Genomic DNA, 72,089 nt, shown 5'->3' with positions numbered 1-72,089 from the left:
GAATCCCCCCGACAACTAAGAGAGATGTCAGGATGTTTTTGGGAATGGTAGGATACTTTTGTCAGTGGATTCCCAACTTCTCGATTATCTCTAAACCATTGGTGAAATTGACAGTTAAGGAAGTCCAGGATGAACCGGGTACCATAATCACGTCCGAAAAAGAGATGAAGGCATTCATGGGATTGAGGAAAAGCATGTGCAGGGCACCAGCTTTAGGTATGCCTGATTACTCAAAGCCTTTTCTTCTGTTTTGTCATGAACGTGATGCTTGTTCTTTGTATGTTTTAACACAGGTCCATGTAGGTGCAAACCGCCCAGTAGCATATTTTGCAGCTATTTTGGACCAAGTTGCAGCCGTCTTACTGGGTTGTTTGCGTGCAGTTGCAGCAGTTGGTCAAAGCCTCACTCAGTGTGAAGGCATAGTGATGGGACATCCCTTAACAGTAATGGTCCCCCATTCAGTTGAAATTCTGTTAACTCGAACTAAGACGCAGCACATGACAAATGCCTGCCTTACAAAATACGAGACCATTATACCGGGGTCTCCAAATGTCTCCCTCAAGAGATGTACCGTATTGAGCTCGGCAACTTTACTTCCTAATGATAATGCAGACATCAATAATACTGAGGAAGTGGAACACGATTGTCTTGAGGTAACAGAACTATGCACCAAACCAAGACCTGACATAAAAGATACCCAATTGGAAGAAAATGACTACATTATGGTGGTCATTCTGACCTCGGCGGTAAAAGGCGCCTACCGCCGGTCAGAAATCCTCCATAATTCCGCTGCGGTCGTTCTGACCCGCAGCAGCCAAACCTCCGAAAATCCGACAGCCACAACAGACCGCCAGACCAGCGGTCGGCAGAAAAGTGGAGGTGACCAAACCTCCACCGTCACGCCAACAGAAATACGCCCATGCCATTACGACCCACGAATCCACGCGGCGGTCTTTCAAACGCGGTTTTCCATTGGCGGTACACACCGCCGCGGTCAGAATACACACAAACGAACAAAACTCAGCCACATTGGACGATTTGAATTCCACACACCTGATACACATACACACACCACTCCCACACACACAATACAATATAAAACACACACCCACATCACCCACAAACTCCTTCGACCAAAATCCAAAAAGAAGTACTGAGAGACACAGCAGCGATCACAGAACACCATCACACAGAGGCACACTACACCATCACCCACACAAAATCCACACACAAAACAACACACACCACCACACTCAACACACTTAACTACACATACTCCACCCCACACATCATACACACCACTCCATGGCACCCCAAAGACACCCCCGCTTCTCAGACGAAGAACTCAGGGTCATGGTGGAGGAAATCGTTCGGGTAGAGCCCCAGCTCTTCGGCACACAGGTCCAATACACCAGCATTGCCCGGAGGACGGAGCTATGGCAGAGGATTGTCGACAGGGTCAACGCTGTGGGACAGCACCCCAGAAATCGGGAAGACATCAGGAAGCGATGGAACGACCTACGGGGGAAGGTGCGTTCCATGGTATCCAGGCACAACATCGCCGTGCAGAAGACTGGCGGAGGACCCCCACCTCAACCCCCACAATTTACAACATGGGAGGAGGAAGTCTTGAACATCCTGCATCCTGACGGCCTCGCAGGAGTCGGCGGAGGAATGGATTCTGGTAAGTTGAAGCTTCAATACTGCTTCCCCCCCACCTGCATGCCAAATCATACCCCAACCCTCACCCCCATCCTCGAACCCCACCCTCACCCCCACCCCCATCCTCACCCCCACCCTCACCCCCACCACCATCCTCACCCCCACCACCATCCTCACCCCCACCACCATCCTCACCCCCACCCCCAGCACACCTATTCCCTGCCAATGTCTCACCATCACAACCCACACATCCCAAAACCTAGGCCTGCATGCGTCCACTAAGCATGGACACCCATCACCAAAGCATGCCCAATGCATATACACATCCCCCCCACAAGCCACCCTCACCAAAGCCCCCACACACGAATGCCAGCACTTGGGGACACGGGAACCCACAGATACACCCATATGGCACACATTGAAACTATAACCATACCTCTATACCCCTGCAGGACCCGACCGCCAACACACCGCCACGGAGGGCCCAGACTTCTCCACACCCCCCACCCAAGAGGCCGTCAGCGATGACAGCAGCTCTGTCGACCTGGACACTGATGACCAGCCCGGACCATCGGGGACCTCTGGACAGTCGGTTCCCCTCACACAGGCACAGGCCACTACAGACCCAAACCCCTCTGGGAACACCAGCACAGCTCCCACCCAGCGGGCCCATGCCTCTGTCTCCAGGGCGCGTCAATCTGCGGAGTGTCTACCACTACAGGGCACCCAGGATAACCCACCACCCCAACAACAACAGGGACCTGGGGGCAGTGGTAGTGGGCACACCGGCCAAGGGGCAGAGGCCCAGGGAAACAGGGCAACTCGGAGGGCAGCTGTGCGACAGGGGGGGGACTGGCCCAGGGAACCCACTCTCCACGAGGCCCTCACCACCATCATGGGAGCATACAACCGCTCCCAGGAGACGATGGCGACGGTACTGGCCAGGTTCCAGGAGATCCAGGTACTGCAGGAGGAACACTATCGGGGGTACAGGGAGGACATCAGAGCCCTCACCTCCACCCTGGTTACCATGGTAGGGCTGCTGCAGGAACTCATCAACACCAGGACGGACACTCAACAACAACAAAGGGCCCCTGCCACTAGCCCGGACCAAGAACAGCCAACCACCTCCGCCGGCGCTAGTGGACAGGAGGCCCCCGCACAACAGCAGCCCACCAGACCCCCACCTCCTGCAGGAGAAGAACCACCCCGCAAGAGGGCCCTGAGATCTTGCAAGAAGACAGAGTAGGATGTCAAGACCCCCGCCAGCAAAGGATACCACCTGATGTCATCCCACTGTCCCACATTGTCACCCTGTCCATCCTTGAACTGCCTATGCTCCATCTCTCCACAGGCCTATGGACAATGCACCTGTGTGACTGTTACTCTGGACTCTGCCATGGACATTCCTTCACCATAGCCCACACCCACTTGAAACCACCCATCCCATTTTGAGCACTGAAATAAACACCTATTTTGCACAAAACTATCTGGAGTCTGGCTGTGATTTCAAAATATTGTAATTGACATGACAGTGCAAATATGTCCTTGTACATAGTGAAGTCAACAAACAGCTGCCCCAAAGCTGTAGTCCATGGGGAAACGAAGCACATGACTCGTAGTGGGGACCCCAGATCTGAAATAGGGAGGGAAAAGCCACAACTCAGTCATCATACACTGGGGCAAATAGACACGCAGCAGAGATGCAGGAGAGTATTTTACATTTACTAAATTATCTTTGAATTGTTACCTGTGTCCTATTGGAAGTACTGTGCAATGATTCTGTCCCTGTTGTCTGTTTCATCCCCGTCGTCTTCCTCCTCTTCACTCTCCACAGGTTCCACAGCTGCCACAACACCACCATCTGGACCATCCTCCTGCAGGAAAGGCACCTGGCGGCGCAAAGCCAGGTTGTGAAGCATGCAGCAGGCCACGATGATGTGACACACCTTCTTAGGTGAGTACATTAGGGATCCACCTGTCATATGCAGGCACTGAAACCTGGCCTTTAGGAGGCCGAAGGTGCGTTCGATCACCCTCCTAGTACGCCCATGGGCCTTATTGTACCGTTCCTCTGCCCTGGTCCGGGGATTCCTTACTGGGGTCAGTAGCCACGACAGGTTGGGGTACCCAGAGTCCCGCAATAGCCATACACGGTGTCTCTCTAGCTGTTCCATCACGTAAGGGATGCTGCTATTCCTTAGGATGTAGGTGTCATGCACTGACCCAGGGAATTTGGCATTTACATGCGAGATGTACTGGTCAGCCAAACACACCACCTGGATGTTCATGGAATGGTAACTTTTTCTGTTCCTGTACACCTGCTCCCTGTCTCTTGGGGGAACCAAAGCCACATGGGTCCCATCAATAGCACCAATGACGTTGGGAATATGTCCAAAGGCATAGAAATCACCCTTCACTGTAGCCAATTCGCCCACCTCAGGGAAAAGGATGTAGCTCCTCATGTATTTCATCAGGGCAGACAACACTCTGGATAACACCTTCGAAAACATGGGCTGAGACATCCCAGAAGCAATTCCCACTGTTGTCTGAAATGACCCACTTGCCAAGAAATGGAGTACTGACAGGACCTGCACCAGAGGGGGAATCCCTGTGGGTTGGCGGATGGGGGACATCAGGTCGGGCTCCAGCGGGCACACAGTTCATGTATAGTGGCACGGTCAAGCCGGTAGGTCAGGATAATGTGGCGTGCTTCCATTGTCGACAGGTCCACCAGCGGCCTGTACACGGGAGGATTCATCCGTCTCCTCGCCAAACCCAGCGGACGGTGCCTAGGAAGGACAACATGGAGCACACAGTCAAGCAACCCACAGGTACGTACTCACAGCTTGCACAGTAAACGATTCTCTATGCAGTGAATGGCGTGTCTGAGTGGCTATGCAAGGCCTAGGCCTGTGTGATGCAGTTGAAATTGAGCCATGTGGACCCTCGAAATGGCGGCTGCCTGACCTGTGAAGTGTGACAATGGGATGTGAGGTCAATGCGCTGGCGTGGCACACCGCGGCGGTCGGCGGTCGAAGACCGCGGCGCGAAGCCGCATTGGTTAACATTGAAGCCTATGGGTTTCAGGAGCCAATGGCGAAGGGCGCCGGCGGTGGCGGTACGCACCTCCGCGGTACGCACCGCCGCGGGCGTGACCGCCATTTTCTATCTACTTATTCACTCGCGACTTGAACTTTCACAGGAGAGGACCTATACTGCAAGTGTTGCTGTGACCTCGGTCTGGAAGGGACAATGGCTGCTGCGCCTGGGGAAAGGGCCCCTGCCTTCACTGGAGAAGAGTTGGAGAAACTTGTGGATGGGGTCCTCCCCCAGTATGCGCTACTCTACGGTCCTCCAGACCAACAAGTGAGTTTAATTCAATATGGATTTGGGGCCACTGGCTGGCTTGGGGGCCTGGCGGGGATGGGGGGCATGTTGGGCCTGGCGGGGGGCCTGGCGGGGATGGGGGGCATGTTGGGCCTGGGGGGGGGCCTGGCGGGGGGCCTGGCGGGGATGGGGGGCATTTTGGGCCTGGCGGGGGGCCTGGCGGGGGGCCTGGCGGGGATGGGGGGCATGTTGGGCCTGGCGGGGGGGCCTGGCGGAGGGCCTGGCGGGGATGGGGGGCATGTTGGGCCTGGCGGGGGGCCTGGCGGGGGGCCTGGCGGGGATGGGGGGCATATTGGGCCTGGCGGGGGCCTGGCGGGGATGGGGGGCATGTTGGGCCTGGCGGGGGGCCTGGCGGGGATGGGGGGCATGTTGGGCCTGGCGGGGGGCATGGCGGGGGGCCCGGCGGGGATGGGGGGCGTTGGGCCACTGGCAACGAAAATGCAGACAAACTTGAACGTGGTATTTCTCCCTCCCTGTACGTGTCACATAGGTCCGCGCCCATGAGAAGATCGGGATTTGGCGTGCCATCGCCAAGGAAGTCCGGACCCTGGGGGTCCACCATCGACGGGGCACCCACTGCCGCAAGAGGTGGGAGGACATCCGCCGCGGGACCAAGAAGACCGCCGAGTCTCTGCTGGGGATGGCCTCCCAACGTAGGCGGGGTGCCTGCCGTCAACTGACCCCCCTGATGTTCCGGATCCTGGCGGTGGCCTACCCTGATTTGGATGGGCGCGTGAGGGCAGCACAGCAGACACAAGGGGGTGAGTACAAGCATAATCTACTCTGTTGTCGCGCAGTGGAGATGTCTGGGTGGGGGAGGAGGGCTGTGGGTCCCCCTAGGCCAGGGCGATATATGTAGGCTGGGCACCCCCGTAAGCCCCTGTATCCCCAGCCACCACCCTCAGTAGTGTGCCAGTACAGCCATCCCTGGGCAGTGTCATCCATGGGTGCAGTTGTCAACTCTAGGCGTGTAGGGCATGTTCCACGGAATGCGTAGCGGACCCCAAGTGCGCAACTTAGTGCAGGGGGCATCTGTGTCTGTCATGTCCGCTAACTGTACCGGTGATCCATGTACTCAAAATCTCGTTATTTCTCTCTCCCCCCCCCCTTTTTGTTTGTCTTTCTGTGCTTGTGTGCATCAGCATCATCAGGCGGAGGAGAAGTGGCATCGGGGCAGGAGGGAGCTGCATCTCACATGGCCCAGGAGGGCCATGCCACAGAGTCTGACTGGACCAGTGAGACGGAGGGCGAGGGGAGCTCCACAACGGGGACGACTGGACCCTGCAGCGACACGGACACGTCCTCGGAAGGGAGCTCCCTTGCGGGGGTGGCACCATCCGTGCCCCCGCCATTACAGGTACAGCCGCCACCCAGCGCACCATCTCCGCCCTCCCAGCAGCCCCTCAGCGTTCGCCCCGTGCCCGCTCTGCCAGGAAGCCGAGCATCTCCTTCGCCCCAGGCACCTCAGGCCCTGCCCCTGTTACCCCCGCTGCCCTCAGTGAGGAGGTCATTGACCTCCTCCGAACGCTCATTGTTGGGCAGACTACCCTTTTGAATGCCATCCAGGGGGTGGAGAGGGAGGTTCATCGCAGCAATGCGTACCTGGAGGGCATTCATTCGGGTCAGGCTGCCCATCAGCGATTGTTCCAGGCTCTGGCCTCAGCACTGACGGCAGCCATTGTCCCTGTCTCCTGCCTCCCTCTACTAACTCCCTCCTCCCAGTCTCCTGTTCCTCTGCCTGTCCCACCCACACCATCAGACCAGCCTGCACACACCTCAACACCCAAGAGCAGCTCATCCAAACATAAGCACCACAGATCACGCAGACATTCACACAAGCAACATTCCGATTCAGACATGCCAACAGTCACTACCACCTCTGTGACCCCCACCTCCTCGTCTCCCTCCTCCCTCCCTGTGACGTCTACACTCACACCTTCATTCACCTCACCATCAGCCAGTGTTTCCATCACCAGCACACCCTCCAGTACAGTCCGCACACGTGCAGTCACCACCCCCACTGCCATTTACACGTCCCCTGTGTCCTCTCCCACTGTGTCTGTCACCCCCTCTTCCACACCACACAAACGCAGCCACCCACCCACCCAACAGCCATCCACCTCACGACAGCCTCCCGCTCCTGCACCTGCACCCAAAGACAGCAAACTTGTCTCGCCTACAACCACATCCTCTCCCTCCACTCCCATACCCACTGTACCTACCACTATCCATTGTCCCAAGAAAATCTATCTCTCTACTGCTACCTTCTTTCCTGACCCTGAGCCCCCCCTCCTTCTCGTCGGGGTAAGAAGGCCACCTCAGCCACCACCAGCCCTGCAGCCCCCTTGACAAGGGTGCAGGGGTATTGGAGCCCACCAGCCCGCAGGTCTGGATCTTCGCCCAGCAGCAAGGGGACAGCCAGCCCACCCCCTGGGAAGAGGAGCAGAAGGCGGAAGGGCCGCCGCAGGAGCCCGGGTTCTATATCCCCCCAGGACACTAGCCAGCCACCGTCAACAGCCACAGCTCCAAAGGGAGGAAAGGGCCACAGACTCCCGACTAAGGAGGGCAAGGGCAGCAAGGCGGAGAAGTCAGGCAGCAGGCCTGCTGCCCATGGAGGACCCGTCACAGCTGCCCAGGAGGAGCCCGCAACCCCCATAGCCGCTGCCCATGGAGGACCCGTCACAGCTGCCCAGGAGGAGCCCACCACCCCCATAGCCGCTGCCCAGGGAGGACCCAGCCCAGCTGGCCAGGAGGGCCCCACCACCCACAGCCCAGGTGGGCATTGAAGGAGCACCATCCCCGCTGCCCAGGAGGGCACCACCAGGCAATGAGCAGTTGGCCATAGAATGGCCGCCGTCTCCAGCACCGCTCCGCTGGGGACCGCCGTCTCAAGATCCGCTGAACTGGGCCCTTCAAGGCAAGAACCGCTGAACTGGGCCCTTCAAGGCAAGAACCGCTGAACTGGGCCCTTCAAGGCAGGAACCGCTGAACTGGGCCCTTCAAGGCAAGAACCGCTGAACTGGGCCCTTCAAGGCAAGAACCGCTGAACTGGGCCCTTCAAGGCAAGAACCGCTGAACTGGGCCCTTCAAGGCAGGAACCGCTGAACTGGGCCCTTCAAGGCAAGAACCGCTGAACTGGGCCCTTCAAGGCAGGAACCGCTGAACTGGGCCCTTCAAGGCAAGAACTGAACTGGGCCCTTCAAGGCAAGAACCGCTGAACTGGGCCCCGCCGTCTCCAGCACCGCTCCGCTGGGGACCGCCGTCTCAAGAACCGCTGAACTGGGCCCTTCAAGGCAAGAACCGCTGAACTGGGCCCTTCAAGGCAAGAACCGCTGAACTGGGCCCTTCAAGGCAGGAACCGCTGAACTGGGCCCTTCAAGGCAAGAACCGCTGAACTGGGCCCTTCAAGGCAAGAACCGCTGAACTGGGCCCGCCGTCTCCAGCACCGCTCCGCTGGGGACCGCCGTCTCAAGAACCGCTGAACTGGGCCCTTCAAGGCAAGAACCGCTGAACTGGGCCCCGCCGTCTCCAGCACCGCTCCGCTGGGGACCGCCGTCTCAAGAACCGCTGAACTGGGCCCTTCCAGGCAAGAACCGCTGGCCCTTTGGCAGACGTGGCAGGGCAGGATCTGTCTCGGGCAGGGCTGCAGGATGTCCTCTGGCCAACATGCCTCCTCCAGTGGCAGTGGAGTCTGTTATGGACTGTATGGACTGTGGCTTTGCACTCCCCAGGATGGCCCAGTGGGCAGGCCACCCACGGTATGGACTGTATGCACTGTGGCTTTGCACTCCCCAGGATGGCCCAGTGGGCAGGCCACCCACTGTATGGACTGTATGGACTGTGGCTTTGCACTCCCCAGGATGGCCCAGTGGGCAGGCCACCCACTGTATGGACTGTATGGACTGTGGCTTTGCTCTCCCCAGGATGGCCCAGTGGGCAGGCCACCCACTGTATGGACTGTATGGACTGTGGCTTTGCTCTCCCCAGGATGGCCCAGTGGGCAGGCCACCCACTGTATGGACTGTATGGACTGTGGCTTTGCTCTCCCCAGGATGGCCCAGTGGGCAGGCCATCCACTGCATGGACTGTATGGACTGTGGCTTTGCACTCCCCAGGATGGCCCAGTGGGCAGGCCACCCACTGCATGGACTGTATGGACTGTGGCTTTGCTCTCCCCAGGATGGCCCAGTGGGCAGGCCACCCACTGTATGGACTGTATGGACTGTGGCTTTGCACTCCCCAGGATGGGCCAGTGGTCATGGAGTCCCCTCGTGGATCTGGCGTTGTGTACTCAAGTGGCTGAGGTGCCCCCCCTTCCCTTCCCCCTGAGGTGCCTGTCCTTTTTTCTTTCTGATGCCCCTGCAGTGTTCTCTCCGTGGAGTTCTTGTCGTGGGACTGGGCCTTGCTCCTTTGCTCAGGACCCCTGTGGTCCACGGACAGTGGTTGGACTACATATAGTAGATGTATATATTTTGTACATAGTTTATTTATTTATTTGGATTACTGCTGTCCATTTTTCAATATATCTGCCCGTTTAAGATCTCTTCTTTTGGTCTTTGCATTATTTCGGAGGGGGGGGTTTGTGGGTTGTGACAGTGATCTGTGGGAATGCATTGATGTGTGTGTTGTAGTGGGTGTGGGTGGGTGGGTGTGTGCCGGTAATCTTTTCCCTCCCCTGTGTCGTAGGTGCAGTACTCACCGATGTCTTCCGCGCCGCCGGGCGTGCTCCTGGTACAGGAGCAGGTATAGGAGTGCGGGGATGACCTGTAACTCGGGTTCCATACTGCCGGAATCTCGCGTGGAGTATGTGGAGGTGAGCGTTTTCCCGTTCGTAGTCTGTTTCCGCCGTGTTTTTATCTGCGGTGCTCCCGCCCCGGAAAAGGTGGCGGATTGGTGGGTCGTGATAGGGTAGGCGGTACATTGTCTGCCGCCTGGCTGTTGGCGGTGACCGCCGCGCTGTTTGTTTGTTCCGCCGTGGCGGTCGGAGTGTTAATGCGGCGGGCTGTGTTGGCGGTTCCCGCCAGGGTCAGAATTGCATATTTTGGACCGCCGGCCTGTTGGCGGGTTGGCCGCCGCTTTATCACCGACCGCCAGGGTCAGAATGAGGGCCTATGTTTGTTGATGGCTCATGCTGGAGAGACTCATTAGGAGTACTGAGAGCTGGATATGCTGTTTGTACAATCACCAGTATTTTAAAAGCTTCCTGGCTCGAAAGAGTGTACTCTGCTCAAGTGGCTGAATTAATTGCCCTTACCAAGGCCTGCCACGCCTTGAAAGTCACTATCTATACTGACAGCAGATACGGATTTGTAATTGTACATGATTTTGGCCAATTATGGTCACAAAGGGGTTTCATGACCTTTTCCAGTTCACCAGTGAAAAATGGTGAAAAGATTAAGGATTTGTTGCATGCGATTCAGTTACCTCTTGAAAGTGCCGTGGTGAAATGCAATGCTCATGTTAAATCACAAGACTTTGTGTCAATGGGAAATGGCTATGCAGATCAAGTCGCAAGGTTTTGCGCATTGAACTGTATATCGTTTCGAGATCAGTGGGAGTTGTTACCGGAAACTGAGAATGAAACATGCTTAAACTTTGCATTAAGAGTGGTTGACACATTGGATGAGCTAAGATCACTGCAAGGACGTGCCGGCAAAGAGGAGAAACGCTCCTGGCAGAGAATGCCATATGGACAAAGAGCTGATGACTTATGGGTCTCAGAGGAGGGGAATATGGTTTTGCCAAACAGTCTTCTGTCACAGTTCATGAGGTTTTATCATGGCCAAGCCCATATAGGGAGAGACAGAATGATCAGGTTGTTCAAAATCGTTTTGGTTCAATCCAAAATTCAGACAAGCTGCAGAGGTTATCTGTCACAGGTGCATCATCTGTCAGCAGATGAATGCGGGAAAAGGGACTGTGGTGAATATGAGCCACGTTGGGAGAGCTGGTGGTCCATTTAGCAGAATGCAGATGGACTTAATTGAAATGCCTGTGTGTGGAGGCTTGAAGTACATGTTGGTGATTGTGTGCGTTTTCAGTCACTGAATTGAAGCTTACCCTACACATAGAAATGACAGCCTCACAGTAACAAAGCTGTTGCTCAGGCAGTAAATACCACATTTCGGATTCCCGATCTCTTTAGAATCAGATAGGGGCAGACACTTCGAAAATGAGGTGATTAAGCTCTTGTGTGCTGCATTGAACATTGAGCAGAAGCTGCATTGTACCTATCACCCTGAAGCATCAGGACTAGTGGAACAAATGAATGGTACCTTGAAGTCGAGAACGGCAAATGCATTGCCCTTAGTACTGATGTCAATGAGAAATACACCTGACAAGAGAACAGGACTATCTCCACATGAGATTCTGATGGGGCGAGCTATGCAATTGCCCGCAGTGCCTGCAAATGCTCTTGTAAATATCACGGATGATATGGTATTGGACTACTGCAAGGGTCTGGCTGATGTGGTCCGCTCTTTTTCTCACCAGGTGGAGGCTACCACGTTGCCACCGATAAGTGATCCAGGTCACACCCTGAAAGCCGGTGACTGGGTGGTTGTCAAGAAACCCGTGCGGAAATAGTGTTTGGAGCCGCGTTGGAAAGGGCCATATCAAGTGGTACTGACAACAACTACTGCTGTGAAATGTGCAGGTCTTCTGAATTGGATACATGCCAGTCACACAAAGAAGGTGACGTGTCCGACTGATGAGGAACTTGAAGTGTCCAAAACAACAGCTGCAGAGAAGGAAGTCTCAGGGCCGGAGAGTATTCAAAGGGGAACTGAGACTGAAGGAGCACCCGCTGAGGACGGCTTAGTCACTCAAAACGAGTTCCAGAGGAGTGACAGTGAGCCTATCTCAGCTGAGGTAACAGGGGAACCAACGCAAAGAGAGGTTCTCCCAGAAGCAGATGGATACGGGTTTGAAGTCGAGCCCGTAACAGACCTTGAAGGCGAAGGAGAAGAGGCAGAGTGAAGTCAAAGTATTCTGACTCCTCCTGAGACGCTTGCAGGTCCGTCAAGAGAAAACACAATAGCACAAGAGGAGGGCGCTGTTCAACGTTTTGAAAGGCCGAGCAGGAAGAAAACACATAAAGGAGATAACTGGCCGAAGCCACAAGCTGCAAGAGAGAAAGTGATCCCTAGTGAAACCATAGAGGAAGAAGTTAACACAACCAGACAGGAGGATCTCAGAGAAGGAGAGTTACAAAGTGAACGCAAATTGAAAAGAAAGAGAGTTGCAAACAGAAGGTACGCAGGTCCTGAATGGGCGTATGCAACATCAGCTGAATGGCAACAAGAATTCTTGGCGTTCTGTTTTGATCGAGAGGTTCCAGGTCAATACTACAGCACCTGAATTAAACCTTAGAAAAGAGACTGTATTAAACTGAAATTCGAAATTGAAAAGCTGAGAAGCTGAGAAAAGAAACTGATAAATTACCGGATGTGACACTGATAACCTGAATTGACTTTGGAAAACCGATTATGACAAGCTGCTAACCTGATTTGACAAAGGGGTCCTGGAGTGAGTGAAACGCTGTAAATACTCGCAGAGAGAGAGAGATTTTTTTCACAAAAAAGAAAAAAAAAAGCTTTATATCGTACTCAATTTGATTGTTTGCTTCATATTATTTTGCTATCTGATTCTTTATAGATCACGAGTTACACTAGAGGTAATATTAATAAAGGTAGGATGTGTGGTTAGTTGAGTGCTTTTCTGGGTATTGTATGTGCAATAATAATTATAGGTGTGATTGTGGGAATGCCATTGATGGATAAGAAAGTAACTAACAATGCTTCAAATCCTGAGACTGCTACATTAACACCATGAGAAAAGTTTGAGCAGGATGCAAAATACTTGCATCAGGGTACTAATCCGAAAGGGGAACTATCTACTAATGTCTTCTATCGCTTGCTGAATGAGTACGTTGATACAATGGATGCAAAGAATTGTTATGTGTGCCCAAAGATTCCTTCATGGGGAACATCCTTTTTTACGACTTTTTTTTTCCGAAAGTCGTGGTTAACGAAAGCGCAACAACGCTTTTTTTAACCACGACTCCGTTTTTTTGTGCCTTAACTACGTATGTTCTGAACAACAAACATGCGTGGTTAAGGTACAAAGAAGTGAGGTGGCGAAGGTAAGTGGTGGGTTTAGGTTTTGGGGTGGGGGTGGGGGGTCAGAGGGTTTTAGGTTTTGGGGTGGGGTTGGGGGGGTGGGGCATTTTTGGTTTTGGGGAGTGGGTGGGGGGTCAGGGGGTTTTAGGGGGGGTTGGGGGGGTGGGGCGTTTTTGGTTTTGGGGAGTGGGTGGGGGGTCAGGGGGTTTTAGGTTTTAGGGTGGGGTTGGGGGGGTGGGGCGTTTTTGGTTTTGGGGAGTGGGTGGGGGGGTCAGGGGGTATTAGGTTTTGGGGTGGGTCTGGGGGGTGGGGCGTTTTTGGTTTTGGGGAGTGGGTGGGGGTCAGAGGGTTTTAGGTTTTAGGGTGGGGTTGGGGGGGTGGGGCGTTTTTGGTTTGGGGAGTGGGTGGGGGGTCGGGGGGTTTTAGGTTTTGGGGTGGGGTTGGGGGGGTGGGGCGTTTTTGGTTTTGGGGAGTGGGTGGGGGTCAGGGGGTTTTAGGTTTTGGGGTGGGGTTGGGGGGGTGGGGCGTTTTTGGTTTTGGGGAGTGGGTGGGGGGTCAGAGGGTTTTAGGTTTTGGGGTGGGGTTGGGGGGGTGGGGTGAGGGATGTAGGGTGAATGGTGCCTATTGCTAATGATTTTATCAGGAATGCCTTTACAACGAAATATCGTTGTTAAGGCATTCGTGGTAAAATCATTAGTAGTAGCAACGAGGTCGGTGTTCCGACCTCGTTGTTAAGGCAGTAGTTGTGTTTGAAGTCGTTGTTTAGTCGTACAGTCTTCCTTCATCAATGCAAGAAGGGGTTACTTATCATAGTCTTCCATTAACGTACGGGATAAGCTGTAGTTTGCTGTTAACAAGATTCTATGATCAAGAACATGTGCAATACTTCTACTCTAACTTAGATGTAGTATTTTTGTTTGTGCCTGTGATTGAGTTTCTAAACAAATTAGCTAAAGAACATGCATAAACTTAGTTAGGGGTTTCTTTGAGCCGACACTGACATTTGGGACAGCTTATGCGCACCGCAATAATCTAACCTGCTCACTAACACCTGTAGAAAAGAGTTTCTTAGATCACACTGATGATCGACAAAAGGCATTAAAGGAAAGGCTAGAAAAGGGATTAGAAAAACGCATGCTTGCAAATGATTATGCTTACACCGCAATAGACACAGGGTAAATTAGCTATAGATACATTACATGTAGGTAGGCTTTGCATATATAGGCAAAAATCTGATCATGACACTTTATTTGTGGGAACGAGTGAATGCAGGCATGTGTTTTTGTTTCAGAGTAAATGGACATTCATGTTAAATGGACAGGATCCAGCGATCCCTGGGATCTATTATATGTGGGCTTAATGCTTATTACCGTCTTCCAAAGGGATGATATGGGACATGTTATTTGGGAATAGTTCACCCAAAGATTTACCAGATTGATGACTTAAAGCAAATTCCTAAAATGTCTGAATTACATCATACTAGACAAAAGAAAGAGACAGCGGCTGCTGTCATTGGTGACATATTTGGAGCCATAATTCCTTCAGTAGGGGTTATCTTAAACTCCATAAAGATTCAAAAGTTGTCTACTATTGTGGATAACATGCTGACAAACTTCACAGGGGCTACAGTCCTGATGGATACTGAACTTGCTGCGGAGAGGGCTATGACTCTTCAAAACCGGCTTGATTTAGACATTCTTTTAGCAAAGAGTGGCGGAGTCTGTAATATGCTTAATGAGCGCCATTGTTGTGCGTGCATCCCGGATAATAGTATAAAGATCAGAGATATGCTTACTAACCTAACAAGAGATAGTGCAGATTTGAAGGAACTGAAGGAACCTGGAGTGTGGAAAAGAGTTGGGAAAGGAATTACCAAAGTAGGGAATTGGTTTAGTAGTATTTGGAACGGGGTTCTTGCAAAAATATTAGGGTGTCTATTGATTATTCTGATTTGTTTATTGGGATTATGGTTATCATGCAAAGTTAATGAAAGAATTAAAAGAAATCTAACAAAATGAAATAAAAGAAATGAAGAAAATGAAAGGGAGAAAAAAGTACACCTTCCCACACATAAACAATCACACCCCCAACGCAGACATACTTGCACAATGGTGCAAGGATGCCTGCATTGGTACTGGCAGCTGAATTTAGCACCAGCACAGGGGACAACACAGGGGTGCACCGTATTCACTTAAATATGGCGCATCCCTGTGTTTTTAAAGTGACGCAGTGTGGCGCTGCCAATTGTGGCTCAGCACCGCGCTGCGCCACTTTTCCACAAATCTGGTCCTATGTCTTGTAAAGTTAGAGAGGGGAATAAACACTGCTCTCTAAAAAAAAATGGGCCCATTTGATATAGGCTTTTAATTTGCTGGGTCAGATGGTTTGAGATTTTTCATTTTGAGGAGAGGTCTAATGTAGGAGGTTTTCAGCTCAGGTGGGAATGGACCTTGTTCAGGGACTTACGTAGGAATTTGGCTACTTCCTCTACACAGGTGAGGAAAGGATATCTTTATTGATTTTTGGCTGTGCTGGTACGGAAGGTGATCCTGATGGTCTGGGTGCAATGATAATATTGAAGAAATCTTTTTGTGACAGGGTATTGAAAGTATGCATTTATAGATGATTAATGTCTATTTTAATGGTGATTAGGTCATATTTGTCTGCATTTTACCTAGGGTAATTAAAAAATGTATACATTTTTTAGATCAATTAATTGGAGACTTTGGTGGTCATTACAACCCTGGCGGTTGGTGTTTAAGTGGTGGTAAAACCGCCAACAGGCCGGATGGTAAAAAAAAAATGGAATCACGACCGTGGCGGAAACCGTCAACATAGACAGCCACTTTAACACTCCGACTGCCACATCGGTTCAAACAAACACCGCGGCGGTAACCGCCAACAGACAGGCGGAGGACAATGTACCGCCCACACTATTACAACCCACCAATATGCCACATTCTCCGGGGCGGATTCACCGCGAACAAAAACACGGTGGAAACAGGACTTCGAAGGGAAAACGCTCACCTCTACACACCCCACGAGGAACCAGGGCACCATGGAACCCGAACTTCAGATACTCCCAGCCTTTCTCTTCCTGCTCCACTACCAGGAGCACGAACGCCGGCGACGAAGACCACGATGAGTACTGCACCTACGACACGGGGAGGGAAAAAACAGTGACACACACACGCAGCACGCAACACCCCCACCCTCACCCACTACAACACATACACTAATACATATTGATACATTACAGTTACACCCCCCAACCCTCCCTGGAAGAATGCAAGGACGAAAAAAAATGAGTCGAATAATTGTGATATATTCAGTTACATAAATCAAAAATCTTTACAAATATATACATTTATACTATATACAATTGTATACACCAAGAACACAAGTCCAAGGGATTCCACCATCATAGTCCGTGGATCACTGGGCCCAAAAGGCATGGGCAAGGGCCACACTCAATACCCGAACAAGACAGAGAAAACACTGCAGGAGCATCAGATAGAAATAAAACAGGCACCTCAGGGGGAAGGGAAGTGGGGGCACCTCAGCCAGTTGAGTGCACGACACCAGATCCACGAAGGGGCTCCATGCCCACTGTTCAATCGTGGGGAGTGCAAAGCCACAGTCTCACAAATCTCTACAGTGGGTGGTTTGCCCACTGTTCAATCCTGGGGATTGCAAAGCCACAGTCTCTCAAGTCTCTACAGTGGGTGGTTTGCCTACTGTTCAATCCTGGGGAGTACAAAGCCACTGTCTCTCAAGTGGATGTAACTCTCCACTGGTTCTGGAGGGGGCTTTGTGTCCAGAGTGCTTCATCCTGCCAAGGACTGAGGTAATGGATGCCTTTTTCCACAGGTTCTGGAGGGGGCTTTGTGCCCAGAGTGCTTCATCCTGCCAAGGACTCAGGTAGTGGATGCCTTTCTCCAAAGGTTCTGGAGGGGGCTTTGTGCCCAGAGTGCTTCATCCTGCCAAGGACTGAGGTAGTGGATGTAACTCTCCACAGGTTCTGGAGGGGGCTTTGTGCCCAGAGTGCTTCATCCTGCCAAGGACTGAGGTAGTGGATGTAACTGTCCACTGGTTCTAGAGGGGGCTTGGTGCCCAGAGTGCTTCATCCTGCCCGTGGCGGCCTCAGCAGCGTCGGAATCATTGGCGCTCACTGGCCTGCGGTGCTGCTGGCAGCGGTGTCGTGGGCAGCGGTTCTGCTGGTGGCGGTCTTGTCCTAGCCTGCGGTGCTGCTGGCGGCGGTGTCCTGGGCACTGGTTCTGCTGGTGGTGGTCTTGTCCTGGCCTGCGGTGCTGCTGGCGGCGGTGTCCTGGGGAGCGGTTCAGCTGGTGGCGTTCTTGTCCTGGCCTGTGGTGCTGCTGGCGGTCCTGTCTTGGGCAGCGGGGCTGCTGCTGGAGGTCCTTTCTTGGGCAGTGGGGCTGCTGCTGGCAGTCTTCTCCTGGGCAGCGGTGCTGCTGACGGTCCTGTCTTGGGCTGCGGGGCTGCTGCTGGCGGTCTTCTCCTGGGCAGTGGTGCTGCTGGCGGTCCTTCTTGGGTAGCGGGGCTGCTCCTGGCGGTCCTGTCTTGGGCAGCCGGGCTGCTGCTGGCAGTCCTGTCTTGGGCAGCGGGGCTTCTGCTGGCGGTCGTCTTCTGGGCAGCAGTGCTGCTGGCGGTCCTGTCTTGGGCAGCGGGGCTGCTGCTGGCGGTCCTGTCTTGGACAGCTGGGCTGCTGCTGGTGGTCTTGTTTTGGGCAGCGGGGCTGCTGCTGGCGGTCTTCTCCTGGGCAGCGGTGCTGCTGGCGGTCTTGTCCGCCATGCTGATCTTCCCAGACTTGCCGTTTTAATGTGCCCCTTCCCCACCTTGGATGGTGTCGCAGCTGTCTCCACATTCCCAACTGTACCCCTGGGAGCGGCTTTGGTGGCTGATTTCTTTCCCCTCTCCCGCCGGGCACTGGCCAACTTTTTATGCTTGACAGGTGGGGGACTGTCCGTGCTCTGGCTCCTTGCCACACTGGATGCCCTGCTGCCTGGTACACACCATAATCCTGTGAATACTGGCACCACTGGTCCCGCCGATGTTGTGGCTGAGGTGCTAAGTTGGGACCCGGAGAGTCGGGCCCTAGGAGACGGAAGGGGTGGGGGAGGTGAGGGAAAGAGGTCAAGGCTAGCCAGGAAAAGTTTCTTAGGAACACTGGGATGGGTAGCTGGAGGGGGTTTGGGAGTGGAGGAAGAGGTTGTGGTTGTAGGAGGTGTACGTTTGCTGACTTTGGGTGAAGGTGCATGGGCCGGAGGCTGTTATGAGGTGGATGGCTGTTGGGTGGGTGTGTGGCTGTGTTTGTGTACCTTGGGAGGTGGCCTCACAGACACACTGGGAGAGTACACAGGGGATGTGTGAATGGTAGTGGGGGTGGTGATTGCACATGAGCGGGGTGTGGTGGTGGGTGTGCTGGTGATGGACGTAGTGGCTGAGAATGTAGTGCATGCAGGTGTTAGTGGAGACGAGAAAGGGAGGGAGGAGGGAGACGAGGAGGAGGGGGACACAGTGGAGGCAGTGGATGTTGGTGTGTCTGCATGTGTCTGATGCTTGTGTGAGTGCCTGTGGGATGTGTGGTGCTTATGTTTGCCAGAGCTTCCCTTGTGTGTTGAGGTGTGTGCATGCTGGTCTGATGGTGTGCTTGGGATAGGCTGAGGTACAGGGGTGTGGGTCTGGGTGGAGGAAGTTGAAGGGGGGAGGCTAGAGACCGGGACAATGGCTGCCATCAGTGCTGAGGCCAGAGTCTGAAAAGCTTGCTGAAGGGCTGCCTGACAATAGTGAATGTCCTCCAGGTATGCATTGGTCTGTTGCAACTGCCTCTCTATACCCTGGATGGCATTCAAAATGGTAGACTGCCCAACAGTGAGGGACCTGAGGAGGTCAATGGCCTCCTCACTGAGGGCAGCAGGGGTGACTGGGGCAGGGCCTGAGGTGCCTGCGGAAAAGGTGATGCCCACCCTCCTGGGTGAGCGGGCACGTGGCAAATGCTGAGGGGCTCCTGGGAGGGTGTGCTGGTAGTGGGGGTGGTGGCTGTACCTGTAGATGCGGGGGCAGAGATGGGGCCGCCACCGCTAGGGAGCTCCCATCAGAGGAGGAGTCCGTATCGCTGGTGTCAGCTCCTGTCCCCGCCATGGAGGTCCCCTCACCCTCCGTCACACTGGTGTCTTCAGACTCCGTAGTGTCGCCCTCCAGGGCCATGTGGGATGCAGCTCCCTCCTGCTCCGGTACCACTGCTCCTCCACCTGATGATGCTAATGCACACAACATCAGGGAGACCTGAAAAAGGGGTGGGGAGACAGAAGAAAGACATGTTTAGTGCATGCAATACTGCTACCGTTGGCGGACACGACAGACACATAAGCCCCCTGCACCACGCCGCGCACTTGGAGTCCACTATTCAATCCCTGGGACATGGCTTAAAAGGCTATGGCCGATTTCTGCACACATGGATGTCACAGGAGCCTGGCTAGGTGTAGTTGGCACTGTACACAGGTGGGGTGGGGTGCCACAGGGCCTGCCTGAAGAATGGACCTTAACTACTAAACTTGCCCTGGCCTAGGGGAACCCACAGCCTACATCCCCTACCCAGACACCTACAATGCACGCTGAATCAGCAGAATGAGGGTGTACTCAACCCCTTGTTGCTGCTGTGATGCCCTCAAGCGCCCATCCAACTCTGGGTACGCCCCGCCAGGATCCGGAACATCAGGGGGGTCATGGTGCGAGGGGCACCGCTCCCACGTTGGGAGGCCATCCCCATCTGGGCCTCCGCCGTCTTCTTGCTCCAGCGGTGAATGTCCTCCCATCTTTTCCGGCAGTGGGTGCTCCATCTGTGATAGACCCCCCAGGGTCCGGACTTCCTTGGCGATGGAATGCCAAATGTCCTTCTTCTGGTGGGTGCTGACCTACAGGAATTGTACAGGGGAAAAAGGGAAGTAATTACCAACTGCACAATCACAGTCATTGGCCCGCATCCCTACCCTTGCCATGACGCACATGCACTCACCGTCGTTTCATGCACGCCTCAATCTCACCCCCCTTATCTTTCATCCACCCCACTCCACACAGGCATTGCCCATACAGCATGCTCACAGTGTACTTACCTGTTTGTCTGGAGGACCATAGAGTAGCGTGTACTGGGAGAGGACCCCATCCACAAGTTTCTCCAACTCCTCCGTGCTGAAGGCAGGGGCCCTTTCCCCAGACACATGAGCCATTGTCTCTTCCAGACTGGGGTCACAGCAGCACTTGCAGTGTAGGTCCTCTCCTGTTGAAGATCAGGTATCGAATGATTGAACAGAGAGAAAATGGTGGTCACGTCTGTGGCAGTGCGTATCGTCACCGCCGGCGTACATCGTCATTGGCTCCCGGGACCCATAGGGTCCAATGTTAACCAATGCAGAAATGCGCTGCGGTCTTCGACCGCCTACCGCTACGGTGTACAATGCCAGCGCAGTTACCTCATATCTCATTGTCCCACCTTACAGGTCAGGCATTCGCCATTTCAGGGGGCCACATGGCATTATTTTTGACTGCGTCACACATGCCTAGGCCTTGCCTAGACACTCATACAGGCAAATTTCGATTTATGAATATTTTCAGAGTAAGCTGTGTTTACGTACCTCAGAGTTGGTTGACCCTCTGCTCGCTGTTCTCCTCCATAGGCACCGTCCACTGGGGCATGTGAGGAGATGGCGGCATCCTCTGGTGTACAGACCGCTGGTGGACCTGTCGACAATGGAGGAGCGACATCTGATCATCACCTACAGGCTTGATCGTGCCACAATCCTAGAACTGTGTGCCAAGTTGGGGCCATACCTGATGTCAGCTATCCGCCATCCCACATGAATCCCCCCTCAAGTGCAGGTTCTGTCAGTACTCCATTTCCTAGCAAGTGGGTCTTTTCAAACAACAGTGGCCATAGCATCATGGATGTCCGAGCCTAGGTTTTCCAACGTGTTGTCCAGAGTGTTGTCTGCCCTGCTGAAACACATGTGGAGCTACATCGTTTTCCCTCAGGTGGAGGATTTGCCTAGAGTGAAAGGTGATTTCTATGCCCTGGGAAATATCCCCAACATCATAGGCGCCGTTGATGGGACACATGTTGCCTTGGTCCCCCCACGCAGGAGTGAACAGGTGTACAGAAACCGGAAGAGTTACCATTCCATTAATGTGCAGATGGTGTGTTTGGCAGACCAGTACATCTCCCATGTTAATGCAAAATTCCCTGGCTCAGTGCATGACGCTTGCATCCTGCAGAATAGCAGCATCCCTTATGTGTTGGGGCAATTCCAGAGGCACCGGGTGTGGCTATTCGGTGAGCACATGGACCCATTACAGTGGAAATTGTTGTCTGGGTCTGTGGATGTCCCTATGAGTTAGTGTGTGTCTAACAGTTGTCCCAAGGGAAGAGGAATGCTACAATGAGGCCTATGGGCGGACTAGGAGGATTATGGAGCGGACCTTCGGCCTCCTGACGGCCAGGTTCTGGTGCCTCCATATGACAGGCGGTTCCCTATTCTCCTCACCAAAGAAGGTATGCCAGATCATTGTGGCCTGCTGTATGCTTCACAACTTGGCTTTGTGACGACAGGTGCCTTTTCTGCAGGAGGATGGTCCAGATGGACGCTACGGTGTACAATGCCAGCGCAGTTACCTCATATCTCATTGTCCCACCTTACAGGTCAGGCATTCGCCATTTCAGGGGGCCACATGGCATTATTTTTTACTGTGTCACACATACCTAGGCCTTGCCTAAACACTCATTCAGGCAAATTTCGTCCAGATGCATTAACCCTGTCGACAATTCTGCACCATAGCTCCATCTTCCTTGCAATGGATGTCTGCTGCACCTGTGATCTGAATAGCTGTGACTCTACCCGGACGATTTCCTCCACCATGACCCTGAGCTCCTCCTCTGAAAACCTGGGGTGTCTTTGAGGTGCCATGATGTGGTGTGGGTGATGTGTGAGGTGGTGTCTGTTGTGATGTGTTAGGGGATGTGTTGGTGTGTGTTGTTTGCGGTGCATGTATGTCGTATGAGTGATGGTGTTGTGTGTCTGTGGATGCTGGTGTTGTGTTAGGTAGTCTCTCTCTCTAGCCTTCTTTCAAATTTCTAGTTGTAAGGGTTTGTGGGTGATGTGGGTGTGTGCTTTATATTGGATTAAGTGTGTGGGTGTGGTATGTGTATGTGTATAAGGTGTGTGTATTTTGAATTGTCCAATGTGGTTGTGTTTTGTTAGTGTGTGTGTATTTTGAGTGCGGTGGTGTGTACCACCAATGGTTTACTGCGGTTGAAAGTCCACCACATTGATTCGTGGGTCGTGATACTGTTGGCGTATTCCTGTTGGCGTGACTGTGTAGGTTTTGGTATCGCCAGCTTATCACTGACCTTTGGTGTGGCGGACTTGTGTGGGTGTCTGTATTGTGGCTTATTCAGAGCTGAGGGTCGTCGTAATACCTGTAGCAGAATTCCAGTGCCGCAATGGTATGTTTGCGGTCTTCTGCACGACGGAAAGCAGGATTTACCACCAGGGTTGTAATGAGGGCCTTTGTGCCTACAACCTGTCTCCAATACACATATGGGGTGGCTGACAGCTGAGTTTTCTGAATTCCCTCTAGACAGCCACACAGAAACAGAGCTTGGGTATGACAGATGGGCCAGCCACATACTGATGGGCCATCCTGGGCTGGATGGGAGGAAGGAGCTGGTCACAAATAGGCTTTGTCCTCTCCCCACACAAAGGACTGCTCAATTCACCGTAGTGAATCTGGAGCAACAGCAGGAAGGAAGGATCTCTGTGTACTTCAAAGCCCTTCTTTGAAGTTTCCCCCACTTCAATGGCACCAATGGGTATAAGAACTGGACTTCTTACCATACCAACTGAGTAAACCTTTGGACTTGTGGATACTCTGCCAAGAAGTAGGACTCCCACTCCGCTGGACCACTTCTCTGGTAGAATTGCATTCTTGCTTTGCCCCCCTGCTGCCCTGCTTGCTTGGGTGAGAAGGACTGGGCAAACATATTTTGAACCCAACACCCAGAGTGACTCCGAGGGCCAGCTGACTGGACTCCTGTTTTCTGAACTTCCAACTCACCTGCTGCAGCACCCGGACTCTGCTATCTTTTAGTATTGCCCTACAAAGTGGTGCTAATCAAGTACTGGGCTCTCAGAAGTGGGTCTAAAGTACTGCTTCAGCAAGAAGCCATGCAGCTACACTGTTGCATGGCTTGCTACTTGTGCATCTCCTTTAATGCTGACACATCACCGCTGCTGCAAGGATTGAGTTCATCTCATTGCCAGCAGTGTAGCACCTTGCCTCCATCTCCAATGCACCTTCAACTTTGTGCAGCTCAGAGTGGACACATCACCTCCATCCAAAGGTTGGACAATGCCTCCCCTGCTCCTCACATCACCCTTGACTTCAATGCAAGCAAAGTAAATTGCAGAGGGCCAAGGGCAGTCTCTGTATCTTATCCGCGTTCCATAGCGATCAGCCTGAACTTTCAGATTTGACCCAGTCTAGTGTGACCAGATAGCCCAGGTTGGTGCTTTTAATAACTCATTTCAATTTATTTTTTAAAAATTCATAAATCCGGATCTACTTATTAGATTTTTGTTATTTTGGTCATGCTCTGTTCATACATTAAGCTCTATTTTTCCAACCAGGTGTGGTGTCATTTTGTGTGGTGTTTTCACTGTTTTACTTTTTGAGGTGTTGCAGAAGTACTTAACACATTGCCTCTCATATTAAGCCTGACTGTTCTGTGCCAAGCCACCAAGGGGTGAGCACAGGTTAATTTGGGGTGTGTTTGTGACTTACCTTTACTAGAATTGCAGTTCCTGCTTGATCAGGCCTTTACACCTGAAGTATTTTCTAAATAAATGAGATAAAGACAAATGACTTCAAGGGAGGGGGTGTGATGGAAGGGGTTGTGGGCAAGAGCTTACCCCATGTATAAACAACTAGTTTGAGGCAACCAAATGGAAGGGTGTTGAACCAACACTGAGAAACAAAAATGCTTGATCTTGGTTAATGAGACATGGGATGCCTTCCCCGAGGCTTACTATTCTGAAATTAGATACATTATGATGCCAGTCATATTTTATTATGTTTGGAACCTGCTGTAAACAGGTAAACCTAACTGTAGGAGCATCAACTATCTGTGCTACCACTGACCTACGGTTCACTAAACTGGACAATCTGGAATAAAATAAGAAACAACTTTGCTGTTCCTTTGTTAGCCTTCCTTGCAGTGGCACTCATTTTTAGCTTACCTGACCACTTTGGAAGTTTAATAGCTACCTTCCTTTCTTCCTGTAATGGATTTACTCTCCCTGTGCCCCAGCATATCAATGGTAGCTCTTCCTTGTACATCCACTGAATAGTATCATCCCACTATCATTGTACGCCATTACATTCCTGTTGTCTCCCTGACTTCCCACTTCTGACACTAATGTCCTTGTTCTTTCAAAATTACTTCTAAACTTTCATCTCACATATGGTCATTGATTCCTGTGTTACAGAACTTTCCCCAACCCCAATAGAGCTTCCACTGTATATTACTAGCTCTCCTGCCTTCTGGTAGCCCTAGCCTTGGTTTCTCCTTATGTGTATTATTTCTCATAAATTTAGGCTGAACTAACTCATGCTCCTTACTTCCATGCCACAGTTTTTTTCTGATCCTTTGACTTTATGCATGATACTCCTTCAAGTCCACCTTTTTGACGCCATACCTGATCTCACATTTTCCCATTGCCTTTTCATTTTACTTCAACCAGTTAATGGGGACATATCTTGAATGCTTTAGTTACACATTATCACCATCTAAAGAACTTCATAAACTTTTAATAGAATTCCCCAATTCAGAGTGTCAAAACACAGAATCACCATGATCACAAGACTTCTGTGACAAAGGGGGTCATTACAACATCGGCGGTAAAAGCCACTTACTGGCGTGCAGAAGACCGCCAACACACCGCCACGGCCGCAGAATTCCGCCACTGTCATTATGACCCAAAGCCCGGAATCCACCAAAATTTAGACACCCACACAAGTCCACCACACCGAAGGTCAGTGATATATTGGCGATAACAAAACCTCCACCGTCACGCAAACAGGAATATGCCCACACTATCGCGACCCACAAATACATTCGGCGGTCTTTTAACCGCGGTATTCCATTGGTGGTACACACCGCTGCACTCAAAATACACACACTTTTACAAAACACATCCACATTGGACAATTCAAAATATACACACCTGATACACATACACACACCACTCCCACACATCCAATACAATAGAAAACACCCACCCAGATCATCCACAAACCCCTACGACCAGAATTGCGACTGAAGGCCAGAGAGAGACACCACCAGAAACAACACTAGCATCCACAGGCACTCAACACTATCACTCATATAACATCCACACACCTCACAACTCTAAATATCACCTCACACATCACAACACACACCACCTCACACTTCACCCACACCACCCCATGGCCCCGCAAAGAAACCCCAGGTTCCCAGAGGAGGAGCTCAGGGTCATGTTGGAGGAAATCATCCGGGTAGAGCCACAGCTATTCGGATCACAGGTGCAGCAGACCTCCATGGCTAGGAAGATGGAGCTATGGCAAAGAATCGTGGACAGGGTCAAAGCAGTGGGACAGCATCCAAGAACTAGGGATGACATCAGGAAGAGGTGGGATGACCTACAGGGGAAGGTGCGTTCCGTGGTCTCAAGACACCACATTGCGGTACAGAGGACTGGCGGCGGACACCCACCTCCTCCCCCACAACTAACAACAAGGGAGGAGCAGGCCTTGGCTATACTGCATCCTGAGGGCCTCACAGGAGTAGGTGGAGGAATGGACTCTGGTAAGTCAAATCTTAACTATTACATCCCGCACCCTACCTGCATGCCATCACATACCCCCATTCTCTCCCTCACCCCCATCAGTCCACCTCCTCACACATGTCCCAATATCACAAACCACACATCCCAAACCCAAGCCCTGCATGCAACACCAAAGCAGGGACACCCATCACCAAAGCATGGCCACTGCACATACCCATACACCCCCCTAAACCATCATCACACAAGGTCCTACACAAGAATGCAAGCACTGGGGTACACGGTCACCCACCCATTGCACACCGTGGCACACACAGATGCAATAATCATGCTTTTACACCCCTGCAGGACCCCTACCCAACGTCACCGGACAGGAGGGTCCAGACATGTCCACTCCACCCACAGAAGAGGCCCACAGTGATGACAGCAGCTCTGTCCAACTGGATCTAGACAACCAGCCCGGCCCATCTGGGACCTCGGGACAGTCGGTTCCCCTCACACTGGCACAAGCCACTACAGAGCTTTCCCCCTCTGGAAACACCAGCACAGCACCCACCCAGCGGGCCCATACCTCTGTCCCCAGGACACGTCAAGCAGCAGAGTGTCCACCACTACTGGGAACCCAGGCTAACCCACAACCCCAACAACAACAGGGACCTGGGGGCAGTGGCATTGGGCACACGGTTCAAGGGACAGAGGCCCAGGAACACAGGGGAACTGGGAGGGCTGCTGTGCAACAGGGGGAGGACAGGCCCAGGGAACCTACTCTCCACGAGGCCCTCTCCAACATCATGGGAGCCTACCACCATTCCCAGGAGACAATGGCAACGGTACTGGCCAAGTTTCAGGAGACCCAGCGGCTGCAGGAGGAACAGTATTTGGGCTTCAGGGAGGAACTCAAATCCATCAATTCCACCCTGGGCACCATTGTCGGGGTGCTGAAGGAACTCATCAACACCAGGAGGGACACTGTGGCACAACAAGGGGTCCCTGACACTAGCCTGGACGATGAACTGCCCACAACCTCCGCCGGCGCTAGTGGACAGGAGGCACCGCCACAGGACCACCACACCAGCACCCCACCCCCTGCAGAGGGAGAACCACCCCGCAAACGGTCCCTGAGATCCAGGAACAAGACAGAGAACATTTCCAAGACCACCGCCAGGAAATTAGACCCCCCCTGAATGTCACCCTTCTGTCCCACTTTGACACCCCGTCCGCCTGAAACTGCCATTGCTCCACTTCCTATGCCCCATTGGACAATGCACCTGTGAAACAAATAGTCTGGACTCTGCCATGGATATTCCTCCACCATCACCCCAGCCCCTTTTACAACCCCCTCCACTTATTTGCACAGAAATAAACACACTTGAATCACAAAACAAGCTGGAGTCAGTCTGTGCTTTCACAAATGTGTAATTGCAAAATCTCTGGAATATAGCAATGTCAATGTACTTGTTCACATACCAATGTAACACAGCTGTAGGCCAGCAGTAAACATAGCAGAGGGCACAAAGTGGGACCCAGATCTGTGAAATGTAAAGCTAAAGTAACAAGTCAGGGTCCATACACTGAGTGAAAATGACAGACTTATGCTAACTGCAACAATAGTATGAGATGTGGGAAGCAGTGGCATCTTCATACCTGTGTCTCACTGGAAGTATTGCATGATGATGTTGTTTCGGTTGTCGCCATCTTCTTTATCTGCCTCCTCTTCTTCACTGTCCACAGGCTCCACAGCTGCCACAAGACCACCATCTGGCCCATCCTCCTGCAGAAAAGGCACCTGGCGTCGCAAAGCCAGGTTGTGCAGCATGCAGCAGGCCACGATTATCTGGCACACCTTCTTCGGTGAGTGGCATAGGGAGCCACCTGTCAGATTGAGGCACCGTAATCTGGCCCTCAGGAGGCCAAAGATGCGTTCTATAATCCTCCTAGTTTACCCATGTGCCTCATTTTAGCGTTCCTCTGCCCTTGTCCTGGGATTCCTCACTGGGGTCAGTAGCCATGACAGGTTGGGGTAACCAGAGTCACCTGCAAATGTCGAGGGACAACTGTTAGACACACACTAACCCTTAGGGACAACCCCATACCCAGACACCTATGTCAACTTTGTTGGGACCTTCGTCCACACACGATGCCTCTGGAGTTGCCCCATCACATAAGGGATGCTGCAATTCCTCAATATGTAAGCGTCATGCAATGAGCCAGGATACTTGGCATTCACATGGGAGATGTACTGGTCTGCCAAACACATCATCTGCACATTCATTGAATGGTAGCTTTTCCGGTTTCTGTACACCTGTTCATTCCTGTGGGGGGGGGGGGGAATGCCACATGTGTACCATCAATGGCACCAATGATGTTGGGGATATGTCCCAGGGCATAGAAGTCACCTTTCACTGTGGGCAAATCCTCCACCTGAGGGAAAAAGATGTAGCTGCGCATGTGTTTCAGCAGGGCAGATAACACTCTGGACAACACGTTAGAGAACATTGGCTGGGACATTCCTGATGCCATGGCCACTGTTGTTTGAAAAGACCCACTGGGCAGGAAATAGAGTACAGACAGAACCTGCACTAGAGGGGGGATTCCTGTGGGATGGCGGATAGCTGAAATCAGGTCTGGCTCCAACTGGGCACACAGTTCCAGGAGTGTTGCACGATCAAGTCTGTAGGTGATTATGATGTGTCTCTCTTCCATTGTCGACAGGTCCACCAAGGGTCTGTACACTGGAGGATGCCGCCATCTCATCACCTGCCACAGCAGACGTGCCCTATGGAGGAGAACAGCGAGCAGAGGGTCATCCAACACTGAGGTATCACAATGTGTTATTTGCTGAAACGTTGGTAATTCACAATGTGCCGGTATCTGTCTGTATTCCCCGCCTAGATAGGTGTGACACAGTTTTTCTCCATCCCATGTGGCCCCCTGAAATGGCTGCTGCCTGACCTGTAAGGTGGGACAAGGGGAAATAAGGTAACTGTGCTGACGTTGTACACCGTCGCGGTGGGCAGTCGAAGACCTCGGCGCAATTCAGCATTGGTTAACATTGGGCCCTATGGGTCCCAGGAGCGAATGACGATGTATGCCGGAGGTGATGGTACGCACCGCCGTGGACGTGACCACCATTTTCTATCTGTTCACTCACTTGATACCTGACCTTCAACAGGGGAGGACCTACAATGCAAGTGCTGCTTTGACCTATATCTGGATGCGACGATGGCTGCAGAGTCTGGGGAAAGGGCCCCTGCCTTCACTTTGGAGGAGTTGGAGAAACTAGTGGATGGGGTCTACCCCTAGTATACACAACTGTACGGTCCTCCAAACAAACAGGTGAGTACACTGTGAGCATGCTGCGTGGGCAACGCCTGTTTTGAGTGGTGTGGATGGAAGATGCATGGGGGGGTCTGAGGCCTGCATGTGCAGATGGTGAGTGTATGTGCGTCAGGGCATGTGTGAGAACTGGTGGGCAATGAGAATGACGGTCCAGACGAGTGAGTAATTTCCTTTCCTCCTGTACCTTTCCTCTAGGTCAGCGCCCACCAGAAGAATGGTATTTGGCATGCCATCGCCAAGGACGTCCGGACCCTGGGGTTCTACCACAGACAGAGCACCCTCTGCCGTAAAAGATGGGAGGACCTGCGCCGCTGGAGCAAGAAGACGGCGAAGGCCCAGCTGGGGATGGCTTCCCAACGTGGAAGGGGTGCCCGTCGCACCATGACCCCCCTGATGTACCGGATCCTGTCGGTGGCCTATCCGGAGTTGGATGGGCGCTTGAGGGCATCACAGCAGCCACAAGGGGGTGAGTACACTCTCATTCAGCTTACTCTGCGCGCATTACGAGGTGTCTGGGTGGGGGAGGTGGGCAGTGGGTTCCCCTAGGCCATGGCGAACTTTGTAGGCAAGGTCCCTTGTTAGGCAAGCTCTGTGGCACCCCAACCCCACTAGTGGTAATAGCCATCTACACCTAGTCAGGCTCCTGTGACTTCCAGGTGTGCAGCAATTGGGCTTAGGCCTCATACCCCATGGGCATGTGAATTTGCTAGGAAGTGTTAGTGCATCGCGTAGTGGAGAGGGTTGCTCCCTGTGTGTTCTGTCCGCCAACGGTAGGGGTGTTGCATGTACTGAACATGTTTTTCTTCTGTCTCCCCCCTTTTTGTTTTGTCTCCCTGTTCTTGTGTGCAATAGCATCATCTGGGGGAGGAGCAGTGGCACCGGAGCAGGAGGGAGCTGCAACCCACTTGGCCCTGGAGGGTGAAGCAATGGAGTCTGATGCACCAGTGTGACGGAGGGCAAGGGGAGCTCCACGACGGGGACAGGAGCATACACCAGTGACAGTGACTCCTCCTCTGATGGGAGCTCCCTTGTGGTGGCGAGCACCTCTGTGCCCACCGCGTCAACAGGTACACCCGACAACCCCCTACCATCACCGCCCTCCCAGCAGCCCCTCAGCATGTGTCCCGTGCCCGCTCACCCAGGAGGGTGGGCATCTCCTTCACCCCAGGCACCTCAGCCCCTGTCCCAGTCAGCCCTGCTGCCCTCAGTGAGGAGGCTATTGACCTCCTGAGATCCCTCACTGTTGGGCAATCTACCATTTTGAATGCCATCCAGGGTGTTGAGAGGCATTTGCAACAAACAAATGCATCCCTGGAGGGCATTCATTCTTGGCAGGCGGCCCAACAGAGAGCATTTCAGGCTCTGGCCTCAGCACTGATGGCAGCCATTGTCCCTGTGTCCAGCCTACCCCCTCCAACTTCCTCCACCCGACCCAATCCCCTGTACCTCAGCCTATCCCAAGCACACCATCAGACCAGCATGCACACTCATAAACACACAAGAGTGGATATGGCAAACATAAGCACCACACATCCCACAAGCACCATCCCCATGCAGACACAGCAACATCCACTTCCTCCACTGTGTGCCCCTCCTCTACGTCCTCCTCCTCCCTCCCTGTCTTGTCTCCACTCACACCTGCATGTACTACATCCTCAGCCACTACCTCCATCACCAGCACGCCCATCACCACACACTGCTCACATGCAATCACCACCCCCACTACCATACACACATCCCCAGTGTCCTCTCCCAGTGTGTCTGTGAGCCCTCCTCCCAAAGTATACAAACGCAGGCACACACCCACCCAACAGCCATCCACCTCACAACAGCCTCCGGCCCACGCACCTTCACCCAAATTCAGCAAACGTACACCTACAACCACTACCGCTTCCTCCACTCCCAAACCCCCTCCATCTTTCCGTCCCAGTGTGTCTAAAACACTTTTCCTGGCAAACCTTGATTTCTTCCCTTCACCCCCCGTCCTTCCCACAGGGCCTTCCAGGTCCCAGCCCAGCACCTCAGCCACCAAATCCCGAGGCACAGTGTTGCCAGCAACTGCGGGGTCTTCGAGTGCGCCACCCATCAGGGCTGCCAGTTTGCCACGTAGCGAGGGCAAGGACATTCCACCACCTGCCAAGGTGAAGAAGGTGCCCACATCCCGGAGGGAGAAGCCGCACCTACCAGCCACCAAGGGCTCTGCCAAAACAAAAGGGGACTGTGGCAAGACACCTGCGGCACATCAAAGGTGGGGAAGGGACAAAAGCAGAAGAGCAGGTGAGGACAGTGGACGGTGGCACCAACTGAGGGACTACTGTCACCCCTTCTGTCCACGACTCCACCAACCTGTACAGCGGCGAACACCACAACCTGCCCCGCCACCAGCACCACCACCTACACCGCCACCATCACCACCACCTGCACAGCCACCTGCACTGCCACCTGCACAGCCACCGGCACGTCTGCAGCCTCAGCAACAGTCCCCAGCATCTTCCCCAGTGGGCAGCCATCCGAGGCTGCAGGAGACGTCCTGCTGTGTCCCTCAACAGGTGATGGCCCATGCACCACCGCCAGCACCGCTGCTACAGACACCGCTGCAAGCACCGACACCAGCCCCGTGACGTGCTCATACAGTGGCACCACCGCTGACATGGCTACCATCCCCAGTGGTCAGTCGTCCGAGGCTGGAGGAAACTTCCTGGACCCTGCCCTACTTCCATGAGGCATGACTTCCATCACTGTTTGCACCTGCAGGTGGAAGGCAAAGCCTCAGCAGTGTGTGGTATGTCTCTGCCTCCATGGCGTATCATGCTACCTGTTCCTAGGCAATCTCATGGCACACACACCCAGGTGAGAGAATGGGACCGGCCACACTGCATGTGGAGTACTCTGGGCACCATGCCCCCTCCAGAACCAGTGGAGAAATACATCCACTACCTCAGTCCTTGGCAGGATGAAGCACTCTGGGCACCAGGCCCCCTCCAGAACCAGTGGAGAAATACATCCACTACCTCAGTCCTCCGCAGGATGAAGCAGTCTGGGCACCAGGCCCCCTCCAGAACCAGTGGAGACTGTTATCCACTTGAGAGGCTGTGACTTTGCACTCCCCAGGATAAAGCAGTGGGCAAACCACCCACTGTAAAGACTTGAGAGACAGTGGCTTTGCACTCCCCAGGATAAAGCAGTGGGCATGGAGCCCCCTCGTGCAGCAGTGGTGTTGTGCATTCATCCGGCTGAGGTGCCCCCCCTTCCCTGAGGTGCCTGTTTATTTTCGATCTGATGCCCCTCCAGTGTTCTCTCCGTTTTGAGTCAGGGATCTTGTGTGGGCTTCGCCCATGCATTTTAGGACCACTGGTCCACGGACAATTACTGGTACATTATCCGGACTTGCTTAGTTGGTGTACATATTTGTATATACTGAATTTTGAACTTTCACTATCAGATTTTTCATGATTACAATCGTTACAATCATTTCCTTTTGTCCTTGCGTTCTTCCAGGGGGTGGGAGTGTGTAATTGTAATGTTGCTGCATGTATTTGTGTGTATGTTGTTGTGGGTGAGGGTGGGGCTGGGGGTATTGCGTGTTGCTTGTGTGTGTCACTCTCTTTTCCCTCCCCCCTGTGTTGTAGGTGCAGTACTCACCATGGTCATCAACGGCGTCTGTCCTGCTCCTGATAGAGCAGGAGGAAGACCAGCATAGGCAGTACGTGTAGGTCGGGCTCCATGGCGTCCTGGTTCCTCGTTGGGTGTAGAGAGGGGAGTGTTTTCCCTTCTGTGTACTGTTTCCGACGTGCTTTTGATAGTGTTGGTTCCGCCCCGGAAAAGGTGGCGGATAGGCATGTTGTGATATGGTGGGCGGTACTTTGTTCTCTGCCTGTCTATTGGCGGTTACCGCCACGGTGTTTGTTTCTACCTCTGTGGTGGTCGGAGTGTTAAAGTGGCTGTCTATGTTGGCGGTTTCCTCCATGGTCGTGATTCCATTTTTTTTTCCGATGGCCTGTTTGCGGTATTACCACTGCTTTAACACCGACCGCCAGGGTTGTAATGAGGGCCAAAGTGTTCATGTTCCAAGGAACACTCTTACCTGAAGAAGAGTTGTTTGTTACGTTGCAGGAACGATAGGGACCCAACTCCTAACTCCCTACCTACCACCTGTGAAGCTGATAAGTCTGGAGTAATAGGTAAGATTTCAGGAGTGGGGGCTTCCCAGGAAGCCTTTCCATCTTTGCTCAATCATCGACCTTAGAAGATAATGAAAGTATGAATTAGTAGGGCCCTACTTTAAGGATATAGATTTCCCTCCCACTGTCCCTACCCTGATTGTATATCCCTTTCTATTCTTATGGCATCTTGAATTGTATCTGTGTATGGCGGAAGGTCTTCTTATGCCAAATTGTGAAGAAAGGTCACTGGAAAATGGTGTGCCATGGAGAATTACACTGGGGGGCGTGTAGGGGGAGCGATTCTCAGGGATGATGCACAAAACTAGTTTAAATATCCATGTAACATGCACAATGTATTCAACTTAAACCATGTGGACAATACATTAAAGAAAAACACCACAAAAGCAGTTTCATGGGTTTAGCATTCAGTACGCTAGGAAGTTACTTCACTTCTTAGCTATAAAATGTCTTTCAATCTTTACATGAAGAAGCAACCAGATTTCAAAGATAAGTCTCTGTCTTTGAATATTCATGTGCCGTGCATTTATCCTTGTTCAAATACAGTCCAAACCAAAAAACAAATAAATAATTCCTTCCTTGTTGTCTGTATTTGCTGTGCAGTGCTGCAGTTCCTGTTTACTTGTTAATCTTGACTCTTTCTTTCATTATAGGTACCGTACTGTTTGAGGATTGAAGCAGAGCATCCGATTCTTAATGCATGGTGAGTAAATGTTCTGAAGTCCTAAGGCCTGGGGTCTTGGGGATCTGAAGAGGCTTGACCAGGTTCAGGAATCATAGCACAAAGCAAACCCTCATGGCTGGGGCGGGTTTAAATAGACTGCCTACTGCATTGCGATGAATCATCCTGAATACACATGGCAAGGAGGCTGTGGTTACTTCATTGCGATGAGGCATCCTGAAAACACGTAGCAGATTAGGTGCAAAGCGTCATTCTGAAAACACTCAGAAGCTGTGTTTACTGCAACGTGATGAGGCATCCTCAAAACAGTGGCAGATTAGTCATGCCCGCCTGATTAATTCTGCACATGTTTTAACACTGGTTTTTCCCAGCATGAGTCATCTATTTACCTTGAAACTACAATTTAACCATTTACTGATTTGTGAAAGCAATTCAACTAATGGTGTTATTTTAGCAAATGAGTGGCATAGATGCTAAAACAAATAAGATCAGGTACAGTAGTGTTATGTGAAACAGTGTTCAAATGTAAAACCATGTTTAGGTTCGTATTATTATTGCATAATCCCACTATAAGCCCTTTAGTAATGTGTTTAACCACTTCGCTGCCAGGCCTTTTCCCCCTCCTGTGCCAGGCCTTTTTTTGCCTATTTGGGGCAGTTCGCGCTTAGGCCCTCATAACTTTTTGTCCACATAAGCTAACCAAGCCAAATTTGCGTCCTTTTTTTCCAACATCCTAGGGATTCTAGAGGTACCCAGACTTTGTGGGTTCCCTTGAAGGAGGCCAAGAAATTGGCCAAAATACAGTGAAAATTTCGTTTTTTTTTAAAAAAATGGAAAAAGTGGCTGCAGAAGAAGGCTTGTGGATTTCCCCCTGAAAATGGCATCAACAAAGGGTGCTAAACTCAGCAGCTTCCTAGCTTTCAGGAACAGGCAGACTTGAATCAGAAAACCCAATTTTTCAACACAATTTTGGCATTTTACTGGGGCATACCCCATTTCCGCAATTTTTTGTGCTTTCAGCCTCCTTCCAGTCAGTGACAGGAATGGGCATGAAACCAATGCTGGATCCCAGAAACCTAACCATTTCTGAAAAGTAGAGAAAATTCTGAATTCAGCAAGGGGTCATTTGTGTAGATCCTACAAGGGTTTCCTACAGAAAATAACAGCTGAAAGAGAAAAATATTGAAATTGAGGTGAAAAAAACATCAATTTTTCTCTACGTTTTACTCTGTAACTTTTCCCTGCAATGTCAGATTATGGAAAGCAATATACCGTTACGTCTGGTGGACTCCTCTGGTTGCGGGGATATATAGGGCTTGTAGGTTCATCAAGAACCCGAGGAACCCAGAGCCAATAAATGAGCTGCACCCTGCAGTGCGTTTTCATTCTATACCGGGTATACAGCAATTCATTTGCTGAAATATAAAGAGTAAAAAATTGCTATCAAGAAAACCTTTGCATTTCCAAAAAGGGCACAAGATAAGGTGCTGAGGAGCAGTGGTTATTTGCACATCTCTGAATTCCGGGGTGACCATACAAGCATGTGAATTATAGGGAATTTCTCAAATAGATGTCTTTTTTACACACTCTCCTATATTTGGAAGGAAAAAATGTAGAGAAAGACAAGGGGCAATAGCACTTGTTTTGTTAATCTATGTTCCCCCAAGTCTACCGATAAAAATTATTCCTCACTTGTGTGGGTAGGCCTAGCGCCGGCGACAGGAAACACCCCAAAGCGCAACGTGGACACATCCTAAAGTTTGGAAAAAAACGGAGGTGTTTTTTGCGAAGTGCCTACCTGTAGATTTTGGCCTCTAGCTCAGCCGGCACCTAGGGAAACCTACCAAACCTGTGCATTTCTGAAAACTAGAGACCTAGGGGAATCCAAGGAGGGGTGACTTGCGGGGCTCGGACCAGGGTCTGTTACCCAGAATCCTTTGCAAACCTCAAAATTTGGCTAAAAAAACACATGTTCCTCACATTTCTGTGGCAGAAAGTTCTGGAATCTGAGAGGAGCTACAAATTTCCTTCCACCCAGCGTTCCCCCAAGTCTCCCGATAAAAATGATACCTCACTTGCGTGGGTAGGCCTAGCGCCGGCGACAGGAAACACCCCAAAGCACAACGTGGACACATCCTAAATTTTGAAAAAAACAGAGGTGTTTTTTGCGAAGTGCCTACCTGTAGATTTTGGCCTTTAGCTCAGCCGGCACCTAGGGAAACCTACCAAACCTGTGCATTTCTGAAAACTAGAGACCTAGGGGAATCCAAGGAGGGGTGACTTGCGGGGCTCGGACCAGGTTCTGTTACCCAGAATCCTTTGCAAACCTCAAAATTTGGCTAAAAAAACACATGTTCCTCACATTTCTGTGGCAGAAAGTTCTGGAATCTGAGAGGAGCTACAAATGTCCTTCCACCCAGCGTTCCCCCAAGTCTCCCGATAAAAATGATACCTCACTTGCGTGGGTAGGCCTAGCGCCGGCGACAGGAAACACCCCAAAGCGCAACGTGGACACATCCTACATTTTTGAAAAAAACAGAGGTGTTTTTTGCGAAGTGCCTACCTGTAGATTTTGGCCTTTAGTTCAGCCGGCACCTAGGGAAACCTACCAAACCTGTGCATTTCTGAAAACTAGAGACCTAGGGGAATCCAAGGAGGGGTGACTTGCGGGGCTCGGACCAGGTTCTGTTACCCAGAATCCTTTGCAAACCTCAAAATTTGGCTAAAAAAACACATGTTCCTCACATTTCTGTGGCAGAAAGTTCTGGAATCTGAGAGGAGCTACAAATGTCCTTCCACCCAGCGTTCCCCCAAGTCTCCCGATAAAAATGATACCTCACTTGCGTGGGTAGGCCTAGCGCCGGCGACAGGAAACACCCCAAAGCGCAACGTGGACACATCCTACATTTTTGAAAAAAACAGAGGTGTTTTTTGCGAAGTGCCTACCTGTAGATTTTGGCCTTTAGCTCAGCCGGCACCTAGGGAAACCTACCAAACCTGTGCATTTCTGAAAACTAGAGACCTAGGGGAATCCAAGGAGGGGTGACTTGCGGGGCTCGGACCAGGTTCTGTTACCCAGAATCCTTTGCAAACCTTAAAATTTGGCTAAAAAAACACATGTTCCTCACATTTCTGTGGCAGAAAGTTCTGGAATCTGAGAGGAGCTACAAATTTCCTTCCACCCAGCGTTCCCCCAAGTCTGCCGATAAAAATGATACCTCACTTGCGTGGGTAGGCCTAGCGCCGGCGACAGGAAACACCCCAAAGCACAACGTGGACACATCCTAAATTTTGGAAAAAAACAGAGGTGTTTTTTGCGAAGTGCCTACCTGTAGATTTTGGCCTCTAGCTCAGCCGGCACCTAGGGAAACCTACCACACCTGTGCATTTCTGAAAACTAGAGACCTAGGGGAATCCAAGGAGGGGTGACTTGCGGGCCTCGGACCAGGTTCTGTTACCCAGAATCCTTTGCAAACCTCAAAATTTGGCTAAAAAAACACATGTTCCTCACATTTCTGTGGCAGAAAGTTCTGGAATCTGAGAGGAGCTACAAATTTCCTTCCACCCAGCGTTCCCCCAAGTCTCCCGATAAAAATGATACCTCACTTGCGTGGGTAGGCCTAGCGCCGGCGACAGGAAACACCCCAAAGCACAACGTGGACACATCCTAAATTTTGGAAAAAAACAGAGGTGTTTTTTGCGAAGTGCCTACCTGTAGATTTTGGCCTCTAGCTCAGCCGGCACCTAGGGAAACCTACCAAACCTGTGCATTTCTGAAAACTAGAGACCTAGGGGAATCCAAGGAGGGGTGACTTGCGGGGCTCGGACCAGGTTCTGTTACCCAGAATCCTTTGCAAACCTCAAAATTTGGCTAAAAAAACACATGTTCCTCACATTTCTGTGGCAGAAAGTTCTGGAATCTGAGAGGAGCTACAAATTTCCTTCCACCCAGCGTTCCCCCAAGTCTCCCGATAAAAATGATACCTCACTTGCGTGGGTAGGCCTAGCGCCGGCGACAGGAAACACCCCAAAGCGCAACGTGGACACATCCTAAATTTTGGAAAAAAACAGAGGTGTTTTTTGCGAAGTGCCTACCTGTAGATTTTGGCCTCTAGCTCAGCCGGCACCTAGGGAAACCTACCAAACCTGTGCATTTCTGAAAACTAGAGACCTAGGGGAATCCAAGGAGGGGTGACTTGCGGGGCTCGGACAAGGTTCTGTTACCCAGAATCCTTTGCAAACCTCAAAATTTGGCTAAAAAAACACATGTTCCTCACATTTCTGTGGCAGAAAGTTCTGGAATCTGAGAGGAGCTACAAATTTCCTTCCACCCAGCGTTCCCCCAAGTCTCCCGATAAAAATGATACCTCACTTGCGTGGGTAGGCCTAGCGCCGGCGACAGGAAACACCCCAAAGCGCAACGTGGACACATCCTACATTTTGGAAAAAAACAGAGGTGTTTTTTGTGAAGTGCCTACCTGTAGATTTTGGCCTCTAGCTCAGACGGCACCTAGGGAAACCTACCAAACCTGTGCATTTCTGAAAACTAGAGACCTAGGGGAATCCAAGGAGGGGTGACTTGCGGGGCTCGGACCAGGTTCTGTTACCCAGAATCCTTTGCAAACCTCAAAATTTGGCTAAAAAAACGCATGTTCCTCACATTTCTGTGGCAGAAAGTTCTGGAATCTGAGAGGAGCTACAAATTTCCTTCCACCCAGCGTTCCCCCAAGTCTCCCGATAAAAATGATACCTCACTTGCATGGGTAGGCCTAGCGCCGGCGACAGGAAACACCCCAAAGCGCAACGTGGACACATCCTAAATTTTGGAAAAAAACAGAGGTGTTTTTTGCGAAGTGCCTACCTGTAGATTTTGGCCTCTAGCTCAGCCGGCACCTAGGGAAACCTACCAAACCTGTGCATTTCTGAAAACTAGAAACCTAGGGGAATCCAAGGAGGGGTGACTTGCGGGGCTCGGACCAGGTTCTGTTACCCAGAATCCTTTGCAAACCTCAAAATTTGGCTAAAAAAACACATGTTCCTCACATTTCTGTGGCAGAAAGTTCTGGAATCTGAGAGGAGCTACAAATTTCCTTCCACCCAGTGTTCCCCCAAGTCTCCCGATAAAAATGATACCTCACTTGCGTGGGTAGGCCTAGCGCCTGCGACAGGAAACACCCCAAAGCGCAACGTGGACACATCCAAAATTTTGGGAGAAAACAGTGCCTACCTGTGGATTTTGGCCTGTAGCTCACCCGGCCCCTAGGGAAACCTACCAAACCTGTGCATTTCTGAAAACTAGAGACCTAGGGGAATCCAAGGAGGGGTGACTTGCGGGGCTCGGACCAGGTTCTGTTACCCAGAATCCTTTGCAAACCTCAAAATTTGGCTAAAAAAAACACATGTTCCTCACATTTCTGTGGCAGAAAGTTCTGGAATCTGATAGGAGCCACAAATTTCCTTCCACCCAGCGTTCCCCCAAGTCTCCCGATAAAAATGATACCTCACTTGTGTGGGTGGCCCAGGTGCCTGCAACATAATAAGGCCCAAAACCTGAAGGGATAGAAGGGATAGCACAGCAAGTTTATAAGGGCATATTCTTTTATACATCTTTAGACGGACTCTGCTTTGGGGACCCACATAAGTGAGGTGTCATTTTACTTGGGAGACTGAGGGGAAAACTGGGGAGTAGGAATTTTGTGCTGGAGCGGTGATCCTACTAAGAAAAATCAGGAAAATATGCTTTTTTATGCAAATTGTGAGGTTTACAGAGGAGTCTGGGTAAGAAAATGTTGGGGGAGCCACACAAGCCACACCTCCCTAGACTCCTTGGGGTGCCTAGTTTTAAAAAGTTTCTGGGTTTTGTAGGTTTCCCTACATGACGGCCACACCCAGGACCAAAAACATAGGTGGGCCCTCCCCCCCAAACACAGGTATTTTTGGAATATATCACTTTGATGTGTGCACATACGTCCGTGATGTGCCAAACACTAAAATTGTGAAAAGAAACACACTTAGGTTATGTGAAGAAGACCCCTCACCCACCAACCAAGTTGGTGGCATGCTTCATCATCGGGGTCCCACCTGAGGCACCTAGCGTGTCTCAAGTGTGCTGCGACGCCTGATTACAGCGGAGCAGGTTTTGTCATTTCTACCACACATACTGGTTGGATTTGGCACGAGGGTGAGTGATGGTTCAGTAGATCAAATTTTATTAACAAGAGATTTCACAAAAGTGAAATGCACTGGTAATAACTGAAAGGCCAAAAAACTGAACCAATGACTCACAGCTCGTGAGCTGTAAAGCCACGACAAGGCACCAACCGCTTTACAGTCCATTCACACACCTTTCATACATGACATGCACTAGACCATTCACGCCGCCAGCCACGGGCCCAGCACATTACAAGACTCGCATCCACAGACAGCGCCAGTCAAGGGCCCATCACTTTCATACGCCCACATGCCTGATACAGCAATCACACCAGCTGATGAGTGTGTGGACTGGCGTTTGGCCGGCACTGCCAGCCAAGCGCCACACCACCAGCCAAGCGCCACCCCACCCACACCACCCGCCAAGCGCCACCCCACACACACCGCCAGCCCAGCGCCACCCCACACACACCGCCAGCCAAGCGCCACCCCACACACACCGCCAGCCAAGCGCCACCCCACACACACCGCCAGCCAAGCGCCACCCCACACACACCGCCAGCCAAGCGCCACCACACCCACGCCGCCAGCCAAGCGCCACTCTACACATGCCATCCCCTTTTTTTTGTTTTTAAACAACAAAGAAACCACTAATCATAAATTAGTACAAAACTACAAACACAAAAGCTCTAACTGAATACATGACTAATGCCAACCGTGAAACCGAACATATAAAAATATAAAACACCAGTTTACGCTCACGGAATTTCCCAATAATTCTTCTGTGTGTGATAGCTCCTGGAACAGCCACCCACACACAGCCCAGGCTTTGAAGGACAATAAGGGCAGTACATCCTAGTCTCCTTCCTGATACCTCTTCGAGCACAGACTCTACATCTCTTAGCAGGAAAGTTTTTTTGGGCCGTGGGAGGAATGTGCTCAGCAAAGTGACGATCTTTCAATCTAGCCACATCCTCCACCACTGCTTCTCTGGGAACTCTTGCCTGTTCCAGCACAACAAGGCTAGCTATGATAGACTCCTGAAATTTCACAAATGTCATCCTTGACTCTGGAGAACTATCCTTAAACACAACAAAAGCATTAAAAGTTGCCAAGTGGAACAAGTGAAGCGCTAATTTCTTATACCACACATAAGACTTACGAGCAGCAGTGTAAGGTTCTAACCTCTGATCTACTCTATCAACACCACCCATGTGCTTATTATAGTCTAAGATGCACACAGGTTTGCGCACTTCGGCAACCTGACCCCAAACAGCCACAGGTGAAGTACTCTCATCATGGATGGTGCTTAGCATGTATACATCCCTCTTGTCTACAAATTTCAGAGCTAGCAGCTCATCATTCCGCAAGGCACTGCACTGTCCCTTCTCAAGTTTTTTACAGACAAGCTCTTTTGGATAGCCTTTCCGATTAGAGCGGATTGTGCCACAAGCAACAGTGTCCACTCTGAACAACTCCTTGAACAACCGAACTCCAGTGTAGTTATCTACATATAAATGGTGACCTTTGTTAAACAGTCGTCTACCAAGTTCCCACACAATTTTCTCACTAACTCCAAAAGTGGGAGGACAACCAGGGGGGTCAATATTGGAATCCCTACCAGTGTAGACCCGGAAATTATAAACATATCCTGTACTACTTTCTGACAGCATATACAATTTAATTCCATACCGTGCCCTCTTGCTAGGAATGTACTGCCTAAAAACCAAACGACCCTTGAACAGGACCAAAGACTCATCTACAGATATTTCTTTCCCTGGAACATAGATCTCTGAAAACCGATCTACCAAATGATCAAGGACAGGTCTAATCTTAAAAAGACGGTCAGAATCAGGATGATCTCGTGGCAAGGCTAAAGCATTATCTACAAAATGCAACATCCGAAGAAGAAGCTCATACCGGTTACGACTCATGATGGCAGGAAATATAGCAGTTGCCATCAAGGGACTAGTAGACCAATATGAAGACAGCGACGGCTTCCTTATCAGCCCCATCAAAAAAGTTAAACCCAAGAACTTTTTCAACTCTTCAAGATTTGTGGGAATCCACCGGCTAGCTCTAGAGTGTGGCCTAAGTATGGCAGCGTTGTCCCTCAAAAACTGCTCTGCATACAAATTAGTCTGCTCAACAATCTCTTCCAAAAATATATCGTCCATAAACAACTCAAAAAAGTTGACGGGCAAAAAGTTTTCCGTATTAACTCGACACCCTGGAAAACCAGTAAACGCAGGCAACTGTGGCTGCTCCATGTTTGGTGCAACCCATGCGTCAGGTCTTCCAATGGGAAGCCTTTCAGCCGCTGGCTCCTGCACCATTGGCACATCACTGTCCTCCTCTAAAACAGGCCCTTCATCAGCACTGAGAGTGGCTTCATCATCAGATGATTCATCTCTGACAGAAAATTCACTTCCAGAATCCTGCACTTCCTCCTCTGCCTCAGATGCAGAGTCAGTCTCATATTCATGGTCAGAAGATGACTCAAAAAGCACACTAACAACCTGCTGAGCGGTCATCCTACGGCTGGCCATGATCCTTCCTACTAAAATTAACTGGACAAATACACCACCAACAACCAGCACTGTGTAAGATAAGTAACAAAGTATAGGTTTATCACTAAGAATTATAAACTCAAAAACTATACTGCTCACTTGCCTGAAAAAGCTTGACTCACCAGCAACTACTCTGCACAGCCACAGCAATCACCTACGATATCCCACTAAAAAGAGAAAAAAAAAAGCAAATTAGACATAAGACAACACAATAATCATTGTGCATAACTCTAAGGACAATTTCACACACAATCCTGCATTCAGTACACCACCTACAAACATGTCATTCATGCATTGCAACAATACTCACTTGGAGTAAATTTATTTACTTACCTAAAACATGCAACTACGCAAACCGCAGGACAACTACTGCCAAAACTGCAACAAGCCACAGCAAAGTCAGCAAAAGCTTTGAACTAAAACAAAAAGGAGAAGAACTGTTATTATCATAAAAGCAAATACTTCGCCAGTTGACAAACACTCCGCCACTAACCATTTTTTCATTTTCCTCTGTGTCTAGTCTTCTCTGCTTGGGGGAAGATGGGCCTAAAAAAAAATAGGCCAATCTACCCCCAAGGGGAGGGGGCAGAAATCGCCCAGATTACATTGCACCCTTTGGGGAGGGGGCGACCCTTGCCCAAGGGGCCACACCCCCACACAAAGCACACACACACACATAGTATCCCTGGCGCTATGGGGATTCTGCCCCCCTTGGGGACAGAAAGGCCTAAAAAATAGGCAAATCTGCCCCCAAGGGGGGCAGAACTGCCCAAAAATACATGTGGGCCCCTGGGGGCGACCCTTGCCCAAGGGGCCACCCCCAACACAAAAAATTAAAATCAACAATAAAATCCCTGGTGTCTAGTGGCTTTCTGCCCCCCTTGGGGGCAGATCGGCCTAAAAATAGGGCCAATCTGCCCCCAAGGGGGGCAGAAACGACAATAAATACATTGCGCCCCTGGGGGGAGCGACCCTTGCCCAAGGGGCCACCCCCCAACACAAAGCACACATACATACATACTATTTCTGGCGCTATTGGGATTCTGCCCCCCTTGGGGGCAGAAAGGCCTAAAAAAATAGGCCTCTCTGCCCCCAAGGGGGGCAGAACTGCCCAAAAATACATGAGGGCCCCTGGGGGCGACCCTTGCCCAAGGGGCCACCCCCCAACACAAAAAATTAAAATCAACAATAAAATCCCTGGTGTCTAGTGGCTTTCTGCCCCCCTTGGGGGCAGATCGGCCTAAAAATAGGGCCAATCTGCCCCCAGGGGGGGCAGAAACGACGTAAAATACATTTGCCCCCAAAGGGGAGCGACCCTTCCCCAAGGGGCCGCCCCCCAACTAAAAAAATACAAATCAACAATAAAATCCCTGGTGTCTAGTGGCTTTCTGCCCCCCTTGGGGGCAGATCGGCCTAAAAATAGGGCCAATCTGCCCCCAGGGGGGGCAGAAACGACGTAAAATACATGTGCCCCCAAAGGGGAGCGACCCTTGCCCAAGGGGCCGCCCCCCAACACAAAAAATACAAAGCAACAATAACATCCCTGGTGTCTAGTGGCTTTCTGCCCCCCTTGGGGGCAGATCGGCCTAAAAATAGGGCCAATCTGCCCCCAGGGGGGGCAGAAACGACGTAAAATACATGTGCCCCCAAAGGGGAGCGACCCTTGCCCAAGGGGTCGCTCCCCTACACTAATAAGCACCCACACACACACACATACTGAAATCCCTGGTGTCTAGTGGGCATTCCTGCTGCCCGATCGCATCGCGATCGGGCAGCAGGAATGCTCAAAGAGACATCGAGGGAAAGGAAAACCCTTTCCTTTCCTTCGATGCCTCTCTGAGAGCACCCCCACCCCGCACGAAGGTGAAAAACTCACCTTCTCCCTTAGACGCGCTGGAAGCAAATGGCTTCCAGCGCGTCTTTCCCCCTTTCCATGAAATCAGTGCGCAATTGCGCGCTGATGTCATGGGGGGGGTGGGGGGGGGGTGGGCGTGAAAGGGGAAGGGATTCCCCTTTCAGCCCTGGCCTGGGGGTGTTGGGGGGCGGCCCTCGGGGGAAGCGCTAGCGCTTCCCCCGACTGCCAGTCCCAGGACGTAATGGTTACGTCCATGGCGCCACACGGGCGCTGCCATGGACGTAACCATTACGTCCGTGGCGGGGAAGGGGTTAAGCATGATTTATTCCTTATAGTACCCCCCTCTTAGAGGGGCTCCCAAAAATGTGTCAAGGGGTCTGGGATTCTCAGGATGGCTTCTATGGAAACTTTGAGGTAAATAGGACACATGGATCATGTGATAAAGTCGTTCCCAGGACCTGTCTTCAGGGCCAAAACCTACCCAGTCAACTAAATAATGTAATTTTCCATGAATGCATTTGGAATCAAGTATTTTCTGGACTTCATACTCGTTGAGACCGCCTACTGAATTTAGGGCCAGATGTAGCAAGAAAACATTTTGCGAGTTGCAAATTGCGAGTACTAGCGACTCGCAATTTGCAACTCGCAAAATGTAATGCAGAAAGGTGTCTCAGACCTTCTGCGACTCGCTATGGGGTCGCAAAGACCCAACTCATGAATATTAATGAGGTGGTTCGCAGTTTGCCACCCCATAGCGAGTCTAGGCACTCACAGGGATGGTGGCCAGCTGGAGACAGCAGACCACCATGTCAGTGACTACTTTTTGAATAAAGCAGTTTTTTTTTTTCTCTTTGCAGCCCGTTTTCCTTAAAGGAAAACGAGCTGCAAAAAGAAAATACCGAAACCATTTGTTTTTGTTTTTTTCAGAGTAGGCAGTGGTCCATAGGACCACTGCCTGCTCTGAAAAAAATATTTTTATTGGCATTCACAAAGGGGAAGGGGTCCCATGGGGACCCCTTCCCTTTTGCGAATGAGTTACCATCCACTTCAAGTGGATGGTAACTGCGAGGTGGTTTGCGATAGCATTCGCGGTCCCAAAGCAACTCTGCATGGTGATGCGGTCGCAAATAGGAAGGGAACACCCCTTCCTATTTGCGAGTCGCAGCCTCAAATTGCGAGTCGGTACCGACTCGCAATTTGCGGTTGTGCATCGCGTTTGGCCCTTTGCACATCGCAAACTGCGTTTTTCGCAGTTTGCGAGGCGCAAAAGGCTTGCTACATCTGGCCCTTCGTGGTGGAGGGGAGTCCATCCTAGCTGTGGGGCTCCAGGGTTTGAGCAGCAATGTGTGAAACAGTGGGCAACCCTTTAAGGTTCGCGGCAGCATCAACCTCATTGCTACAGGTTTAATAATCTGGCTAATGGCGAATGGACCAATATAGCGTGGTAACAGTTGCTTTGTACCTGTTAGAGGTACGTTTTTTGTGGATAACCAGACTTTATACACTACCTGGTATATAAGTGCAGCTTTGCGATGCTTATCTGCACTATGTTTATGTTTCCTTGGCCTGTGCTAGTTGTTGTTGAGTGGTGCGTATAAACCCATCGATGCATGCATGATACTCAGTAACTGCTGGCACTGAGCTGCTTGTGGTGTCCAACCATGGAGTCGTGCATGTGTGTTCATCCTGTTAATCTATAAAATGGTGACATGCCGGTGGAATTATGGTCCAAATTATTGTAGGCGAATTCTACCACCCACAATAAGTCTGGCCAATCTTGATCATGTGTGAGTAGAAGACAGTGTAGAAATTGTTCCATGGTTTGATTCAGACGCTCTGCCTGAAAGTCTGTTTGTGGGTGATAACTTGATGATAACCATGCATCTATGTCCAATGATGACCACATATTTGACCAGAACTTGGCTATGAATTGGGAACCCCAATCGGTAATAATTATGGAAGGTGAGCCGTGTACCCACGCACATTTTGCATAAAAATGTGAGCAAATTCTTGAGCAGTTGGGAGTTCTTTCAAGGGTACTAGATTTGCTGCCTTGAGAGGTAATCCACAATAGTTAAAATGGTAGTGGACGTCGAGGAAGTTTTAGGAATTTCTACAATGATATCCATGGATATAGTGTGCCAAGGTTTGGGAGGAATGTTAATGGGATGTAGTAAGCCACTAGGGGGACCCATTGTTCTTTTCTCTTGGGCAAAAATTCCGCAGAAATTTACATATTGGTGTATGTTGTTGGGTACGGTTGGCCACCAAAGGTGTCTCCTAACTAGCTGTAGGGTTTTCTGTTTTCCTGGATGCCCTGCAAGTGTTGTGTCTTGGAGTAGATGGAGTGCCTGCTCTTGTACTATTTTGCTTGCTACAAACATTTTATCATTATGGAACAGTAATCAATCTGTTAGTACTGTCTTGGTCTCTATTTGAGTCCATTCCTGTTCTGATCTTATCTTTTCATCTTGCTTAATGTCTTCTATTAGGTTGGAAGAAACTATGGTTCCTTGGAAATGGTCTGCAGAAATCATTGGTCCCCTTTCTTCCCGTACAGGTGGTCGCACTTGATCTCCGAGCTGGGTTAAGGCTTCTGCTTTGCCGTTTTCCTTCCTGAGTCAGTATGTAATTATGAAATCGTAATCATTAAAGAATAAGGCCCACCTTAATTGTCTAGTTGTGAGTGCCGAGGCTGTGCGTAAAAATTGAAGGTTTCTATGATCACTGTATATTGTTTCGGGGTGACGCGCTCCTAACAAATATTGCTGCCACTCCTCAAAAACTGCCTTTATTGCCAACAATTCTCTATCTGCAATAGGGTAATTTTGTCCGGTGGGGAGCAATTTCCAGGAGTAATAGGCTACTGGGTGCATTTGGCCTGTGATGTTATCTAATTGTGACAGGATGACGCCTATAGCATTTTGAGACATGTCTGCTTCCACTATAAAAGGGCAGTTAGTGTCTGGGTGCGCTAGAATAGGTGCTTCAGTAAAAATATTTTTCAGTTGCTGAAAAGCCTTCTCAGCATCTTTGTTCCAGTGGAACATTAATTTTTATGAAACAAGCGCATGATGGGATGGCCAATCTCAGAAAAATTCTGGTTGGAGCACCAATAAAAATTAGAATATTCCAAAAATCTTTGGACTTGATTTATAGTAGTGGGGGCTGGCCAATTTATCACTGCATCAACCTTTTTGTTATCCATTTTTACACTGGTAGACCCTAAAAAATACCCTAAAAAGGCTATTTCTGTTTTATGGAATTCACTTTTTGCTAGTTTGACTTACAATTTATATTTTTGCAATTGTTTGAGAATTGCTCACACTTATTTCTCATGTTCGCCCTCACTTTTAGAGTAAATAAGTATGTTGTCGATAGAGACAATACAGCAAATGTCTATGAGTTTTCCTAAGACTTCATCTATGAAGAACTGGAAAGCGGGCTGGGCATTGTAAAGCCCGAAGGGCATTACTTGTTACTCAAATAAACCACACTTTGTCCGGAAGGCCGTTGTCCATTCATCTCCCTGTCTAACTAAATGATAGGTTCCCCAGAGGTCTACTTAGGTATATAGAATTGCATCTTTAACCTTATCCAGTAGTTCTGGAATCAGTACAAGGGAATATCTGTTTTTGATAGTGATGCCACTGAGCGCACAATAGTCGACGCATGGTCTTAATTCTTCCTCCTTTTTGGTGACAAAAAACAAGAGGTGAACATACTGGCGATTTTGATTGGCGAATTATGCCATTTGCAAGATATTCATTTAAATCTTGCAGCATATGTTCATTTTCTCATTCGATAATGAATAATGCATTGCAGGCCAGTCACTGAGTGCAGCGAGGTCCACGGAGCGGGAGCAGGCTGCGGCGTCATTGGCGTCACTGGCGTCGCTGAAGTTGTTTCAAAGTTGCTGAAATAGGTGGACTAGCAAAAAGCTAGCACTGGAGGTCTTTGAAGTCCCTGAGACCGCAGAACAGGAGGCAAGCTCAATCCAAGCCCTTGGAGAGCACTTTGAGTGGAAGGCAGAGTCCTTCCAGCACAGTCAGAGGCCAGCACACCAACAGGGCAACAGCAGGGCAGCAGCCCTTTGCAGCAAAGCAATCCAGAGAGTCCTTTGGGCAGCCAGGAGGGTCTTCTGACAAAGTTCAGGTGCAGGTCCAGAAGTGTCTCAGTTGGTGGGGTCAGAGACCCAGTTTATATACCCAAAACTGCCTTTGAAGTGCACAAGTTCCCATTACAGTGCAGTCCTGTCTGCCAGGGTCACAGCAGGGGGTGTGGCAGTCCATTGTGTGAGGGCAGGACACTGGCCTTTGCATTGTAAGTGTCAGGCCCTCCACCCTTCCAGCCCAGGAAGACCCATTCAATATGCAGATGAGTGCACATATGACTAAGGCGGTCATTCTGACCCTGGCGGTAAAAACCCCCAGGGCCGTGGTCTGCGGGAGCACCAGCAACAGGCTGGCGGTGCTCCTTTGGGCATTCTGACCGCGGCGGTACAGCCGCGGCCAGAAACGGAAAGTCGGCGGTGTACCGCCGGCTTTCCGCTGCCCAGGGGAATCCTCCATGGCGGCGCAGCTTGCTGCGCCGCCATGGGGATTCCGACCCCCATACCGCCATCCTGTTCCTGGCGGTTTCGGCCGCCAGGAACAGGATGGCGGTATGGGGTGTCATGGGGCCCCTGGGGGGCCCTGCAGTGCCCATGCCAATGGCATGGGCACTGCAGGGGCCCCCGTAAGAGGGCCCCACTTAGAATTTCAGTGTCTGCTTAGCAGACACTGAAATTCGCGACGGGTGCTACTGCACCCGTCGCACCCCTTCCACTCCGCTGGCTCCATTCGGAGCCGGCTTCCTCGTGGAAGGGTGTTTCCCGCTGGGCTGGCGGGCGGCCTTTTGGCGGTCGCCCGCCAGCCCAGTGGGAAACCCAGAATGACCGCTGCGGTCTTTTGACCGCGGTACGGTCTTCTGGCGGTTCCCGCTTGGCAGGCGGCTCCTGCCGCCCGCCAAGCTTGGAATCACCCCCTAAGTGTCCTGTGTTTGTGGTTGTCTGGGTGAAATGCACAAGGGAGCTGTCAACCAGCCCAGACGCTGATTGGAGACATGCTGTAAGGCACAGATGGATTTTAAGTGCAGAGAAATGCTCACTTTCTAAAAGTTATGTTATGTTATGTTATGTTATGTTAGGCGTATTTATATAGCGCCTAACTGCCCAAAGGCCTCGTAGCGCTTCAAATGCCATCGCAAAGATGAAACTATTTCTATTGGTCGTAGAATTTAGATTTTAAATAACCATGTTTTCAGGTCCTTCCTAAAGGAAGTTTCTTGAGAATTAGATCTTATACTGAAAGGCAGGTTATTCCACAGCACAGCACCTTGATATGCCAGTGATCTTCCTCCCCATCTTGCCTTCCTAACCGACGGTACCATGATCAGGTTAGCTGATGAGGATCTGAGTGGCCTAGCTGGAACATAGATCTGTGCCAGTGTTTTAAGCATTTCAGGACCCTTATTAAAGTGGCATTTCTACAATAGTAATATAAAATCAAACACCACCAATAAGCAGGATTTTCTATTATCATTCTGGCCATACTAAATACGACCTGATTACACCTTTCAGATTAGAATCTACTACTCAAAAAGCATATGGGGCAGACCTAATGATAGTCTTTGAAAGGAGCAGGCCTCACAGTTCTGGAAAACAAATGTAGGAGTTTTTCATTACCAGGACACATAAAACATATGTGTACATGCCCTGTCTTTTACCTACATAGCACCCTGCCCTATGGGTTACCTAGGCCTACCTTAGGGATGACTTAGAAGTAGAAAAAAGGGAAGTTTAAGGCTTGACAAGTTCTTTTAAATGCTGAGTTGAAGTGGCAGTGAAACTGCACACAGAGGCCTTGCAATGGCAGGCCTGAAACATGGTTAAGGGGCTACTTATGTGGGTGGTACAATCAGTGCTGCAGGCCCACTAGGAACACTTAATTTACAGGCCCTGGGAACATGTAGTGCACTTTACTAGGGACTTACAAGTAAATTAAATATGCCAGTTGGGTATGAGCCAATGGTACCATGTTTTTAGGGAGAGAGCGCATGCATTTTAGCAATGGTTAGCAGAGGTAAAGTGTCCAGAGGCCTAAAGCCAGCAAAAATGAGGTCAGAAAAAGAAGAGGAGGAAGGCAAAAAGATTTGGGGTTGGCACTTCAGAGAGGCCATTTCCAACATATCCCTCTTCCAGCCTAAAGCTAGGGTAGACTAATCAATACTTTGATGGACTTCCCTGCTTAGGAGATAGAACTTGGGCAATGACCCACTACTGCAGGGTCACTTGCCAGTTTTATGCCTTTCTGAACTCAATGGGGCTTCTCTGTCTATACTCTCTGAGGCCACTGAACTGACCCATTTGGAACCCTTCTCCTCATCTGGGGGCCCCATCTTTGAAACTCTTAACCTTAATTTGCTCACCGATGCATCCCAGGAGGCAGACAGTACCACCATGGATAACAAAAACAAAGTGATGTGGCCCATTCCACTGCTTGGGTCTGGCTTCTGTCCCCAACCCAGGAAAACTCTGTCCACAAGGACAGCAACTAACAGAAGCCACTGACAGCTGTCAACGTCAAGAGCCAGGCCCCAGGCCCTCCACTGTTAAGTAAATGCCATGATTGGGGCCATTGGGTGAGTTTTTGCTCTAGCCTTTGGGCTGGTAGGGAGTTCCCTATGGGCTCCTGAGATTTCCCTGACCTCTGAGGTATCTCAGAATGGGTGGGGGGGAAGTAGCCCCAGGGATCATGTACCCCTTCTCCACTCTACCTACCACCAGTTCTGGGGTGGTATCCTGACACTGGTCAATCAACCCAGGGTCTGTACCCTGAGGTTGAACAGGGGACAGGGATGACATCTCCCTCACTTTGCCCCTACATCTGGGCTCCTGTCTTGTAGGATGTCGCTTTCTAGTTGATGGCGATAGGGGCCAGCCGTATTCACTCCCAATTTGAAAAACCTCAATTGCATTGGTGTGTACTATAGTATGTTTAAGTATTTGTTTTATAGTGACTGATATCTGCTCTTCATGGGAACCTAGATTGTGAGCAGCAATATTTCCAATGTTCATCTATCTTCCTTATTACCAGATATTTGTTTTCTGTGTCCCCTATCCAGTTCCATTACCTTCATGAGTCAGCAAAGTGTCATATATATTTAGAATATATTATGCTGAGATGAAATAGTTTGATGAATTTTTAAATGCATTTAGTGGCTGAGGTTATCCTGGGAATGAAGAGTAACAGCACTTAAGTGTATATTAGAGCCTTCAGTACAGGAAAATAACTCCCTGGTAGCGTTACCAAGTGCCTTAAATTGTGGAAGTAGCAAAAAGATATCCCCTGGGTATGTATCCCCTCATTTTAGTTTAACCTAATTAAGCAATCTGTGTATGCACCTTGTTTTCTGTTGTAACCAGCAAATGAAGGATGTCAATCAATGGGAGTAAGTATATTACACTTAAGTTAGCACTTACAACCAAACAGTACGTGCCAAGATGTTTACCTGAGCTGCTGGTTTAGAAACAAGGTGAGACAGTATGTGTTCAAGAGGCAGGAGAACTTAGTGATACCAAAAGTAATCAAACCAGGCTTTTGCCCTTCAAAAATACTGTTCCATATCAGGATCAAGAACTTCCTCTTTTGTATGGTAGTGTCATTACATTACAGTTTAGCTATGGCTGTGGACCTGCCTATAACAATCTAGTCAACAATGCTGTTGTAGGGATTAAGCAAACAGCTGTTCAAAGCAATTAGGATATTGACAAAAAGACAAAGCAGCATGGGTAGAATGATCATTTTATTGAGGACTACTCTTCCCACCCTGGACAACTGCAGGGTAATGCACTTTGTAATCATATCTTGTGGCTTGGAGATTGCTTTGTCTTAGTTATCTCAAGGTATAATTACCACAGCTCAGTGAATTTTTATTGCCAAATATCATACAGAGTCCTCCATCTGTTGCAGTCAAAAACGAGGGCCATTATTTATGAAAAAGTGACGCATCCGAGCTGATGCTATTGGCACATACTAACACCAAGGTTGCACCGTATTTATCATATGGCACATCATGGTGGTCGTTAGCACAATAGCATCAACATTTTTGATGCTATTGTGGCACTTTGCTACACTAGCATCCAATATGTTGACACCAGTGTAGCAAAGTGCTAGGAGTCCAATAGGTTTCTATGGGTGCATCATTTTAACGCCTTCTCTGAGCAGGTGTTAAAAATGGCACCAAAAATGGTACAGTGAAATCTGTTAAATTTCAATGCGCCATCTTTGCTGGCCTCCTTGTGCCAGAACACCACTCTTGTATACATTATGCGTGGTGCAGGCACAATGTGGCACAAGGGGTTACAAAGTGGTGCAACACATGCATTGCACCACTTTGTAAATATGGTGTGGGGAAAAGGCCACCTTTAAAATGATGCTAAAGTGGAACTAAAACAGCTGAATGGGCTCTTAAATATTCCCTTTAGTTTGGACCAAGCAGCATGTGCAATTTTATTTGCCTCAATTTGTACACAATCCTGACAGCCCACCAAACTCTACCTTTTCACTTATAATGTGCATTATTAACCAAAATACAGTCTCACATGGCACCCCTGCTTGAACTCTCTTTGACACTCAGGAGTTTGTTTTCCGAAACATGCAGAGCCAATCAAGCCTGCATAATGAGGTCCCCCACAAGCATTCCAGCCTGACTCATCAAAATGAGGTAAACACAAACCATCTGTCACCACATTCTGAAAGACTTATCAGTAAGGTGATAAAAACAATCAGCCACATGGTTCTAAATGACTCATCACCAGATGGTAAACGTATTCAGTAACCATGAACAAACTATTTAAACCCGCTCCACCCTTGAACCAGTGCCTTGGGATAAGAATCCAGAGTCTGGTCAAGCCTCCTCAGACCCTCAAAGAGCCTAAGTTCAGAGAAGCTACTTACTGTGAGTAGTTTCTTCCAAAGACCCAAATCTTCTTCCTTGAATCCCAGGCAGCTAGACACCTGTAGGAAACTGGAAAAGACAAGATTAAAAGGTAAACGCTAACTGCAGTGCTACGCAGAATATATTGATAAGAAACAGAAATCAGCACAGGCACACACCCCCACCCCTCTTTGGATTGCACTAGTATCAGGGCGGCATCTGGTGCACTGAGCCTTCTAGAAAGGAACCAATTTTAAAATGGCAACTATTTTGCCGACAATACCCCACAACCAGATGGACGCAGCCACAATTTACATATACACGTCAAATCAGGAGGCACTTCAAGCCAAAAAGGTGAGATTCTTTTCATAGCGTACCAGTAAGTTAGTAGTGGGAAAATGTTCTTGCATATATAGTCGGTTTACTGAGACAGGATTAGAATAATAAGTTCTTGTACTAAAACAGAATTATGAATCTGTCCTAGAAACAACTCATCCTCATGTCTACCAGCACAACTCTTCCTATCACTCCCACAATATCCAGCAAGTTTCCATCATGCCCCCTACAAGAAAATCTTCAGCTGGATACAGGGCCAAATAAAGAACAAGGAGTTAAAAGCTGAGTCCCTATCATCCCTTAAATCCAAAAATAATTGCTCCTCTTCTCAGGTAAGAGGGTTCCATTGATCCTTACAGTTGGTGGTTGGATTCACATTTAGTAATGAAAATTACTTAAAGTTAAAAACACCATAGAAATTCACTGAAAAAAAGTTACAGGGAGGGTATAGTTAGGAAATAGAATTAAAAAAACATAGAGATTCACTTAAAAAACCAAAGGTTACAGGGAGATTACAATTAGGCTTACATTTTAAACGTACAAAATCATAGAAATTCACTTGTTATAGTTATAGATATCTCAAGTAACTATAATTCGTGCCCTAAGGTAACTACAACTTGCACCTCCATTGTCGGGCCAGATTTACAAGGCCCTAACACCACCGGAGTGCCACTCTTATAGTGCACTATATTTTTTTAAATACGGCGCATCCCTGCATTTGAAAAATGGTGCAGCGGGGTGCTGCTTTTTTTGGTGCAGCACCATGCTGCACCAGCTTCTTGCAGATATGGCCCTTTGTTTGCTTTTGTTTGGCTCCCAGCAAGCCAAAGCAAACAGGCATGTCCCAGGGGTGGGCACCCTGGGACATAGCAGGAGCCAGCCCTGGGGTTGGCGATCCCCAGGACCATCATTGGCTCCACAAGGGGGCTGTGCGTCCCTCCTTAAATGAGCATTGACCCGGGGAGGTCGTGGTCCCCACGGCTAGGTGGTCCAAAACAGACACTCTTCACACCTTTATTGAAGCCCCGGGGAGCATGCGAGTGGACTGCGCAGACCCCCCCACACTGTATTTATTGAAAGTCACAGGGAAGTGTCAGTCCCCAGGGCTCAAGGGGGGGGCAGGGTGCCCCTCCTGCATTGGAGTTAAACTTTGCCCCAGGAGGTGGTGGTACCTAGGGCTGTGGGGGGCTGAGTGGGGGCTTTAGTGAGACAAGAAATGGAGCCTGCACTTGTTTTTTAAAACAAAAATCTGCAGATCCGCCATAATTCCCATTCATTTTTTTTTTTCAAGTATTTTTTGCCCAGGGGTTTCCCTCTGGCTGCCAGCACCAGAGCTAAGGGGTCAGGCTGTCACTACCCTGGCCCCTTTTCCATTTTTGATGTTTTTTGTTGAAGTGTTGGCAGCCAAACAGAATATCGGTACTAGATTGGGAGAGTTTGCAGAGTCTTCAGTTCTCTATATATACAAATGTGTATTGTCAATTTCTCAAAAACTACTGACTGGATTTACACCAAATACCAAGAAGGGCACTTTCTGAACCAAGAGCTACCTTTCTGCCAAATTCGGTGTAATTCCGTCCAGTGGTTTGGACTGTAGATCTGTTCAAAATCCCTAAGAAATTAACATTGAAAACGCAGCTTTTTTTGACCCCACCTTTATCTTAGCTGTCGCTTGGCGGATCACACCAAAACTTTCCATACAGCAGCAGACATGATTGTCTATTTCTTTGTAAAAAATTTGTAAAAATTCATTAAGCGGCGTCAAAGTTATAGGCAAGTCAAAAAATGCTTTCTCAATAGAAACTAGGTCGTAACCATAACTGCCTAGTGGCGACTACCACGAGGTGTTTTTTATATATATATATATAAATATATATATATATACATATATATATGCATAAATCCAAAACTTCCACAGTAAAACGCACGCTCAGGATTTCAAAAGCTGATAGTGTTTATTTAACACAACGCGTTTCGGCTGGCAAGCAGCCTTGATCACGTGTATAGTATAGCCAATGCACACCACTTAAAATACCCTCCAGGCATAGGCATAGAAACAGGACTAAGTAAATTCTTCTTTTGTACATATAAATATAAATATAAATATAAGTATAAATATAAGTATAAATAGCAAAGTAAAAATGGGATAAATGTCAAAATAGTTCAATTAAATAACAACATCTATATACATACGACCATATATCACATTAGTGAATTATTATTTAACTAAATTACTTAAGAAAATGTCAGATGATAATAACATTATAAATATATATAAATATATTGTAAGTACACATATCAATATACATTTAAATTTGGATTTAAATATGGCTTATGTATTCATATAGTAAAAGCTATTTTTTTAAGAAAGATATTATTTTTTAAACAATGTAAACAGAGCCAATATCTAAATTACATTCCCTTCTACTTAGAGCAGTAAAATTCGCATATTGTATATATTTTATGAATCTATACCCCCAAATTACTCAACAATGTCAAAAAAAAAATCAGAAAATTGCAAAAACATTATCCATACAAAGTCATAGCAGAGATATGAAAAGAAACTTATCACTGTTTCTATGCAACTAATACCCTTAATACCATGTGAGAGAACGAACAATAATGAAAATCAGGAATCAGGAATCCTTCCGGACCCCTCCATTCTGAAAAAACCTAATCAAAATAAATGAATAAAAATAGGACCTAATTTAGAAAATTACTACTACTCACAATACAAAATTGCAAATTGCTACTAAATACACTGTAAAATGTATAATATAAGATGTAATAACTGTAATTCCTTATATCATGTCAAATTCATCATATTAATCATCAAATAGGTGGGTGTTAAGCTCTTCACCAATATTCAATCCTCTCGGTGTCTTGGTTTCTAGATCCACAATATATTTGGATTCTTTTTTCCGTAAAGTCAACTCTCTATTACCACCTCTGTGATGTGATGGCACATGTTCGATACCAAAATAGGATAGCAAAGTAATATCAGAATTTTGAAACTCCTGAAAATGTCTAGCTACAGGATAATGTAAATCCTTTGATGTAATTGCACGCATATGTTCAAGAATACGTTTTTTTACTGCATGTTTGGTACTTCCCACATACCAAAGATGACAGGGGCATTCTAATACATAGATAGTGAACAGAGTGCTGCATGTCAAAAACTGCCTAATTTGTCTCTTCATCCCTGGTTTATTCGTGGGGTACTCTTTCCTAATCACACTATTACGGCAGGCTTTACAATGGCCACATGGGTAAAATCCCTGTAAGTTATGTTCCTTTATTTGGGAAATAGAGGTAACATCATTTGATCTCAACATATCATGAAGATTACGCCCTCTTCTATAAGTAATCAAGGGCCATCTCTTAAGCTCTTTGCCGATAATAGGATCACACTTCAAGATATTCCAATGTTTAGAGATGATCTTTTTCATCTGAGTAGTATCCTCATTATAGGTTAAGATAAACCTAATGTCTTCATTGTTCTCATTTTCCACTTTAGCAGTATTATCAAAGAGAGTCTGGATTCTTTTTACTTTCTTTATTTTTTCTGTAGTCTTTTTGATTACCCAATCCGGGTAACCCCTTTGCTTAAACCTTATTACCATGTCATTCTGTTCTTGTTCAAATGCCTCATCTGTATTGCTGATTCTTTTAGCCCTCAATAGTTCACCATAAGGGATAATCCATTTTAGTTTGTCGGGATGTCCACTAGTGGCATGCAATAAACTATTTCCCGCTGTGGTTTTACGAAAAAGTTCAGTATGGATCATCTTATCTTTGATCTTGACTTTAGTATCCAAAAATTCAATCGAAGAGCGGCTGATGTTATATGTTAATCTGATATTACAATTATTTTTGTTGAGTTTCTCAATAAATCGTATAGCCTCACTCTCAGATCCTTTCCAAATTATGAAAAGGTCATCAATATACCTAAGCCACAATGTGGCCTGATTTATTTCTGGATATTTGTCTTCATCTTTAAAGATCTCTATTTCCCACAAAGCTAAAAACAAACAGGCAAAACTGGGAGCAAAGCAGGTTCCCATTGCAGTCCCAAGGACTTGTTTATAAAGTTTGCCATCAAATAGAAAAATATTGTTAGTCAGGCAGTATTTTATCATTTCAATAATCATGTCAGTATGTGCCAAATATCTTAAAGACCTTGTGTGCAAAAAGTGTCTACATGCTTGTATGCCTTTCTCATGATCCAATAATGGTATACAAAGAATTCACATCTAAGGATATAAGTAGGAAATCCTCTTCCCAAATAATACCTTCCAGTTTGCCTAAAAAATCTTTAGTGTCCTGAACATAAGAGGGTAAGCTCATAACAAATTCCCTCAAGAAAAAGTCCACATATTTAGACACATTTTCCAAAACATTACCACATGAGGAAACTATAGGTCTCCCCGGGGGGTTATCTCTATCCTTGTGAATTTTAGGGAGGATATATAGTACAGGTAATTTTGGAAAATCTTTTTTCAAGAAGCAATATTCTTCCCATAACAAAAGGCCCTTATCCTTCCATTCAGTTAGAAGGTTCCAAATTCCTGTGATACTATTCGTGTATACATCTTTGGTCACAGCCCTATAGAATTGTGTATTACTCAGTTGTCGCATAACCTCATCGATATATCTTTGTCTCTTCCAAAGTACTATATTTCCTCCTTTGTCAGCTGGAAAGATAATAGTATCACCGTCTTCCACTAATAATCTAATAGTTTCACTCTGTTTATATGTCATGTTGTTATTGCATCTAGGTATAAACCATGTTCGATGTCGGAAATGTGTCAGCCCTTGAACTGCCATGTCATAGAAGGTGTCAATATTGTCATGATTCATATTCGGAAAAAATTTCGACTTAGGTTTAAAACCTGAAGGAACAGTACGGTCATATACAATACCCAAATCATCTAAAATCTGATATAGATCCTTCCCATCAATCTGAACACCTTGATCTTGTTCTAATTCATGAAGGGTTAACAAAGTATCAACATCACTAATAGATAGAACATGTTCATAACTGTCATTAATCATAGAAGATTCTAAGCAATTACCAGTATTTCCTTTCAATTTGAACCACTTACAGGGATTTTACCCATGTGGCCATTGTAAAGCCTGCCGTAATAGTGTGATTAGGAAAGAGTACCCCACGAATAAACCAGGGATGAAGAGACAAATTAGGCAGTTTTTGACATGCAGCACTCCGTTCACTATCTATGTATTAGAATGCCCCTGTCATCTTTGGTATGTGGGAAGTACCAAACATGCAGTAAAAAAACGTATTCTTGAACATATGCGTGCTATTACATCAAAGGATTCACATTATCCTGTAGCTAGACATTTTCAGGAGTTTCATAATTCTGATATTACTTTGCTATCCTATTTTGGTATCGAACATGTGCCATCACATCACAGAGGTGGTAATAGAGAGTTGACTTTACGGAAAAAAGAATCCAAATATATTGTGGATCTAGAAACCAAGACACCGAGAGGATTGAACATTGGTGAAGAGCTTAACACCCACCTATTTGATGATTAATATGATGAATTTGACATGATATAAGGAATTACAGTTATTACATCTTATATTATACATTTTACAGTGTATTTAGTAGCAATTTGCAATTTTGTATTGTGAGTAGTAGTCATTTTCTAAATTAGGTCCTATTTTTATTCATTTAATTTGATTAGGTTTTTCAGAATGGAGGGGTCCGGACGGATTCCTGATTTTCATTATTGTTTGTTCTCTCATATGGTATTAAGGGTATTAGTTGCATAGAAACAGTGATAAGTTTCTTTTCATATCTCTGCTATGACTTTGTATGGATAATGTTTTTGCAATTTTCCGAATTCTTTTTTGGCATTGTTGAGTAATTTGGGGGTATAGATTCATAAAATATATACAATATGCAAATTGTACTGCTCTAAGTAGAAGGGAATGTAATTTAGATATTGGCTCTGTTTACATTGTTTAAAAAATAATATCTTTCTTAAAAAAATAGCTTTTACTATATGAATACATAAGCCATACTTAAATCCAAATTTAAATTTATATTGATATGTGTACTTACAATATATTTATATATATTTATAATGTTATTATCATCTGACATTTTCTTAAGTAATTTAGTTAAATAATAATTCACTAATGTGATATATGGTCGTATGTATATAGATGTTGTTATTTAATTGAACTATTTTGACATTTATCCCATTTTTACTTTGCTATTTATACTTATATTTATACTTATATTTATATTTATATGTACAAAAGAAGAATTTACTTAGTCCTGTTTCTATGCCTATGCCTGGAGGGTATTTTAAGTGGTGTGCATTGGCTATACTATACACGTGATCAAGGCTGCTTGCCAGCCGAAACGCGTTGTGTTAAATAAACACTATCAGCTTTTTAAATCCTGAGCGTGCGTTTTACTGTGGAAGTTTTGGATTTATGCATAAAATTAACCGGAGTGCTCTGCCGGTTGTGACGCACCACCCCTCTAGGGCCGCCTGGAGCCCGGTTGTGAGCACCTTTTGTCGATACATATATATATATATATATATATATATATATATATATATATATATATATGAAACATAAAAAATATGAAATTCCCAATATATATATATATATATACATATCTATCTATCTATCTATCTATCTATCTATCTATCTATCTATCTATCTATATATGTTTCATTCCTGCATTCAATATGCAATGGGTTAATTTGATGTGATATGGCAAAGTCCATTTTAAATCTATCTGAGATAAAAGCACTTTGCTGCATGTTGCACAATTTGTCAAATTTGGAAATGCATATTGCCAGTTCCAACTCAGTCGACGAGTGTCTTCAAATTAGGGATTTTTTTTGTGCATCGACAACCAAAGAAACACCTCTAAGATTAGTTCCAGACCGGATGTTCAATATTACTAAATTCTAAGAATTAATAGAGTTTATGCTGTTTTTACAAGTATGTGTAACAAAGGTGAGTATTCAGTGTTGCATGTCAGCATTAATTTGTACTTTTGGATGGTTGAGTCTTTGCTGATTTCATAAGCACTTGGAAAGAAGCTGAGTTTTCAGTTAAGGTGGCCAAGATCTGTATGTTCGCACCAGATCACAACATACTTAGCTATTTCAAAGCCGTGCTTAATTTGAGCCGGTAGTTTCCAGTGCTCGCACTGGCACTTAAGTGTCAGCACCAGCAATTATGACAGTCTGCCACATGGTGCAGCTCTTTGTTTCATTTAGAGGAAAGAACAATACCAATTGTTCATTAATTATTTAAATAACCTGCTGCCAAAGCCATTCTTCTAGCTATGGGAGCCTGGAATAGTCAGAATATTCACACTTGTGGGAGTATGATGGTTATTCGTTGTGTTCTTACTGTAACTGCCAGAACTAGTAGCACTGAAAGCGGCAATTTGCAGTGCAAGCGGAAGTGGCCTCCTGACTAAACACTGTTTGAAAGATTATTCTGTTCATTTCCTCATAGCATTATAAATTTACAAGGTGGACAAGATTTGCATGCTTGCACTAAATTATATTTGGAGGATTAATATTTTCATATCTTAATTATACCAGAAACATGTTTTTTCTTTTATTAGTAACATGATTCATTTAAATGAAAGGTAATTATTCCTTATCACGATCCTTTATTTATGATCCTTAGATTTGTTTTGGTGGCTAAAGCTATACATTTATGTTTTTCTTTTAGATACATTTTCCCCTGATGGAGGGCCGAATGGCCCGAAATGCATTGGGATTGTGGGAATTGTCACAGAAATTGTCACTTATTGAATGACAACATGCAAAGACAGTTGAAAAAATAAATGAGTGGAATTACGCAAGATTTATTTTCAGTGAGAGAGTTTTTGATCCATGTACATAAAGGATTATAAATACTATGAATTAAGGAATAATCTCCTTCCAGGAGACATTAGTAATGCTGATAGGGGACGACACTCCAAGCCCGGGCAATGCTGTTTTTATGTTAGCTTTGACTCTTTTGTCAATGTATGGGTCTCATCAGGACTCTGCCATCTGACTCAATTGCTTTGTAATACAAGGATAACACAATGGTGTAGTCCATGTTCATACATACTTATCCATGTGCAAGCATCACTCATAAGGAGTCAGAAGTCAATTTGAGGCTTTAGGTCATAAACCACAGAACAGTATGTGCATCCTCTACAATTGGAGTTTGTTTGGCACAATATGTCCACCAGCAGACACTACTGTATAACACTCAGTAGAGTAGCTTTGTTGTGCTGGAGAACCTCTCCACTGTAGGACTGACAATAACATTAAAATCACCGGCCCACAGCATAGAGCATTTATCAACACTCATACAGGTTTGTAAAAGCTCAGGTTGTCAATATGTGACCATATGTATTCATGTCTGACATGTTTGTCAAGTATCATGCGCACAATAATTTATCTGCTCACCATGTCACAAACAGTATGGATATGCCTGAACCAACTGAGAAGATTAAATTATATGATGAAAAATTGAGTTGTTACTTCTCTGCAGGTAATTTTTGCAGGGCTTTTCTGAACTAATGCAGAACTGTCTACCCTCCTGCTGGCATTGCCATGGCTTCTCCCTACATGCATTTCTATAGATTATGTTCCTGCCAAAGCCCCTGCAAGAACTACTAGAACGTTTTCCGAAGTTTCACCTCTTTCCACAGACTTGCATTCTTGCTGTAACCACAAAAGTACTCAGCTATTTGCACAGTTGGTCCATGACGCCATGTTTTCCTTTGCCATTTAGGTTCTGCTGTAGCTTCCATTTGAAATAACAGATCTGAGCTCTTCAGGGAAGCTCTTAGTGCACTATATGATTGAGGAAATTATAAGTGGGTGTTACTTGAGATTCCAAGGAATTTCTCTTCTGAAAACCTTGTTAGCAAAGCCCTTGCTGGTGGCAGCATTTTATAATTTATGACGTGCAGTAGCTGCACTAAGGTTTGATGTTTACAGGCCTCTCTGTTTCAGTCCAGGGGCTTACAAAAAATAGGCCCTCTGTTTTTAGTTGTTTTTTTCTTTTAAATTAATGTGGATGAACATGTTTATTAAGTACATTGTGTCTGTAAAATTGGATGGTTTGGGGGGCAAAAGATAGTTCACAATCATATCCTGTACACCAATTATTAAGGTTGTCCTTGCAGAATTGTTAACATCTTTTCAGAAAGAAACAGGAGTAGCAGATGGAGGATGGCTGCTACCTACAGAGACACAAAAATGGTAGCCAATTCCAAAAATGTACCTTCTTCTTTTGTCTCACAGTTTTCTTCTCCTGTCTTTTCCGTTCAGAGATCACCACCCCGACTGTGAATATTTCTGCACTCAAACGTCTATGTTTTAGTAGTAAATGTGGGAGCGACAGCGGAAGAGGTTAAAGGAGGAGTAAAGTGGAGTAAGGAAGGGTTTAGGAGGTGTTTTGGAAGGGGTATACATTAACCCATAAAAGAGTAAGTTCATTAATGTTTGCAGACTGCTCTTAAATACTTACTACAGCCAAAAAGGACCCGAAACAGTTGTAAGTGTACTCCAGCTCAGTCCTTAAGTAAGTTGAGCACCACACATTACCAACAACTGGCACTGCAACACCCTCCCATCCCAAATAATGAAGGCAATTAAGTAGAACCTCATAGGCAATAATGTTTAAATACATTCATTCTTTTCGACTTTTAAAAAATATATAAACATTTAATTTAATGTTAAAAAGTATATTTAAAGAAAAATATAATTGTATTTCAAATAATTTTATTATCCTTTATTAAATTTACAAATAAATGTAACTTTATTTTCTGAGTAAATAAATTAATTTAAATGAACGTTACATATAACTTGTAGTAACATTTAAAACATAATACAGACATGTACACATATTCATTTAGGTAGGTATTGTTTTTCTAATAAATCACTGCAATGTTTTTAGTTTTATGTCATATATTTACCTTCCTTATTTTTTTCAAAATTAAATTAAATAACACTATAACACTTCACTTTTTTCTACATTTAAAATAACTATATAATAATAATTTAGATAACTATGTACCATAAAATTACGTTTAGTTTCCTATTCTTAAGTTTATGATTTTTCTTTACTATAAGAAAATCTTTTCCACAGTGGTGGAGACCTCAGCCTATGTGTGAAGTAGTAGGTTTATACTCATAATATTGACTCCACCATCTGAATTTAGAGGGTGGGGTAATGTGAGTCTAAACTTTGATGTAGCTTTGCCCTCTTAAATGTTGAGCAGCCAGCCGTAGCAAAGATGCTGCAAGGTGTAAGAGAATATTGCATGTGCAGATTTACTCAGATGTAAATTTTCCTTTTGAATTTATGAATTTATGTTATGCTGACCCAGCTCCGTCATCCATATGTACAGTATCCTATCAGGCTGAGTGCTAACTTTGTTGTAAAATACTGTGGAGGACTTGAGTGGTTCTAATGTACCCTATGCACCACTTACAGGATCATGACCAGACAGTTGTCTAACTCAGTGCTTAATCTGTGAATAAAAACGTGCCGGTGTCCAAAGCCATCCTGCTGCTATTAAATGTGCGAACACGGAATACTGAGGCAGCGTAATCCTGAAGTCATCTCGGTCCTCTTCAATCTATTTACAGCCCCTTCAGCTCACTCCTGCAGCTTTCTGCTTTCTCCCAATGTGTCGCTTTTTCGTTTTTCTCTTCCCTGTCTTTCACAAATATGTCTTTTGCTCACACCAAATGCTTGAGGCAGAAAATTAAGAGCAGGCCCTCACAAATAAGTAAAGGTGCTTCGCACCGGAAACAACAAGCACAAATTAAGCACTGGTCTAACTACATGAGTACTTAGACTGGTCACTGATGAGTGTACAGCTTCTGGCTGAGTGTCACTAGACACTTCTAGTCATGAGAGGTCCACATTTCATGGACTAGTTTACCGTAACCCTAAAAAAAAGAGATAATCATGTCTTACTCCGAATACTTTAAACTCAAGACACTCGGGCCTGATTTATGAAAAGTAAGTGCCGCCTTTCTGTCATTTTTTGACGCAAAAGTGGTGCAAACTTACAAAATATAATTATATTTTGTAAGTTTGTGCCGCTTGTGGTCAATAAATTATGCAAAGGCAGCAATAACTTTTCATAAATCAGGCCCTAGGTAGCTTGAAACTGCAGTTGCAAGACCATATGTTCTTCCCCTGCAGGCAAAATTGATTGCATGGTGCATTTTCATATGATTTATTGCATTCGTGATTGGTTAATATTGAGTAGTGTTGTAAGAATTGTTATAATGTAGGAGCAATAGTATGGTCTTCCCCGTTCTCTTTGGTTTTAACAGTTCTGTGTTTCCAATCAGTTAAATGTTGTAAATATTACATTTTGTTTCGCTTGGATATGCAGTCTTGTTACTATCATTAATTGTGTTATCTTTGTGGAAATTTGCTTTGTGAGATTTTCCTTCATTTATTGTTTATGCACATATATTTTAAGGTTTTGAGAAAATATTGTTCCTTCGATTCACATGAGAACTCTAATTCAATAAATAATCTTTATTGCCACTGTGATAACTCCTTGTTGTACTGCACTTCGATTCAAAGTTCATACTACATTGGCTTTGAGTACTCAAACAAGTTACCAGATGAGTTAAGGAAGTGTGGGAAACTTTTTGGTGTAGACAATATGAGCTGGTATGACATGGAAAATACACCTTACGCTATCCCTCTGGTTTCAGAGCTCGGGGAAAGAGAGAGGTTGTTAGCTGCCCACTTACTAGAACGGAACTAATGGTGTGTCAAAGAATGGTAAAATCTTTTTTATTGGACTGACTTGTCACCGAATGGTAAAATCAATCTTTAATTCTTTTATCCTATTTCACCCCTTAACGTTCTGCGGGATTTAGTTCATACAGTGTTGCTCCGACTAGAACTGTCTTAGACGTTACGCTCTATATGGTTTGAAAGTATTGCATCATGAATTTTGATTGCTGCGCATGAACAAAGCTGTAGCAGATTAATTTTAGGGCTTGACCTGCATTATCAACAAGTGCTTTAATCAATCAATCAATCACAATATTTATAGAGCGCACTACGTACCCGTTAGGGTTTCAAGGCGCTGAGGGTGGGGGGGGGGGCTGCTGCTACTGGTCGAAGAGCCAGGTCTTGAGGAGTCTCCTGAAGGTGAGGAGGTCCTGGGTCTGTCGCAGGGTGGTCGGGAGGGCGTTCCAGGTCTTGACGGCGAGATAGGAGAAGGATCTGCCGCCGGAGGTCTTGCGTTGGAAGCGGGAAACGATGGCGAGGGCGAGGTTGGCGGAGCGGAGTTGGCGGGAGGGGGCGTAGAAGTTAAGTCTGTAGTTCAGGTAGGCTGGTCCAGCGTTGTGAAGTGCCTTGTGAGCGTGGGTGAGGAGCTTGAAGGTTATCCCCTTGTCTACGGGGAGCCAGTGGAGGTCCTTCAGGTGGTGGGAGATGTGGCATCAGCGGGGTACGTCGAGGACCAGTCGGGCGGAGGCGTTTTGGATGCGTTGGAGGCGTCGGATGTCTTTAGCTGGGATGCCTGTGTAGAGTGCGTTGCTGTAGTCCAGGCTACTGCTGACAAGGGCCTGGGTCACCGTTTTTCTGGTTTCCATCGGGATCCATTTGTAGATTCTACGTAGCATGCGGAGGGTGTTGTAGCAGGAGGAGGAAACTGCGTTGACCTGCTTGGACATGGTGAGGGCGGAGTCGAGGACGAAGCCCAGGTTGAGTGCGTGGTTGGTTGGTGTTGGAGGGGGTACCAGTGCGGTGGGCCACCAGGAGTCGTCCCAGGCCGAGGGGGTGTGTCCGAGGATGAGGACCTCCGTCTTGTCGGAGTTCAATTTCAGGTGGCTTTTTCTCATCCATTCGGCGATGGACTTCATTCTTTCATGGAAGTTGGCTTTGGCGGTGTGTGGGTCAATGGTGAGGGAGAGGATGAGCTGGGTGTCGTCGGCGTAGGAGAGAATGTTGAGGTTGTGCTGAGGGGCCAGTTGTGCGAGGGGGGCCATGTAGACGCTGAACAGCGTCAGGCTTAGGGAGGAGCCTTGGGGTACGCCGCAGATGATGTTGGTGGCTTCAGAGCGGAAGGGAGGGAGTCCGACTCTCTGGGTTCTGCTGGAGAGGAAGGACGAGATCCAGTTGAGGGCTTTTTCTTGTATTCCGGCTTCGTGGAGGCGTGTTAGTAGGGTGTCGTGGCAGACCGTGTCGAAGGCTGCGGAGAGGTCCAGGAGGATGAGGGCTGATGTTTCGCCGCTGTCCATGTGTTGTCTGATGTCGTCTGTGGCGGCGAGGAGGGCAGTTTCAGTGCTGTGGTTGCGTCTGAAACCGGAGTGGGAGGAGGGAGATCGGGCGGAAGTTTTTGAGGTCGTTGGGGTCTGCCTTGGGTTTCTTGAGGAGGGCGTGGATTTCGGCGTGCTTCCAGCTTTCCGGGAAGGTTGCGGTTTTGAAGGATAAGTTGATGATCTTTCGAAGTTGGGGGGCGATGGTAGAGTCGGCTTTGTTGTAGACGTGGTGCGGGCATGGGTCTGAGGGGGATCCTGAGTGGATGGAGTTCATGATCTTGCAGGTTTCCCAGTCGTCTTCGTGGGTCCAGGCGGTCAGGCGGTTGGTGAAGGTGGAGCTGTCGGAGGTGGGGTCTGGCGGAGGAGTGGTGTTGAGGCTGTTGTGGATGTCGGCGATCTTCTGATAGAAGAAGGTGGACAGGGCGTTGCAGAGTTCTTGGGAGGGTGGGATTTCGTTGGTGTTGGTGCTGGGGTTGGATAGCTCTTTTACGATGCAGAAGAGTTCTTTGCTGTCGTGTGCGTTTTTGTTCAGGCGTTCTGTGAAGTGGGAGCGTTTGGCGAGTCGGATTAGCTGGTGGTGCGTGCGGGTGGCATCCTTGTGGGCTGTCAGGCTGTCTGGTGTGCGATCGAGGAGCCATTTCTTCTTTAGCTTCTGGCAGGTGGGTTTGGAGGTGATGAGTTTGTCAGTGAACCAGGCGGCTTTTCTCTTTCCTTGGATGTCGGTGGGCTTTTTGAGAAGTGCGAGGGTGTTGGCGCAGTCGTTGATCCACCGTTGTAGGTTGATGGCGGCGGTGTCTGGGTCGGTGGGGTCGGTAGGCAGGTTCTGGGCGAGGGTGCTGGTCAGTTGGTCTTTGGTGACTTTGCTTCAGCGGCGGTGAGGTGGTAGTTGGGTGAGGTGGTGTTCGGTGTGCTTCTTGAATGTGAAGTGGACGCAGTAGTGGTCGGTCCAGTGGAGTTCGGTGGTGTGGCTGAAGGTGACGTGGTTGCTTGGGGAGAAGATTGGATCGAGCGTGTGGCCAGCGATGTGGGTGGGTGTGTTGACCAGTTGTCTGAGGCCGAGGTTGGAGAGGTTGTCGATCAGAGATCTGGTGTTGGCGTCGTTGTTGTTCTCCAGGTGGAAATTGAGGTCTCCAAGGAGGATGTAGCCCGTAGAGGCGAGGGCGTGGGTGCTCGTGAGGTCGGCGATAGAGTCGCTGATGGGTGCTGGTGGTCCTGGGGGACGGTAGATGAGCGTTCCCCTGAGGGTGGTGTTGGGGTCAGTGTGGATTCGGAAGTGCAGGTGTTCGGCGGTCTTGAGGGTGTCGTCCGTGTGGGTGTGGATTTTGAGGGTGGATTTGTGGGCGATGGCTATTCCTCCTCCGATTCCGTTGGGGCGATCTCTTCTGGTGATCTTGTAGCCGTCCGGGATGGCTATGGTGATGTCAGGTGCTGAGGAGTCGTTCCACCAGGTTTCGGTCAGGAAGGCTACGTCTGGGGCGGTGGTGTCGAGCAGGTCCCAGAGCTCGATGGCGTGCTTTTGTGCGGAGCGTGTGTTGAGGAGTATGCAGTGAGGTGGTTTGTGCTGGTTGTTGCAGGTTTCCTTGTTCTGTAGCAGGTGAAGTTGCAGGCGCGGCAGGAGAAGGGTCCTTTGGTGTTCTTCGGTGTGGCCTGGAAGCAAGTTGTGGAGGGGCCGGGGTTGAGGGTGATGAGTTCGCTGGCCGAGTAGCGGCATCTGTTGGTGCGGGGGTTGCATGGACCAAGGGGGGTGGCGGTGGGCGCGTCCAGGCGCGGACGGACGCAGACGGGCTTGCCTCTGGCGCGCCCGCTGCACGGAAGCGCAGCGCCAGCCATTAAGAAGGGAGGGGGGAGGGAGGAGCAGCTGGGAGGTGGTAGGGAGCGGCGAATGGGGGCGCGAGGGGGGCGGGCCGCAGGGAGGTATTCCAAGGGCGCTTTTGGCTTGCCTTTGCTTGTTATATGCTATAGATTGGTGTTGTGAGAGTTGAGCTGTAGCATGCTTAGTCATATTTCCAGCATTATTTTTAGTATAGTTTCCCACAGACATCACACATACCTAGCTTCCTGTCCTGCTTTACAATGACACCCTCCTCTGCTTCTTCCACAAAACACTCACTCAAAACCAAGCCGTCCAAGGTGATTCAATACACCTTAGCATACCAAAGATTCAATATATATTCAATATATACACACACACACACACACACAACACATTTTGAGCAAATTGTTTCCAACCACACCCTCCCTTCCTCCACTTTCCTAAAACAATCAGGCAGGATAAAGGATAAACTAACACAAGGGGTCCCCGGTAAGTGAGACACAGGATGTATCATCCAGCATTCAAGTGAACCATAATAGAACTAGCAGATATCAGGAGCTACTTGTACCAGGTGTGCAGCCAAGGCCTCATACATGTGCTGCCAAGGCCTCATACATGAAAGATACATATAGAGTCTTTACATCAAAGGACACTGAGATGCAACAGCAGCGTATATATGCATGAGAGCGTGGGAAAAGCACCCGGCCTGCAGAACGCAGTTGTTGGACCTGGCCTTTTTTGCATGGTCATCCCTAAACGTTTTGCCTCCGTCCTCCTATTTTTCTGACCTCTTGTTGTTGGCTCTAGGACCCTGAGCACTTTATCACTGCTGATCAGGGCTGAAATGCAGGTGCTCTTCTTTCTAAAGTTTGTATGATTGTCTTACACTTAATTGGCACATTTAATTTGCCTGTAAGTATCTCTATATCTAAGGCCTGTAAATTAAATGGCACTAGTGGGCCTGCAGTGCTGCTTGCGCCACCCAGAGAAGTAGCCTTTCAAACCTGTCTCAGGCCAGCTAGCCCAGGGCCTGCGTGCACAGTTTGCTGCCACAGGGACCTGGCATCTAAATTTACTTGTTAGGCCTGGAACTCCCCTTTTACTACATGAAAGTCACTCCTATGGTAGGCCCTAGCTAGATCTATCGGCAGGGTGCTATGAAGGGAGAAGGCAGGACATGTGCCTTGGTGTGTGGCCTGTCCTGGTAGTGACAGTCCATTTGGTTTCTCACTGCTGTGGGTGCTTCCTTGCTCATAGGATTGAATTGAAAATGCCCTGTATTATGTCTAGGGGGTATTGTTTGATCTATGAGGGGTTGTGTATGTATGTTTGGTATGGTTGTATTGGTAGTGAGAAATGCTGCTTACTGGTGTAGGTGGACCTTTTATTACCATTATGGAAATGCCATGGTGGCTCTGTGTGCCAGGGGGAGGACAGGCCCAGGGAACCGACTATCCAGGAGGCACTCACCAAGATCCTAAGGGCCTACCAACAATCCCAGGACACAATGGGCCAGATCCTTACCAACATGCAGGAGAACAAGCGGCTGCAGGAGGAACACCATCAGGAGATCAGGGAGGACTTGCAGGCTCTCAACATCACCATGATCTCCATATCAGGGGTGCTGGCAGACATGGCCAACATCATGAGGGAATCGACAGCACACTAGTGGGCCCCTCCTACTAGCCAGCCTATTGACCAGCCCTCCACTTCCATTGCAGCTAGTGGGCAGGAGGACCCCCCACAGGACCCACAGGACACCAGCACCCCTCCCCCTGGAGAAGGTGGACCACCCTGCAAACATTCCTTGCAACCCAGACAGAAGCCAGAGACACTTGCCAAGACCAAGACCCCACCAGGAAATGAGACTCTCCTGATTGTCCCCCTTGTTTCCCATCCTGTCACGTTGTCCACTTTGAACTGCCTTTGCTTCCCTTCCTATGGCCCCTTGGACACTGGGCCTGTTCTACAAACAGACTGGAATAACACCCTAGACTTTCATCTATCATCACCCCATTCCATTGCACTTTTCAGTCAAATATTTGCACTACAATAAACACCCTTGATCTCAACTTGAGTGACACCGTTTTATGTGTTGAAAATGTGCATTTATGGGAATAGTCAAATCTAGTGCAAATGATCTGAACACTGTGATAGCATACAAATAATGACCTGTAGCTGTCTGCAGTAAACACATCAGGACACTGTTGTCATATCACCAACGTCTGTAAAAGGACCCTTGTCCTGGCATTCCTCACAGGGGTCAGGAGCCAAAATAGGTTTGGGTAGCCAGAGACACCTGCAAGTATTGAGGGAGAACATTTAGCCTTACACAGTGCTATGGGGATAACACTTGAAAGCATATGCTGACACACAGTGGGTGGGGACTCTGGATCACCTATTAGCCACAACCTGTGCCTCTGTAGTTGGGCCATCACATTTGGGATGCTGCTATTCCCCAGAACAAAGGTATCATGCACCGACCCAGGATACTTGGCAGTGACATGGGAGATGTACTGCTCCACCAGGCACCCCATATGTACATTGAGTGAGTGGAAACCCTTCCGATTCCTGAACACCTGTGCATTCTGGTGGGGGGGATAAACATAATGGGGGTTATTCCAACTTTGGAGGAAGTGGTAATCCGTCCCAAAAGTGACGGTAAAGTGACGGATATACCACCAGCCGTATTACGAGTCCATTATATCCTATGGAACTCGTAATACGGCTGGTGGTAAATCCGTCACATTTGGGACGGATTACCACCTCCTCCAAAGTTGGAATAACCTCCAATATATG

Source organism: Pleurodeles waltl, chromosome 4_2 (genome assembly GCF_031143425.1).
Source record: "Pleurodeles waltl isolate 20211129_DDA chromosome 4_2, aPleWal1.hap1.20221129, whole genome shotgun sequence".
Classification (NCBI taxonomy): domain Eukaryota; kingdom Metazoa; phylum Chordata; class Amphibia; order Caudata; family Salamandridae; genus Pleurodeles; species Pleurodeles waltl.
Note: the sequence above shows the minus strand (reverse complement) of the source record.